The sequence below is a fragment of the Cucumis melo genome, chromosome 9, assembly GCF_025177605.1.
Source record: "Cucumis melo cultivar AY chromosome 9, USDA_Cmelo_AY_1.0, whole genome shotgun sequence".
Lineage (NCBI taxonomy): Eukaryota > Viridiplantae > Streptophyta > Magnoliopsida > Cucurbitales > Cucurbitaceae > Cucumis > Cucumis melo.
The window spans coordinates 12,087,964-12,160,052 of NC_066865.1; the positions used below are offsets into that span (position 1 = coordinate 12,087,964).

Below are 72,089 nucleotides of genomic sequence, written 5' to 3' on the forward strand. Positions count from 1 at the left end.
GCCCCCAACAAATTACCCGCCACTTAAGCTTTGTTCGTCTTGAGCAAAGTAATATCTAATATCAAACAGTTAAGTAACATGCACAGGAAGCAAACATCAACTTAAGAAAAAACAATCATGCAAGTATATAGGTGATACATTTCTAACAAGTCATCCAAGCGATGTTACTCAATGCCTTAACAGTCTATCCAAACCTATGCTTAAACTTAGTTCAAATTATCAAAGAGATTACAAATTATCGATTAAGGTTCGGATTTAACTAATTTCATCCGGAACAAGCACATTTTAGAAAGACGCTCAAGTTTTAATACTTAGATGCTACACATTTTATGAAAAGATGAAAGACACCTTAGACTCGTTTTTCCCTACTTGTGGATTGGAAAGGATTCCTCCTCTTTTCAAAGCATTTGTCAAACTAGATGCTATGTTTAGAACACTAAAAGAAGGTTGTGTAGTTTTACTTAGGTCAAAAGTGATGTTTTTCCCCAAAAGTTTTGATAGTTAGGGAACCCAACACAATTACTTGACCTACCCGACTTCTCACTTTTTTTACGAGCTTTTTTCTTATGCATATTGCATTCATTTTTTTTGAATATTTTTTTAGCTCTTGGTTGCCTCACCTTTTTTTTTTTTGTTTATGTATGCATTTGCTCTTTTTGCAATCCTCTTTTTTTCTTTGGTATGTAGTGCGATAACTAGGCCTTGCTAGAACCAGTGGGCTACCTTTCTATGGATCTAAACTTAATTTCTAAGTTTGACTGCTCCTTTCAAGGTGACAACAAGTTAAATCAATGCCTAATCTTTTCTAAGGGATCTAGTTCGTTATGGCTAGACGAGATGTTTCTATTTCGTGTTGACAAGATAAAAGTGTTAAAGTCTTCTCAACTTCTAGAGAAGCTCCTATCCTTTTTTAACTCTATCTCGGCTAGATTTGGACTAAGTGTATCGTAGACATATGATAATAACACAACAAAGAAGACAAGACTAGAAATATATTTGTGCATTTATTGTATAATACATGCAATCATTCAATCATAACATACATACCATTATCATTCAAGCATTCATATCTCAATATGGTATGGCTAAAAAGGGCTTAAAAAAAGAATATAGCAACTAATTATTCTAAATCTACTCAAAATATGATAATTATATCCAAAATGTGACAGTTCACAAACTTGAGCTCAGCTCAAGGGTTGCGCAGATATTCAGAATATTTTTTGTTTTGAAAAAAGTACCCCATATTCATACACATGCAAGTTAAGCTAATTTTCAAGAAACATGCTATCCACCCCCCATTTAAAGCAAAGTAAAGTGAAAGAGAAAGAAAAGGGGAACAGTGTACTCCCCTAGATGTATCTTGATGTTTGCTTGGTGGAAAGCTTACATGGAGAAAGCATTAAATTCTTATTTGTATGCAAAGTTTGCTTTGGGCAAGATTATTTCTTGAAAAAAGAAAGAAAACTTTATTAGTTTTATTGGAAAGTAAAAACTAGGAATTAGAAAGCAAATGAAAGGAAAAAAAAAGATAGAATTTAAAGAAAGCAAGTAAAATTGACGTTTGGCTTCCTCCAAGAAGCGCAAATTTTTTAGGTCGGTTACTCGACCGTTTATTCTTTCAACAACTCATGCAGAATCGATGATGAGTGATTTAGTTCCTCCATTCATTTTTGTTGTTCTTGTCTTTCCTTCCTTATGCATAAAGTAGAAATGGTTAATGGAAGCAAGACGGAGACAATTTATTTGTAACGACCCAACTTTCCGGACTAAGCTGATGTCACTACTCAGTACTAAGACTCGACCATAAAACACACAAACTCATAAAGGACCGGTTACGATTCATTAAAAACATTTTAGAAATATCACAAAAAAAAAAATAGTTTCGGGCCCTATTTTAAATCACAATCACGAGAGTTCTAAAATACAGTACTCAACTCATCAACAACAAAACCACAAACCAAATATTCTAAACATGACTCGATCCAACAATGAAAATAACGAGTAACAAAATACATCAGTGGAAGCATAAAGAAAATCAGACGTGTCCATATGGCCTTCACGCATCCTTCTTGCCCCTCGTCGGTCTGCCCCTCGCTATACCTTTACCTGAAAAGTTAAAGAGGAAAAAGGGTGAGTATAAAATATACCCAGTAAGGGACCCACTACTGGGCCCGTTAGGGAACAACAGTTAACTTCCTATTCAGGGGTACCCTACATAAACAGTCTAGTGGTTCCGTAGAACGCACACATCAGTCTCGCGATCCCGAAGGATGCACGTATCAGTCTAGTAACCCCGAAGGATACACCTATCAGTCTAGTGATGCCGAAGGATGCACATACCAGTCTAGTGATCCCGAAGGATACACATATCAGTCTAGTGATCCCGAAGGATACACATATCAGTAAGGTACACTACCCCATAGATGAAGCTAACCGTTACCCCTCAGTCCATACTAAACCGTCTACAACAGTCACACTCCGACAACGTTCATATTATAATTTCGTCATAGACTTCGCCAGTCAGATAGTATAGGTTTAAACAACCATATCCTCAGTTGCTATATGCGTATCCAATTCACACATCATTGTGATATTCTTTAGATCCAGTCAACCAGTCAAATCAGAATCGGACTCATAGTCCTTCCACGACATAACTCCATAACCAATATCCAGACAATAGACTACCATAAACCTAACCTTAAGACTTTTAAGTCCATCGACATACAATTCTAGTTCACAACATAGCCCATTAACATAACTACAATACACAGAACGTCCGGACATCAGTGTCTATCCGTAAACAACTCATTACTCACGATGGCACACAAGCTACAACTAGCGGTCACGTTACCTTTAATCAGACAAGAGCATAAAAGCGATCTTTAATAGTCAAACATGCGTCAATTTATACAGTATAGTTACTAAAGTATAATCCCCTGTGGATTACTATGTTTTTAGCCTCGATCCAAGGTTCAGTAGTAGGAAATTCCTTACCTGAAACTTGGTTATGCCCCTCGATCGAGTCCACGCTCAACGAATCCACCTAAACGAAATCACAAGGGTTTAAACGATGACACTAGTAAAAGTCATTTTTAAATGGTCCTAAGCAACATCCGTTGACTTACCCGAGAAAAGGAGAGCTATCTCCAATTAAGTCTGCCGCGGAACCCAAGAACTTGAGCGTCAACTCCCTAATACCTTTAAGGAACGAAAGGTAGGACCATGTCTTACTCCAAAATCTAAACTCGAATCGGTTATATCAACATTAGGAAATTCACCAAAATAATCCTTACCGAAGACTCACCGTGTCCCGAAGTGGAGGAAGAAAGGCTTAGGTGGCTCGGTGAACAGGGAGCTCGGCATGGCTTGGAGGTGATCGGCTCGGCTCGGCTGGCGGCTTGGGTTGGTCAGTTTACGGCTCGGCTCCGCTTGGATCAGCTTGCGGCTCGGCTTGGATCGTAGCTCAGCTCGGCTTACGGCTCGGCTCGGCTCGTGGCTCGCGGCTCGGCTCGATTTGGCTTAGCTCGCGGCTCGCGACTCGCGTCGGCTTGGATTCGCGGCTCGGGTCGGTTTGGATTCGCGGCTTGGGTCAGTTTGGTTCAATTCGGCTGGGATTCACGGTTCGGCTTGCAAGACCAGAGATCCACGACCGTTAAAGGTTCGTCGTCGGCTGCTTGGCAAACGATGCGACGGAGGGCGGCTGGGCGTCGGCAGACACGGTCAGACGAAGGACGCACGACAGCGTCTGGTGGCATGAAACCGAGAGGGAGATCGGAAATGGTACGGCCGCGACGAAAGGACGTTGGAGTTGCGAAACCGACGACGACGGAGACAAAGACGGGTGACCATCACAGAGACGGAGACGGAGATGGAGACAGAGGCGGAGACGGAGACGCGTGCGAAAGAGAAAGGTGGAGAGACGGCGGCGTGAAGATGAAGAAGGAGAAGACGAAGCGGAAGAGGCGCGTGCGTTCTAAGGTTAATTCGAAAAAATATAATATATATATATATATATATATATATATATTAATAACAATAATAATAATAATAATAATATAATTAATAACAATATTATATAATAATAATAATAATAATATAACAATAATAATAATAATAATAATAATAATAATAATAATAATAATCTAATTAATAATAATAATATAATAATAATAATAATTATAATATAAATAATAATAATTATAATATAATTTATATTATATTATGATTATTTTAATTTATACCAAACTAATATGAAAAAATCATATCGTTCCTTTTCTTTTTCTTTTCACTTCAAAACCAACCAAAATAAACACCAAAAATTTTAAATTCCCGAAAATCAACATAAAATGATGAAATTTACCTCGAAAAATTCGGGGCGTTACATTATTATCAAGAAAAAAGTTAAGAAGGTTGAGAGGAAGAGAGTTTAGTTCAATCCTCAATTCATGTAAAAGATGTACTTTTCATTTAAAGAGTTTTTTTTTTTTTTTTTTTTTTTGCAAAAATGTAATCAATGAAAGGATCATGGAATTGAAAGCAAGATTATTAAGTGGAGAAGAAAATTGATTATACTCATGGAATTTGAATAAGAATTTTTCATGCTCAACTTGGCAATTGTCATTAAAGATAAAAATGAATTCTTCCTCATTAATAATCTCATCATTGTCATCAAAAATAAAGAATTTATTATGTTCAATGTAGAATTTCATTAAAATAAAAATCAATTATGGAAGTATCAATCTTATCAAGATCATGATAGACATCATTGTCAACAAATTTATTAACAAATTCATCAATGATCAAATCTTCATGTAATAAAATTCTATCATCATGATTATCTAGAGAATTGTCAATCATGTCAAATCTTTCATCAAAATTCTCATGAACAAAATCATTCTTAAAACCATTTAAAATCTCAAAATTAAGATCATGTGCAAAGTCGATATCAAAATCTAAAGTGGGTTTGTCATATGCACCATTATCATGTTAAAAGAATTTCTCATCATCAAGTTTAGAAACAATTTCAATAAGGTTTATGTCACGCTCATTTTCAATGTCAATGCCTTTCAAGGTACGATCATCATCATTATTAATGTTTCTTCCTAGATCATGCTATTACTAGATGCAAAATTATTACTTAAAGCATGTTGTTCATGTGTTGTAATATTATCAACCCAAGCATGCTTATCATTTATACTAGTAATAAAGTCAAGGAAGATAGAGAGATCATTATAACTAGGTTTCTCCTTAGCAAATTCATTATCAACATATTCTAAAGTTGCTTGATCTATAAGCTCATTGAATTCATCATGCTTTTCTTGTGTCTCTAATGATTCTAAAGCATCAAGTGTACACAATTAAACATGATCATAAGAGGACTTTACATCATTAAAAATATTGAAAGACTCTCTATCACCATCAAACTCGACACTAAGAAGACCTTTATCAACATTAATTTTGACCTTAGCAATTTTCAAGAATGGTCTTCCTTAAAAGTATGGTAGGAGATGTACGTGCATATTCATTGTTCTTTTCAATTATGTAAAAATCCACGGGGAATATTAGATTTCCTACCTTAACTAGGACATCTTCTACAACCCTTAATGGTGAAATGAAAGACCTATTGGCAAGTTGAATACAAATTCTAGTTTTTTCAAGTCCATTCAATCCCAAGTTTTTGAAAACACTAAGAGACATAACATTAATTGAAGCACCTAAGTCAAGCTTTGCACTAGATATGTTTCTATTTTCTATAGTGCAAGGGAAGCGAAACATACCTAGGTCGACACATTTTTCTGGAAGATTCCTCTTTGAAAATGAAGACACATTTTTGCTAACCATTACCTTTTCTTGGCTTCTACTCCTCCTTTTGTGAGTACATAACTCCTTGAGAAATTTTGTGTACCCTGGTATGCTTTTGATGGCCATCAAGAGAGGTAGGTTCACTTGTACGTTTTTGAAAACTTCAAGGAGTTCTTCATCATTCTTGAATTATTTCCTTGGTTGAGATAACCTAGAAGGAAAAGGAGGTACAATATTATCAAAAATATTCTTTGGATCATTATTAGAAGAAGAAGCATTAGAAAAAGAAGTGTTAGTTTGTACCTTCTTTTCTTCTTTGATATTTGAATCACTTCTTTCCAAGTTAGGATCATTTTGAGGCAAAGAAACGTCATCATTTTCATTCAAAACCTTACCACTTCTTAAAGTAATAGCACTTACATTAGCATGGTTAGGTTGGGCGGGAAGTTTGCCTTTCTCTTTTTTTTTTTTAAGAACATGTATTGCTAATTGATTGAGCTTATCTCCTAACTCAAAAATGGATGCTTTCATGGCTTCTATATCATTTTTTATTGCTCCAGTTGAACTAACAGTTTGCTTTCTCAACTTAACAAAGTTTTTCTCAAAATCAGTTTTAAAATTATTTGAGCTAAGAGCTAACTTGGAGACTATCTCCTCTAAGTACATACCTTGTGAAGATAATGAGGAAGAAGAAGTGTTGGTACGTAGGTTTGGATTCTTGAGGGTCCCATCTAAAATTTGGATGGTCCCTCCAACCAGAGTTGTAGGTGTTACTCTGTGAATCATTTGTTCTAAAACCTCCCATGGCATGCCACATATTTCGCAAGAGATAACTTTAGGAACCTCCCCTTGACAAAAGAAGCAAAAATGGTAGTTAGTATTCACTTGTTCTTTAATAGAATTACCATAAGATGAAGAAGAATTAGAATCCTGTGTTCTACTAGAAAAATATTGAAACTTTTTTGCCATTCTAGAGACTAACTTCCTTGCTTTGGAGGGGGTTTTATTGAGTCCCTCCCAAAGCGGTACAGGTGATAGCTTAGTGCGAGCCTTTATTCATTGCCTTGATTGGCTTGGAGTTGATTCAACTTTTGTCTCTTGTTTAGGCTTGATTTTCTTCTTCTTCATTGCCTCCTGGTTATCTTTTCATCTTTTTTCAATCAAAAAGCGTGAGGATCAAAGAATTTTAGATGTTAGAAGGTGCAAAATCAGTGGGTGCCAAAGCTGCTACAATTGCTTTAAGCGGGAGTTAATATGGGTATTGGAAACGTTTTTAGTTATTTGATCCATTCTATGGCGCAAAATCCATTATTGACTAAACAATCATTTGGTTATGCAATTTTGGGCTTTGCTCTAACCGAAGCTATTTCATTATTTACTTTAATGATGGCATTTTTTATCTCATTCGTATTCTAATCGAAAAGGTTTCAGTCTCCCATCTTGAACATCAGAAAGTCGTCCCTCTTCTTATGGTCGAGCTACTTTTGTTGTTCATCTGGTGCTCTTGATTTATCCATATGAACCTATGGAATTCAAAGCTCAAATTCTTCGAGTATTCTTTGACTTTATTCATTGATTTAGTCAAGACCTCTGAAACTCGTCTAGAGTAATTGAATTGGCCTTTGCTTTTTGTCACTCTAAAAAAAATCTCATTCCAAATTTGTTTCCCACAAAACCAATCTCTCTCGAATAATATGAGGTTTCCAATTAGCTGGGGACCTCGTTCTACTTCCACATATATTATTGTTTTTTTCTTTCATTTTTTTAAAAAGGTATCATAATACAATATAGGTGAAGGATCTGAATTCGAGACCTATTGTCCTCAAATACAAACGGATGCTAATTAACTAAGCTTGTGTTAGACAATCTATTTCATTTATTACTCACTTATTGCACTCACGTATATGCCTTTCCATAGTTTCACTTCTCTTTAGTTAATTTTCTCAATATTTCTCTTTCTTTTTTTTCACTCATCTCTTCACAATCCCTTCTTTTAACCCTTCGGGGGTGTTTGAGGGAAGAAAAGAAATAGGGGGGGAAGGAATAAGGAGAAGGGGGATTATGAAAAGGAAATTATTATAGTAATCCTTGTTTGGGGGAAGAAATAAGTGAGAGGATTATAGGAGATTATTTATAATCATTGTTTGGGAGAAGAAATGAGAGACAAGGAATATGACAATTTTATTATTATTTTTTTAAATTAGTACAAATGTTTTTTTTAAATTCATATTATAAATCCAATATACAAATATATGTAGTTTATTTACCAAACTTTGAATTTTTTTTATCGAAAAACATGTTTCATTAGCGTTCGTAAATACGATGTCAAATTTTGAACATTTTGTACGCAAGTTTTCCGTGCCAAAAAATTAAATGATGTATTACATGTGAAAGAAATTATATATATTTTCTTTAAATTGATGTTGTAAGTGCAATATCGGGAAGTTGTGTATCGTTAACAATTGATTGTAAAAAGTTTTTTATTTCTTTTTTTTTAATTCATACAAATGTATATTTTTAAAATTCGTATTGTAAATCAAATACACAAATATTCATATTTTATTTACCAACATTTGAAATTTTTATTGGAAACATGTTTCATTAACTTTTGTAAATACGATATTAATTTTGAACGTTTTGTACGCAAGCTTTCGTGCCAAAAAATTAATTGATGCGTTACATGCCAAAGAAATTACATATATTTTCTTTAAATTGATGTTGTAAGTGCAATATCGAAAAATTGAGTATCGTTAACAATCAATTTAAAAAATTTTATTATTTTTTTTTTGTAATTCTTACAAATGTATTTTTTTAATTTGTATTCATACAAATGTATTTTTTTGTAATTCGTACAAATGTATCTGAGAAAAACAACATAGAGCAGGCATGCACAGCGGAAGAAAAGATCATGCTTTACTCTATATGCATCTAAACAATTTAGAAATTAACATGCAACTTCTAAACGAAAGACCTAAACAATGAGTGAAAAAAAGTAAACGATGAGTTTACCTTTGAAGTTCTCAACTTCTATTTTGTTCTAAAACTTCTTATCTGCCTTCAGATCACGAGTAAGGACAACTACTAAGTTGACCTACTAATTTCAGGACTAAGAACTGAGTTGTGGGACTCGTTTCTATGAAGGAAATCATTTAGAGAGAAGGGAGGCGGTTAGGTGTATCGTTTAGGTAATCTTTTTTTAGGAAACATCATTCTTTTCTCATTCTGTAATGAGAAGTTTATATATGAAAATTACATGCAAATTGCATGCAATTTATTTAAAATAATCTCAACACCTAATTAATCCATTAACTCTTTAAAGGAATTAGTGGCTTCTAATTCACAATAAGCTGTCACATTACCCACTAACTTTTAGTTAATTAAGAAATTAGTCAAATGGGCAATTTGGTCATTTGACCAATTAAGTCAAAGTCAAACTTTGACTTTTCTTAGTCAAAAGTTAACATTTTGACTTTTTGCTATTTTTTCCGTCTTGACTAATTCTAACCTCCTAAGTATGAATTCGCATTCATTTTTCTAAAATTCAAATCATATTTGAATATAAGTCCGGTCAAAGTTTTGTTTTTCAAAGTCAAAAGTCAACATGTTGACTTTTACAACTTTGACCGTTTCAAAACTTTCCAAGTTTTTAAATATGAATCTACATTCATATTTATTTAAATCATGTATAAACACAAAACTTAAAGTTTATATCTACCGACTTATATCCTATATACTTGTCGGTTTCTCTCTCTTTTCCTAATTCGAACAATTTGAATTATTCCAACATACTATTCTTAGTTAAATTCATATGAGCTAGTAGGGGAACCTAATGGACCAATAGATCATGGGATCCAATGATTCGAGATTAACTAACTAAACTCTTTTAGACCAAGCTTAATTAACATTCGTTAACTAATGAGTCATTCCACTATAGACTCATAGTTGCACTACTCTCACTATAGATATATTTCTGTCCATCTGATATAACCATGATGGATAAGTCAGTCCTTCACAGGTTGTTCTTAATCTTGGTTGGGTCAAAATACCGCTTTACCCCCAAGATTACATCTCGTTCCTCAAGACCCACTAATCCACTATTGAATAATTGGTTTAAGGTCCAACCTATAAACATGAATCCTTCTCGGGCCAATGAGAAGGTGGGGCCTCTTGTTCAAGACTTGGATTCAGTTTTTAAGGGAACAACATATCTACTATCCCAGAAGTGGGTAAGAGTTAATTCCATCTTGCACCCTATGTCCCTAGCTATCCACTCAATCTTACCCCTAAAATGGGAGGCTTATTGGGCCAGCGATGATGAGCTGCCCTCACCTATGCAGATCTAAGGATACTACCGAATGAACAGAAGTTCATAGTTAGCTCAGGATTAAGAGCAAGTTACCTAGGCCATCATAATTGAAATAGTCAGTTTATAGTTTACGGTGTTATAACTAAAAGTGACTATTTTGTGGTTCCAGTCTTATGGAAACAATTTACATATATAAGATGTCCCCACTCTCATGTCACCACTCTCATGTCTCTACATGAACGATTTAAGATTACATTGTTTGTACTAACTACGAAGCGGGCCCCATCCATAGTGTTTTTCCAGAATAAGGCGCCCAACCTTATTCATACACTATAGACTATTTGAGCTATTAACTCGAACTTAATCCATGTTTATGTCTTTACATAAAGTTCAAGTATATTGACAAACTTAGTAAAATAGCCTCGGAACCTTAATATTGGTTTTAAGATTATAGCATTCAATAATAAACTTTATTGAATCAAATAACAAAGTACAAATTTTAGGACATAAATTCCAACAAACTCCCACTTGGACTAAAACTCCAAGTATGATATACAAAGTTAGAATTAAAACAATGAGAGAAGAATATATATGAGTATAATAAACATATATATTAAACTAGGGCATAATCCCAATAAGTCTCCCACTTGTCCTAGTTTACAAACAACGTAGACCTAAACCATGTAGGTGGCTCTCAAACACTTTAGCCGTGAGAGCTTTTGTAAACGAATCAGCCATGTTTTGCTCGGAGGAGATTTTTCTTACTATAACATCTCCTCGATGTATGATTTCTTTGATAAGATGGTATTTTCGTTCAATGTGCTTTCCTCGTTTATGACTTCTAGGTTCTCATGAATTTGCAACTGCATCACTATTGTCACAGTATAAGGTGGTTGACAGATGCATATTTGGAATAACTTCCAAATCTGTTAAGAACTTTTTAAGTCATACTGCTTCCTTTGATGCTTCACAGATAGTTATATACTATCGCTCCTCTATTCAAAGTGAAAACTGATCCCGATGTAGACTTTCTAGCATCTTTATCAAATTGAAAAACAGAGTTAGTGTATCCAGTAAGGATCAGATCCTTAGAACCATACACAAGCATGTAGTCTTTTGTTCTTCTAAGATATTTTAGAATATTCTTAACGGTTGTCCAATGATCACGTCCAAGATTGGGCTGATATCTACTAACCATCCCTACTGAATAGCAAATGTCAGGTCTGGTACATAACATTGCATACATCAAGCTTCCAACAGCAGAAGCATAAGGAATGTTACTCATATCCTCAACTTTTTGTGGTGTCTTTGGACATTGTTCTTTTGATAAATGAATTCCATATCTGTACGGAACAAACCCTTTTTGGAATTCTACATCTTATATCTTGACAACATTTTATCTATATAAGATGGTTGAGACATGGCTAGTGTTTTGTTCTTTTGGTTCCGAAATATTTGGATACCAAGAATGTATTAAGCATTTCCTAAATATTTCATTTGGAATTGCGTAGCTAGTCATTTCTTATAGTCCACATCATTCATCGCCTGTTTATAGGTCAATGGATCCTCTATCCCATCATCAGATATGAGGATTTAAGCTTCACTTAAACCCAAATAGCGGTCAGGCTGTCGTACAACCCTCCCACTACATCGAGGTTCTTTCAACTCTTGAGAAGGATGTGTTTAACCAATATTTCTAGTTTTATCAACTACTTTAGTGGATGAACTAGGTCTATCTGTAGTATTTTTTTGAAATCTCTTCTAATACTAGTTTTATTACAAGTTTGATGATGTCTTATGTGGTCTTCCTCTAAGAATGTAGCATTTATCGATACAAATACTTTATTTTCTGGAGGGTCATAAAACAAACCACCTCTTGATTCTTTTGGATAACCTACAAATAAGCATAATTTTAAACGACGTTCTAACTTTTTAGGGTTTTACACCAACACGTGTGCTGGATATCCCTAAATCCTAAAGTGACATAAACTACCTTTACGCCCTTTCCATAGCTCTTAAGGTGTTTCAAAAATACTTTTAGAGGGAACGTGACTTAAAATATAGATAGCTGTTTCTAAAGCATATCCTAAAAAAGAAACTGAAAACTGAGCAAAACTCATCATAAAGCGAACCATGTCTAACAAAGTTCGGTTTCTTCTTTCTGATACACCGTTCTGCTGAAGCGTACTAGGTGCAGAGAGTTGTGATTGGATTCCATGTTCTATCAAATAGTCTTGGAATCGCAAGTCCAAATACTCTCCACCTTGATCTGATCGAAGTGTCTTTATTATTTTACCTGATTCATTTTCAACTTCAGCCTTATATTCTTTAAGCTTTTCAAAAGAATCAAACTTGTTCTGAATTAGGTAAACATGACCATACCTTAAATAATCATCAATAAAACTAATGAAATATTCATATCCTCTCCGAGCTTTGACATCTATTGGTCTACAAAGGTCCGAATGTACGAGCTCTAAGGACGTTTTGGCTCTAAGACCTTTTCCAGTAAAAGATCTTTTGGTCGTTTTTTCTTCAAAACAGGAATCACATGGAGGTAAGGAGTTATCTTCTAACTGACTTAGAAGTCCACTCTCAACCAATCTCCCAATCCTATTGAGATTTATGTGTCCAAGTCTTAAGTGTCATAAGAAGGCATTGGAAGAAACTTTTTGTCTTTTATTCTGAGTTACAGCTGTTCTAAACATTTCAGTATTTAAGACAAAATTTTCTCGTGTTGGTCTTAACTTATATAAGTTGTTTTCTAGTATAGCAAAACAAATATGAATACCTTTTCAGAAAATGAATGCTTCATTAATTTCAAAAGATATTCTGTACATATGTTCTAACATACAAGAAATTGATATTAAATTTCTCTTCATCTGAGGTGCATACAAGACATTCTTAAGTATGATATATCTATCATTAAAAAACAACTTCAAGTCTCCCACTGCTTTAGCTGAGACCATTTCTCCAGTTCCAACTTTGAGAGTGATCTCGCCCACGGAATGCTTTTTCCAAGAACTATTTTCCTGAAATGAGAAGCAAATATGATTAGTGGCTCTTGAATCTAATATCCAGGTAGAGTTTTCATTTTCCACTAAACATGTTTCAAGAACAAGTAAATCAAATTTACCTTGTATTTCCTTCTCTGCTTTTTTTCTGAGCAAGGTACTTTGGGCAGTTTCTTAACCAATGCCCATCTTCACCACAGTGGTAACACTTACCTTTCTCTGCAGTCTTCTTTCCCTTGTTCTGTTTGGGAGTCTTCCACTTTCCCTTCTTTTCTATTTTTTGATTAGGTTTTGAGGGTCCAGCTTTAGGTTTAGAGGACGATCCTCTTGTGAATTTTCTTTTTGTAGTAGCAACATTGCTTCTACTTCCTTTCCCTTACCCTTGGTAAGATTTTGAAAACGCTAGAGCTCATTCAAAAGGGTTGTCAAATTAAACTCTATCTTGTTCAGGGACACATTTGTTTGAAATGGTATGAAGCTCTTCGGAAGATACTCTAAGATAAAGCTAACATGATTAGCCTCATCAATGGCACCACCATTTACTTCAGCAATATTGAAATGCATCATCATGTCCAGGACATGTTCTGTAACAGAGGTTCCCTCATTCATTCCCTTAGTGTAAATGTATTTGACTTCCTTGTGTCTTAGGGACCATTCTGGTTGCCCAAACATTCCTTTTAATGAATCAATTATCTCTTTAGTCGTGGCTAAGGATTCATGTTTCTTTGCTAAAACATCAGACATGCTAGCAAGGATGTAGACATGGGCTTTCTCATTGGCTTTTATCCATCGATCGTATGCTTCCCGACTAGTTCGGTTTGCAATTGAGGCAGGGGTTTGAGGAAATTCCTCAGTTAAGACAAATCTTAAATCATCAACCACTAGTATTGTGTTAAGATTTGATTTTCATGCCGCATAATTATCGCCGTTAAGTTTTTCGGAAGCTAACAATTGAACTATCAAGCTATTCATGCTGAAAAAAAAAACATACTTTGTTTAGAAACTATAATCTAATAAACCAATCTTTTAAGCAAAAGTTAATAAAGTACCCATCTTTTATGTTTTACAACGATAAATCAAAAGTTCAGAATAACCTCTACCGAAGGGTAACCAATTACTTGTCCTTTCAATCAAGACGATCTTGACCAAATGCTAACTGACAAATATCTTATATTTACTTAGCATTTAGTTACCATTATTTTGGTCAAGAATATACTAACTTTTTAGTAATTTTTGTAAGTGTAACCCTCCATTTTCGGTCTTCAGAGATGAGAATCTTTATGCTCCCGAAAGTGGAAAGACAATATGAAAACTTATTCAAGAAGCCCTATCCAAATGTGGAGTTCGCGGTGTTCCGAATCTTATAATACAGCCCTCCGAAGGGTACGTTGCTCTAGAGTAGACAAGCAGGTTCATTATAAAAATCTCACGGTGCGACCCAGTAAAAGAGACCGTGGGATGTATTGTCATATATCCCTCACCCACTTACTATGAACTACTTCCCCCATTCACCTTGTTCATAGCCCATGCAAACATTCTCCAACGGAAGTCCGCTCCTATGCACGGCCCAAACCCCTACATGAATTTGGGGAGGCTAGAGCTAAAAGTACAATCACTACAAGAAATTTAGCCTTTAATGTCGATTTAAAATCAACATTAAGGCCTTTAATGTCAGTTTGCAACCGACATCTTTACGAGCGTTATTAAAGGACTTTAATGTCGATTAGGCTTTAATGTCGGTTATAAACCGACATTAAAGCCCTCTTTAATGACAGTTCAAAACCGACATCATTAAAGGCCTTCAATGTCAATTATAAACCGACATCTTTAGTGGTGTTATCGAAGACCTTTAATGTCGGTTTGTTTCTGGGCCCATTTTTTTAAATTTATTTTTATTAAATCGTTGCATTATTGTCTATTTTGTATGACGCCAAATAGTTAAAAATGGAATCTTTTACTTGTAAATATACAAAATGAAATCTTAATATTGTATACATTTATATATACAACTTGGCTCCAAACACAAAGAAATTAAGAAGTTTAATTATTACATTAGTCATCCTTTGCAAATATATATATATATATATATATATTGAGAGAGCAATAATTAAAACTGCAACCAATAACAAACTAGAATGCTCCACAAATGACCAACTTCAAGATCTTGTCACAAAGATGAGGGTCTGGCTAATTGTACTCACTTGCAGCCATTTCTTCTATTGCAGTCATTTGTTTAGTGATAGCTCTCTATGAGAGACATAAAGATGGTTGAATTGATAAGTAACAAAGTTATGACCTACTTGATAGTAGAAATATTCACATTTGATTACTAATTAATAAAGCAAAGGATTTGTTACCACACATAACTTTTCTTGTGAACCTCATCGTGCAGATGATTGTTGAGGGAGTATAAGGCTGAGAGAAGAAAAATATTGCTAAAGTCACAACCCTAGAAAAACATATTAACAAGTTAACAATCACACAAGTATTCCTTTATCCTTCAGAAAAGATAGAGCATAAGTTGAAAGAACGTAGCTAGTTAGGATATGAGTTAGCATGATATGAAGTAATAAATTGAGGCACTTATATAAGTTTTGCACACGAGAATAGTAAAAACTTAATAGGTTCAAACTGCAATATAACATCTACAAATCTTTAAAATGTTATCTACATCAACTGGCTTGCCAAAGTCTGTAATACAATGTTAGCCACTAGGTGTTTATGCCTGTACAAGTTTAGAAGGCCAGTACCAAATCATACAAATTTACAATAGTTGAACCATGAACCTCTCAGAATACACCCTGAAGTCTGAAACATAAGAGATACCTAAAAAAAATACATGATAATAAATGCTATAAATTTAGCTTGAACAAATCTTTGGATCGAATACAACCAAGAGGGAAAAAAGCCTTTTAAGTTGATCCTCTAAGAGATGTTATAGAAAATACGTTTGATCCTTGACCTAAGAAAAATAATATTCAAGTAAAATAAGAAATCTTTATTTTGGAACAAGAAGGAACAAGGAAGGGATAAATGTGTTTGATGATAAACCTTGAATAGGTAAGTGATACATAAATCAGAAAGCTTATTAATGATGTTTGTTTCTTAAAGGATTGCAACAAAAATTGGTCGTATAATGCAATATTAGTCATATCTATTTTTGGATACTTTTTCAATAAGGTATTGTAATTAAGAAGCTTCTCAATAAGGTCAACATCAGCATTCGCCTACCACAGTAGCGAACAAAACCCAAAGCATCAAGTGCATCACTTTTTGATATCTGACATACTAAATATCCATAAGATAACCAAACAAAGCATAATTTCATAAATTTCTTAGCATAGTCATACGAATTTACTCATAATTTAAGCCTTTGGTATTCCTACATTACATTAACTTTAGAAAATGTTGTTACCTCTATCTCTGTTCATTAGCATATTTCCTAAACTCAATGTCACGCTGCCTTTGCTGAAGCAAAAAATATATACAAATATACAATTGCAAGTCCTCGCAGTCGAAACCTACATAATTCAGTAAACATCACAAACAAAACAAAAATGTAAAAAATAGAAACCAGCTTATTTAACAAAAAAAAAAAAAAGGTTCAAAGCAAACCGAATCATTCGATAACAGATTCAACAATCCGGAAATCCAAATGTGATAAGTGTCAAGTTCAAATACTTAGCATAATGGTCCAAGTTATTATTGATAAACATAAGTACACTATTGATCTTCAAATATCTTTACTCTTTTTCCTTATTAGGTTTGAGATTACTGTTACATCTCCAACCGTACCACTTTTTTTAAATATATTTTGAAATATTTTTATACAAATTTCAAATTCTTGTTTTAAACATGATTAATTGTTCTCTTTATTCTCTTCACCTAACAAATAGTTGTAATATACTTTAATATTAGCCAAAACAGACACAAGTCCTTTTCCAACAGTATACTAATTTGATGAAATAATATTTCTTTAATAAAGATAGAGAAATTTTTAACTCCTATTGTTTATAAAACTAATGACCTTCTGACGTCTAAATTCTAATGAATGATAATTTAAGGATGGTGATATAAGAATGTTCTTAGAAAGTATGGACAAAAAGGATAGAAGATCATCTAAATCAAGTATAATATAGTTTAAGGACAGTGATATAAGGTTGAAATCAAATAACAATCTTGTATGAATTGAGATTTGTGAAACATAGATGAGGGATATTTGTCAAATGGTCCAGGTATATATAACCAAAGAACATAGAAACCTATAATTGCAAGAAAATATGGTCAAGAATTTCAAGGGTTTGCAACAAAGAAGTGCTACTTTGGGTTGACCATCTTATGATAATTTTATAGATAATTATAAAATATACTTTGAATTTAGGTTATTTAATTTACATTGATAAACACTTTCTATGTTCTCTTAAAATAAATAAATAATTATGGTTCAAACAATATTGAATAAGCATATGTAAATTATATAAATAGTGAATCTTACTTGTCATGTCATGGATTATAAAGATTTACAGTAATTTAAAGAAGGTGATGCAACCGATTTCACCATGAGGAAGTCTCTCAAGTTTTCTAAATTCAATCTTCACTGCAGGAACACCAAAGAAGACCGAAAACTCTGTATTATCAACCACCGTCTTTGAAGATCCAAACTCAGAAAGAAAATCAAAATCCGTCCAAATTTCCACTTGTTCTTCCACCGCGTCGTTTTTCGGATCATGTCTAAGCAAAAACTCACCATGTTCAAGCGAAAAACTACACAATGCCAATAGAAGAACAGTCCTCTTCGTCATGGCGGCCAACATGACGGCGTCCACATCTACAATCGCCACCACGATCTCTACCACCGAAGCCTCTGCCAAAGCCGTTGCGGTCTCCTCCTCACTCAGCCATGATTATTGTTATTGAAGAAGCTGCAGTGAAAATGAAAATGACGGAAGTTTGAAAGTGTATGAATTGAAAAAACCCTAAAGAAGGTATTTATATCTGGGATTATTGGGAGTTAGGTTTGGAATGTACCTTTAATGTCGGTTTTTAAAAGAAGGAGTCTTTAATGTCGGTTTTAAACCGACATTAAAGCTTCATCTTTGATGTCAGTTTAAAACCGACATTAAAGATCCGCATTTTAAAAACCGACATTAAAGATCTGTATTTTAAAAACCGACATTAAAAATCCACATTTTAAAAACCGACATTAAAGATTCGTGTTCATTTTTTTAACTGATATTAAAGGCCAGATTTCTTCTAGTGAATACTTTTCTCCAGCTAAAGTGTTCTATAATGATTTTTGGGTAAATTATTCAGGAATTTATTTAGGCTAACTTAAACAAATCCTAAATCTAGGTAAAACATCCAAGCATAACTTTTATACTGGATTTTAACTTACGATGTCTAAGTGATAAACCAATTTTATTACCTTACATCTCTCACGCATGCTCATAAAATTAGGTTAACTAGGCTCAAGAACTGATTACGATCTCCAAGTAGGAGGTGTTCCGTAAACCGTGAACTTAAAAACCTCCACTTCTTAGTCATCTTATCTAAATTTTTGACAAGATCGAATCAGGTGTGCCTCTTGTAACCTAGTTTTACAAGATATCGACCTAAATCTAATTTTGGAAGATATGGTATTAACCTAAGTGAGCATGCATTTTATCTTTATTATAGATTTTAAAGTCTAATTTATTTTATAACAATTATAAAACTCTTAGATAAACCTATAAAATTCATCTAGGAATTTAACAATATGGTATTTTTGATTTATTTAACTTTTAACTAAATCAATAATTGATTAATTTTGTTAAATCATATTTAATAAAATTAATTCAATTAATCATATTAATTTAGATTTTAACAATTAATTAATCATATTAATTAATTTCCATATTAATTTCTCAACATGCATGAACATGTTAACCTACGGTGAGATTTTAAAACTATATGTCATACAATATGCACATACAATTTTAGTAATAATTAAATCATACATCACATGCAAGAGTAATTAAAACACCCTAAAATGGATTGGTTTTGGCTCTCTAAATTAAGTTAAAACTAGATTATTACAATAATAATTTGATGGAGTACAATAACCGCTAGATAATCCTTACACGATCACTGAGCAGAAAGTCGCGTATGGGCGATCGTTTATAATGGTAAACGATCGTTTATAAGGTAAGTGATCGTTTATAGGTGCCAACGATACGCGTACTATACGTGATCGCTGAGCATGTAAATGATCATTCAAGCGATAGTGTTTTGCGTACCTTACGCGATCGCCAAGCTAGTAAACGATCGTTCAAGCGCTAGCATTACGCGTACCTTACGCGATCGCCGAACTGGTAAACGATCGTTCAAGCGCTAGCGTTACACATACCTTACGCGATTGTTGAGCTGAAAAACGATCGTTCAAGCGTTAGCAATACGCGTACCTTACGCGATCGCTTAGCGGTAAGCGATCGTTCAAATACAAATGATACGTGTACCATATGCGATGGTTTAGCAAGTAAACGATGGGGTCTTATTTAAACGATACGCATACCATACGCGATCGTTGAAAGGGTGAACAATAGGCTTGAAATAGCTCCTTCCCGGGTCTGAGCATCAAAACAACACTTCTTCTTCCCGAATGAAGTATTTACAGCCTAAAATCAACTCTAATGACTCCAATAAATTATAGACTCTTTGCAAAAAAATAAATTAAGTCACCAACAGAGCTAATTACAATAATTAATGCAAATAAACAACTTAATTTAGAGCCAAAACCAAAACTAATCCATTTTAGTTCAACCATGTTAATTTATCATATAAATTGAAAGAACCCACCACATGCATATGAGTCAAACTAAACATGCTCTGATACCACATGTTGGGAAAAACAACACAGAGTAGGCATGCACAACGGAAGAAAAGATCATGCTTTACTCTATATGCATCCAAACAATTTAGAAACTAACATGCAACTTTTAAATGAAAGACCTAAACAATGAGTGAAAAAAGTAAACAATGAGCTTACCTTTGAAGTTCTCAACTTCTACTTCGTTTTAAAACTTCTTCTCTACCTTCAGATCACGAGCAAGGACAACCACTAAGTTGACCTACTAATCTCAGGACTAAGAACTGAGTTGTGAGACTCGTTTCTATGAACTCGTTTAGAGAGAAGGGAGGCGGTTAGGTGTATCGTTTAGGTAATCTTTTTTTAGAAAACATCATACTTTTCTCATTCTGTAATGAGAAGTTTATATATGAAAATTACATGCAAATTGCATGCAATTTATTTCATATAATCTCAATACCTAATTAATTCATTAACTCTTTAATGGAATTAGTGGCTTCTAATTCACAATAAGTTACCACATTACCCACTAACTATTAGTTAATTAAGAAATTAGTCAAAAGGGCAATTTGGTCATTTGACCAATTAAGTCAAAGTCAAACTTTGACTTTTCTTAGTCAAAAGTCAACATTTTGACTTTTTGCTATTTTTCCATCTTGACTAATCTTAACCTCCTGAGTATGAATCTGCATTCATTTTTCTAAAATTCAAATCATATTTGAATATAAATCCGATCAAAGTTTTGTTTTTCAAAGTCAAAAGTCAACATGTTGACTTTTACAACTTTGACCGTTTCAAAACTTTCCAAGCTTTTAAATATGAATCTACATTCATATTTATTTAAACACAAAGCTTAAAGTTTATACCAACCGACTTATATCTTATATACTTGTCGGTTTCTCTCTCTTTTCCTAATTCGAACAATTCGAATTATTCCAACATACTGTTCTTAGTTGAATCCATATGAGCTAGTAGGGGAACCTAACAGACCTATAGATCATGGGGTCCAATGATTCGAGATTAACTGACTAAACTCTTTTAGACCAAATTTAATCAACATTCGTTAACTAATGAGTCATTCCATTATAGACTCATAGTTGCACTCCCCTCACTATAGATATATTTCTGTTCACCTGATATAACCATGATGGGTAAGTCGATCCTTCACAGGTTGTTCGTAATCTTGGCTGGGTCAAAATACCGTTTTACCCCCAAGATTACATCTCATTCCTTAAGACCCACTGATCCACTATTGAACAATTGGTTTAAGGTCCAACCTATAAACATGAATCCTTCTCGGACAAATGAGAAGTGGGGCCCCTTGTTCAAGACTTGTATTCAGTCCTTAAGAGAACAATCTATCTACTATCCCAGAAGTGGGTAAGAGTTAATTCCATCTTGCACCCTATGTCCCTAGCTATCTACTCGGTCTTACCCCTAAAATGGGAGGCTTATTAGGCCAGCAATGATGAGCTTCCTTCACCTATGCAGATCTAAGGATACTACCGAATGAACAGAAGTTCATAGTTAGCTCAGGATTAAGATCAAGTTACCTAGGTCATCATAATTGAAATAGTCAGTTTATAGTTTACGGTGTTATAACTAAAAGTGACAATTTCGTGGTTCCAGTCTTATGCAATCCATTTACATAGGATGCTCCCACTCCTATGTCTCTACATGAATGATTCAGGATTACATCGTTTATACTAACTACGGAGCGGGCCGCATCCATAGTGTTTTTCCAGAATAAAGCGTCCAACTTTATTCATACACTATAGACTATTTGGGCTATTAACTCGTACTTAATTCATGTTTATGTCTCTACATAAAGTTCAAGTATATTGACAAACTTAGTAAAATAGCCTCGGGACCTTAATATTTATTGGTTTTAAGATTATAGCATTCAATAATAAACTTTATTGAATTAAATAACAAAGTACGAGTTTTAGGACATAAATTTCAACAATACAAATATTCATATTTTATTTACCGAATTTTGAAATTTTTATTCAAAAACATGTTTCATTAGCTTTTGAAAATACGATGTTAATTTTGACGTTTTGTATGCAAGCTTTTCGTGCCAAAAAATTAATTAATGTGTTACACGCAAAAGAAATTACATGTATTTTCTTTAAATTGATGTTGTAAGTACAATATCGAAAAATTACTTATCATTAACGATCAATTTTTTTAAAAAAAGACGACCAACGTAATAGCATTGAAACGAAATGAGATATGGGAAACAAATGTTTTTCTTTTCGAATGTAGTTAAAGGACGAACATCAATTATATTGTACAACTCTATTTTGAAATATAGTATTAAAATAATAAAAATATTGATAATAACAATTATAATAATAATAAATTTCTTAATTTAAAATAATAATAATAAATTTCTTAATTTAAAATGATGATAATAATAATAATGATAATGATGATGATGATGATGATGATGATGATGATGATGATGATGATGATATCACACCTTTTGAGGAAGAAAGAGAAGGAATAAGAAGGAATAAGAAGGGATTGAGAGGAAGAAAGAGAAGGATTAAGAAAGAATAAGGGAGGATTAAGTATATTTTTTTTCCTCCCCTTATTCCTTGATAGTCCTTTCCTTTCCTTCTCCCAAATGGTGCCTTCCAATTCCATTCTCTCTCTTTTAACCCTTCCAATCCCCTCTTTTAGCCATTTTAGGTGATTATCGTCGATTGACTTCCAACGACTGCTGTCGCCAACCTCTGATTATCATTTTACTGCAATGACTGTACCCAACCACCATCTACGATCATCGTTACCAAACTTCTATAAAAATCTCCAAGGACAATTCTGTTATTATAATTTGAAACAAACATCCATACATATACATATACATACATACATACATACACATATTACATAGGAGCTTTTGCAAATTTAGCAACCATTTGAAAGAAATTTGAGGAAAGAACTTAGATTTAACAAAAAATGATGATTGAAAATCTGGATAAAAAAATGGTGAAAAAAAAAGGAGGAGATAAGGATACCGAAAACGAAGATTGAACGAATGATAGTTTTTTTATTTTTTTTTATTTTTTAGATAACCTACATAAAACCAACTGAAAAATAGTGTTTAAGAAAAACAAACATTTTTTATTATTAGATTAACTTTTTATTATGAATACAAATGTGATACGTAGGTTTAAAAAAAGAAGAAGAGAAAGTGGAATATGAAGCATCAAAGGGAGATGATCTAAGAGAGAAGAATGTAGGATGGGAGTTTGAGAATAATAAAAATTTGAAAATAGAAAATATTTTCAAAATATTTTAGAGATTAAAATTTGCCATATTTACAAAATTTAAAAAGTACGTGCTATAATTGCTAAAACCTAATCTCATAATACTACCCAGTACAATTTTTCTATTACATATATACATACACACATAGATACATATATACATATATAAACTTTTAGTCTATAACAAATTAAACAATTTTTTTTTAAACATTCTAAAGTTGCTCAACAAAATCAATTAAACTTTGTCCTCCACAATTAAGAACCTATGAGACTCAAAAAAAAAAAAAAAAAAAAAAAAGAAAAGAATCACCAAAGAGAAACTTCCAAATCAAAGACCCATAGGAGAGAATCAAATAAACTGGGCAATACAACATCATACCAATCCTTAACCAAACTAAACATAAAGCAGAACGCAAAATTGATTTTGAAGAAAGAAAAACTCAGACCAATTGTTTTGTGATTATTCAAATTTACATATATACCCATCGAAGAGCAACTTTAGAGAGAGAATTAGAAAAATATAAACCAAATCTGAAACCTAAAGAATGAATTTCTCAATAGAGATGCAATGAGGGTCACTAAATAACCATTTTGATTGGGAAATATTAAGATTGATTAAACTATACCATTATTAGTATGTTTTCTTTTTAAAGGTTTTGAAGAAAAGAGCTTTGAAATTTGATTATGTTTTTAGTTCCATTCCATTCTAGCGAAAAGAATTTGTGTAAATTGAAACTAACTACTAACTTACCACCAACAAATAAGTAGAAGGAAAATGAAATGGAAGATCAACACTTTTTTGCTCTTTGCATCTTCTTCGGTTCCAACCAGGCCTAACAATTCTAGGATCGAGTAACAATTTTTCGCATCCATTGATGAAATTCTTGAGATGTTCGAACAATATAAAGTGAAGAAACATATGAGATTTGAGAATGATACACCGTAATTCGAATTGAGAGGTAATTTTGGAATGTGGAAAAGTTTAAAACGTGATTTTAGTTTTGAGGATATTTTGTCATATTTCCCAAATTTAAAAAAAGAAAAAGAAAAGAAAAGAAAAGAAAGACATGAGTGGTAAAACCCCAACAGCCATGGGTTTAATGGTGTGGTTACCCCCAGTAATAATAAACGATCCAAGGTAATGGTGTGCCCAATCTATTCCGAACTTCGAAGGAGAATTATAAATGTTCTATTAAAAAATTAAATTAAATAAACGAAAAATAGGAGGCCCAGGCCGCTGCTGCCTACGACGGTTTCCGTGCTCTGCCTTCGCCTACGAATCCCCAAGCTCGCGATGGGATCCATAGATGTCCAATCAACCAGCGCTGAAAATGGATCCGCCCCCGCCTCCTCTGCTGATGGTCGTCAAAAGTCCCTTCTCACCGACGGTATGAACCACATATCTAACGACCCAGACGGAACGCCCCCTGATAAGCCTAAGGAGTTGGGCCCGACCAAGAAACGAATGTCCTCCATGCTTCCTCTGGATGTCGGGACCCGTGTCATGTGCCGCTGGAGGGACGGGAAGTACCATCCCGTTAAGGTCATCGAACGTCGCAAGTTGCAAGCAACTGGTTTCAGTGATTACGAATACTATGTCCATTACACCGAGTGTAAGCTACTCCTCTGAAGTTTTAATTAGTATGTGGTTATTTGGTTTTTCAGAATCAAGCTGGAATGAGTAATCCAGAGCTGAAGTTTTTGGTTGTTTTGGTCACTAGATTGGTGGTTTAGGGTTTTGTTTTTGGTGAATTAGGGTTATTCAAATATGGGCAATTTAGGGGGTGCCTTTTGTAGTGAGTGAGACAAGTAGCTTATGCAGCAATGGGGGCTTTGCTCTTCTTTCACGGACCATTAACTTGATAAACTACATGGGTGCATCCCTATTTTTCTTTAGCCCTAGTGTTCATTGATAAAATGACCAGTCTCTTCTATGTTGAGTTTGGAGTTTTCTTTCTCCTTATCTGGATTTTGTGACAGTCAATAGGAGACTTGATGAGTGGGTGAAGCTTGACCAACTTGATCTTGATTCGGTCGAGACGGTTGTTGATGAGAAAGTCGAGGACAAGGTAAAGCTTTCTTCCCCCCTTCCACCTTCATTTCTAAAATTCAACCAGTCCACTTCCGAGGCATTGTCACCGTTTTAAGGTTATCCTTGGTTATCAGTTGGTCCTTTTGGAAGCCATATTTTTCTTGTAAGTATTTAATATGAGGATCCTATACCTGCACTTGAAGGTAACAGGACTGAAGATGACCCGGCACCAGAAGCGGAAGATCGACGAAACCCATGTTGAGGTATGTGTTCCTAAGGATGCATCTACTCCTTTCCTAGAGCCTTTATATCATGGTTTAAACAATTAATTGACGAGCAATCCTTTATAAGACAGAATACTACATGGGTATTTGCCAGTAGTGAGTTAAAGCATTCTGTCACAACCAGCAGGTGTAACTTGTAAGGGAAAGCGTGAAACTCTCTTGTTAGTAGTAGTCTAGTAGGTAATTTTGTTAGATGGTGTAGTAAAAAAGGTTGATACTTACTATTCAGATGTTATGATATCAAATTGGAGTGTTCAAACAAAATTTCCCTGCTTTCTTTATGAAATGTCTTATAGGGCCATGAGGAACTTGATGCTGCCAGCTTGAGGGAGCATGAAGAATTCACGAAAGTGAAAAATATTGCAACAATTGAACTTGGAAGATATGAGATTGAGACATGGTATTTCTCCCCATTTCCACCAGAGTACAATGACACTACAAAGCTCTATTTTTGTGAGTTTTGTCTCAACTTCATGAAGCGCAAAGAACAACTCCAGAGACATATGGTGAGATGTGCTCCAAATCTTGTCTTGTGATGTTTATGAATGGGATTAGGTTAGGTCAGTATGTATGTAAAGAGAATGTTGAACTTCTGTTTGGCCTTACTTCCAGCCTGATGAGTGACGGCTGCATCTTCCACTGATTAATGTGGGAATTGTTGGTTGTGCTTGAACATCTTGGCAAATGATTTTACTTATCCCCGATTTGAATTTAAAGCTTTATAGGAGGTTGATAATTGATGTGCGATAGCTTGATTTTAGGAGTGCTATATTCAGATTGTCCAAGCAGTATGTTTCATGTTAAGCCAACTGAGCGCAGCTATTACCTTATATATCGTGATACGATGAAAATTGTAATAATGTTGTGTCTTTGAGGGTATCTGACTATTATAATACGACCTTACTTGAACAGGATCTGTTCTATAGGTTGTACAACTGTGTCCTTGAGTTCAATTGTTGCCAATATTTTTCAACAATTGAACTTGAAAAATATTGCAACAATTATAATAACATTTTTCGCAATGAAATAAGATGTGTTTTTCCTTATTATAATGTCCCGTTTGGGAACATCTACAATTGAATGTATTTTCTCAACTGGATTGTTTTTACATGTTTTACAAACAATCTTAAGTTATGTGCTTCTGTTCACGTAGAGGAAGTGTGATCTGAAGCATCCTCCTGGTGATGAAATATATCGATGCGGTACTTTGTCAATGTTTGAGGTAAGGTTTTGATTAGTTTTTCAATCGTTGGGCTTCTTCATGCTGAGTTGTTGCCTTGTAACCTTGTTTTATTTTCTCTTGTATCGTAAATTTCCTTTATCTTCCCAGTTTTAGACTATTCTAGTTTCTGAATTCATTTTTGTTATGGTTATGAATTCCACAGTGAGAATTTTCATTGCATTCTAACAGTTCGTGCAAGTCCGACATCTCCTTATTTGCATTGTGTGAAGAAAGATTAAATTACTATTTAAATGATAACTCCATTGACCTTTTACCCTGTTACAAACAATGATGCTCCTGAAGTAGTACGACAATAGTTTTATTTCTGTAGATTATAAATTCCTTATATAATAATTTTTTTGTTTATTTTTTCTGAAACAGGTTGACGGAAAAAAGAACAAGGTTTATGGGCAGAATCTGTGTTACTTAGCAAAGTTATTTCTGGACCACAAGACTCTCTACTATGATGTTGACCTTTTTCTGTTTTATGTCCTGTGTGAGTGTGATGATCGAGGGTGTCACATGGTTGGATATTTTTCGAAGGTGACTTTTTTGGTTCAGTATAACTACTATTCAAATTGAAATTGTTTGATTATAACCTAAGGGGAAACTGAATGGTGCCGTCATTGTTATTATTTGCTTTTTTTTTTTTTTTTTTTTTGGGGGGGGGGGGGGGGGGGGGGGTTAGCCAAAAAAGGACTGATGGGGACAAAAATTTTCATTCTTGATTGAACACGGAAGGGAGCATGTTGTTAAAATTTTTTGGGCAGGGAGATCCATCTAAGAGCTAGAGAAATTATAAAATGCACCAATGGTGGGAAATCTATATTTTACAGTTGAATTATTGCCTGTTAAAATTAGGCTCTTTGCTGCTGTGGTGGGTTGTGTGGTTGTCTCCTTTCCTCCTATTTATGGGTGGGGGGTTGTGGGGAAGGTATGAGAACATCACTGTTAACTAAAACGAACTGATAGGGACTCTAAACTCTTGAATGAATATGAGAGGAAGTATGATCATTAACATTTTTGGGCAGGGAGATCCATCTAAGATCTAGACGAATTACAAAATGCATAGAGGGAAATGCTATCACTTAAGTTGAGTTGTTCTCTGTCCAAATTTGGCTTTGTTGCTACAGTGTGCTTTGAGGTCAGTTGGTCTCCTTTCTTTTATTTAGGTATGTGAAGAGTTTGGAACTGTTCCTGAGACATTGAAGAAGTGGTTGACTACGTGGAAAAAACATTTTTCTCAAGGGGGAGACCTCCCATTCAGGCTGTGCCCCGTTACTATTTGTCTCTTTTTAGTTTTAGAATTCCAGTTTTGAAGTAAGAATCTCTTGAGGTTCATGAGGAATTTCTTGTGGAAAAGGTTTGAGGAGGGAGGAGGCTCGTACTTGGTTAAGTGGGAGGTGGTTGTGAAACCTATGGATTAGATACGGGAGCTTCCTACTATGTAAATGGCTTTATTGGCTAAATGGTTAAGGTTATTCTGTGGTAAGTTCTAAATGAGAGAGTTGACTCCATGGATTGTATCCAAGGGTATTCTTCTATGTGTTGTTCGTGCGGGCTACATGCACATTATTTGCAGGAGCACGAGGAGAGTCTTGATTATTTGTTTTGGGATTTTCATTTTGCTCTTTACCTTTGGGTTCTTCGAAAAACTAGTTCTGAGTCTGTGGGTCTCACAATTGAGTGGGAGGTCTATGGTGGAGGTGCTTTGAAATCCTTCTTTTAAGGAAATGGGCAAAGTGTTGTGACAAGCGAGTTTCTTTGCAGTTTGGTGGATATTTGGAGTTAAGAGAAACAATAGAATTTGAGAGAACTGGAGAGATCAGGTGAGAAGGCTTTTGAGATCGCTAGGTTTAATACTTCCTTGTGGACTTTGGTCTCCAGACTCTTTTGTAGTTATGATATTGCTATCGTTTTTTTGGATTGTAGTTTTTTTATTTTCTTTTTTATGTAGTTAGGGCTGGACTCACTTTCTGTTGGGGTTTAGTTTGTGTATCTCCTTGTATTCTTCCATTTTTCTCTATGCAAACCTGGTTTTTTACGCAGGGAAAAAAAACACCCATACATCAGCATCTAAAAATCTTTCTTATTTTCTTCAAACTGAATATGGCATATTGTAGCTGTCCTTATTCAGTTATGTATATTTTATTGATGATCTGAAAGCTGTGACCTTAGAAAAGCTTGAATTAAGTTGTCTTGGATATCATGGGGAAAGGAAAGCATTGTCGCAAAATTGAGAGCTGAATATATTGAAACCATGGTTCTAGAGAAATTGTTGCCAATGAAGAGATGGTCTCGAGTCATACCATCATCTTTATAGCAAAAAAACACGTTATAGGGACATTTATCTTGTGGAAGTCTCATACAGCATGAACCGGAGCAGATGGAAGGGTGCCTGTTATCTTATCAATGTGAAGCAGCATTGGCTTTCTGGAAAACGTTCCTTTTTTTCTTTTCAAGGTCTAGACTTCAACCTTCCATATCTTTTTTCAAGGTCTAGACTCTAGCATCTTCCTCCTGCCTTCTGGTTCTGAATCTCATCTGAGTTTCCAAGTACAAAAATCCACCCTAGTTTCAAATCAAGTTAGGTCCATTCCTCAGCAGTTCTGATCTGTTTTGCTATTGGGGATGCGGGATATATTTAGGAAAATTTGAGCTTAGTGCTTCATTGAAGAAACATTTAATCTTTTGGAAAGAAAGTCCTGCCATTCTTCTCCTTCAAGTTATAAGCATCAGAGAGGTCGGCCCTATCTTCTTTTCAGTTTTGGTGGAGTTCACAGGGCTCAATATTATGTTGTGGGCTACCTGACCATACCTTTTCTTTAGTAGGGAAAAAAAAATAGTGTTGAAAGTTAATTTATCTAATATGCAGGATACGCTGAATGTGATTAATGGCATACTTTCTTATCCGTGTCTTAGTAGTTTTTTCCTTCTACCTTTTGGTAGACTAATGGGTGTTTTAGTGCCAAAAGTGGGTGGTATAAAAATGAACGAAAACTTATGTCATGTGGATGATGGTATGTAAGGTGGATTTGCTTCTAAATTGCTTCAGAACTTATAAGCTGGTAACAAATTGAGAATTTCTTTTACCTTTTTAGGTGTTTGAATTAGGGCAGAATTATTTTTTTGACTATATTATCTGTTGGTGTGCAGGAAAAGCATTCAGAGGAATCCTATAATTTGGCATGCATTCTCACCCTTCCTCCTTATCAAAGGAAGGGCTACGGGAAGTTCTTAATAGCATTTTGTAAGTCCACATACATTACTCTGGCTCTTTCCTTTGGAATTGTATCTGCAACTAGCAACCTTGACAAGCCCTGTTCTCTAGCATTGAATAGGACCTGTAATTTTTTGCCCGTGTAGAAAATTTCTCAAGTTTAATTTGTTATTTTAGTTGGACAGTTCAGATTTGTCCTTCCCTGTTGTCTCACATTTGTTTCTAACGGAGGTATATATCTTTCATGAAACTGAGAGATCAGCTTATGAACTCTCGAAGAAGGAAGGTAAAGTTGGCACTCCTGAAAGACCTCTTTCAGACCTTGGGTTGGTGAGCTACAGAGGATACTGGACCAGAGTTCTTTTGGACATCTTGAAAAAGCACAAAGCCAATATCTCTATCAAGGTTTGCATTTTTTGCCACTTAATTAAACTTCACGGTTCGTAGTTTCATATGGATTCTATTGCTTGATGTCTTGGATGATATTTAAAATATTCAACTGATGTAACGTTCCTCTAAATTTATGCCAATTTCAAATAATTTTAGGATGTACTACTAGCCCTTAGATTTTGTACCTAAGACTTGGCACATTGGACGTCCCTTTATGTCAGGAGCTAAGTGACATGACAGCTATCAAGGCCGAAGATATTTTGAACACACTTCAAAGCCTGGAGTTGATACAATACAGGAAAGGGCAACATGTTATATGTGCCGACCCTAAGGTGCTGGATCGTCATCTCAAAGCTGCTGGTCGTGGGGGCCTAGAGGTGGATGTGAGCAAATTGATCTGGACTCCATACAGAGAACAGGGTTGATTATTTATCATGTCTGACCATAACCTAACTCTGCATGTACAATATTAGTGTAGAATTTAGTATAAAGCATAGGCATTGCCATTCCTATCTGATGAATGTAAACCTAGATACATTGAAGCCTGGATAATCAATGGTGTATACATTGAATTGACAAATGGTAGAAATCTAGCTCTTTGTACATCACTAGTTGCTTGCAATATCCTCGAGAATTCATCTTTAATTTATTTTTCATGTGTCACCCTTGACATTCACTCTTTTTCTCTTTCTTTATTCTGTATCTTGATTCAGGTTTTACTTGTGTAGGATATTAAGATTTAATTGTCGACTTTTGATCTTTTATTTTTCTTTTTACAAACAAAATGCAAAATTGGGCAGTATCTTTTGTATTTGTTTAGCAGTCTTGAGAAAAACCATAATGAATGATGAAAGAAAAAAGGTGGAGAGTATGATGATAGAATTTCAGCAGAACAGGAAGTACCGTCCAGAAGCCTTATTTGTCTAGTAGCTGTGATGGTAGACGTGGCAAGTAGACAAGAAAGCTAAAACAGCAACATTACAAATGAAGAACATGATCTTGCTTTGCTTTTCCATGATGGCTACATCCCCAAAAGAAATAACCTTTTTTTGGTGAAAGCAGAAATAAGATCCCTTTCTCTTCAAATTTTCTTTGGAAAAACAAAAGACTTCAACGGGACTCATCTAGAAAAAGTACAACTACTTTACATTTGCATCCTCCCTAGGTGAAATCCTCACTACTTTTTTTCCTTAACATTCTTCCCTGTTCCCTTTGCCCACCTCAGAGGTTTTAGATAAATTGAAAAAAAGGGGGAAAAAAACGTAAATTTGAGTTATAATAATAGGTAAATTTTCATAAATATAACAAATACACCCGTTTTGTTTTTTTTTTTTTAATATTTCAAGTTTGTTCTTTCTTTTTAGTCTTTTTCCTGATTTTTTTTTCTGTCATTTTTTTATTATTAGATTCAAGACCATGTACCAAATATAAAAGATCTATTTTTCTTCAAATTTTTATTTATTCAAGATTGTGTATTAAGTATAAAAGACTAGAAAAAAACCTCATTTCCAAATCTAGTTCTAAACTCAGGTAGTCAAATTTAAACGATAAACGATTGTAATTTTTTTTAGATTTGGATAGTCAAATCTAAACCATCAATATAAAAGAAATTTTTTGATAGTCAAATCTAAACCATCAATGTAAAATAAATAAACGGGAAAATCTTAAAAAACATTTAGTTAAATCTAAACGATACCGTAACCAAATATCAAACTATATTTTTGAAAAAATCTAGTAAAAAATATGTGTTTAAATTGTAAATTATTTTAGAACAAAATAATAAACATGATAACAAAATAATAGTTATAAATCTATAATAGTAAAAATTATTGCAAATAATATAATAACCATAAAATAGTCTAGTTTCTCGACATCCTAATCTAAAATAAATTTTTTTGTTCTCACTCATATTGTTTTAGATCATCAACACACCATCTGAGCGTATTTTTTCCATTGTGAGAAAACAGGAGGGGAAAAGTTATTTGGCAGCTAAACTTGGAAAAGGGAGGATAAAAAATCATTAGCACTCAGTCAAATTGATTAAGATGTTGCCCTGTTTCATTTAAAAATTGTCTGCCATTTTCTTCAGATCTGATGCATATATGTTGTTTATTTCAAGTGCAAGACACTGCAGTAAGGAAGAAGATATAAACAAGTAATTATCTTAATACAAAAACATGAAATTTAGAACAAAAGATGTTATGAACAATGAGTAACAATCACCACTGTTTTCAGCATCAGTGATTGAGATGCGACCACAACCTAAAAAAAAAAAAAAGACACAACAAAACAAAACAAAACAAAAAACAAAAGAACAGATCATTTACATATACTCTCCATTAAATCTATGAACACCCACTTCCAAATTTTCTCATCATACAGTCGTAATCTGAAGCCGATGCTTTGGAAGATGGGTTTGTTGAATCTCTAAACTCCGTAATACAATCCCACCTGATCTCCTCTTCCAAAGATTCTCCGTTTCCCCACTTTCTTCACCGGCTTTCTGCACTCGCCGGACCACCGGCAACGGAGGATCCAAATCCATTACGTTCAGTGGACCACAATTCCCATTTTCAGAAACACTCTTCTTGCCCGTAATTCCAGAATTTGGGGCCAATCTTCTTCTACTCCCACAACCGTTGACACCCGCCGTGGATATCGATACGGCGGTGGTGGACCTGGTGGAGACGGTGCCGGTTCTGGTGGTGGAGGGGGAACCCAAGAGGTTTTTGCTGGAGAAAAACTTCTTCAACTTGAAGTAACCAACATTGGGGTTGTTACCATTTTTACTAAAAACCGCATTTTTGGTCGTAATCAAAATCCTGTGAGAAATCGGAAGACCCGCAACTCTGTTATTCCGCTTAACTTGACCCATACATCCGATTCTCGGCGATAAAGGGTCAGCAGAAGAGGAGTCGAAACGGTCCCGATCGCATCTGGGTGGGCGGCCGTCTTTAATCGCCGGTTTAGAACAGAGCATCGGCAAGAAGATGTGTTTGTGGGTAACATTTTGTGGGTTGAAGCGATTGTATTTGTCCCCCATTTGTTGGAATCTGTGTTTTGAAAGAGAAAACAGAGGTTGGAGCTTGGCTGATGTATAACAATGGCTTCCAAGAGGTGTGTGCAGTGGAGGGAGAGAAATTAAAGAGAAGGAGTCTATCGGGAAGATAAAAGGAAAAAAAAAAAAAAAAAAAAAAAAAGTAGATGGGGAAATGGGTACAAAAATGTTGGCGGTGTTTGAGGTAGAAAAGGCTTGGTGGAAGTTTTGTCAAATATGAACAAGGTTGATTGAGTCTTATGTTGGTGTTTTTGGGAAGTTGTTCAAATACTTCTCTGAAATTTATATCAACTGTGAGGTTAATAATATGGATAAAGTTTCAACGTATTGATTTACCCCGATTATTACGATTTGTTGTTGAGGTCAATATTAGGATTAACTAAATCTCCATGTTACATGTTTACAAAATTCTATTTTACATATGGAACTTAAAGTGATGTTCTCCTTTTTGTTTATATATTAAAAATATTTTTATATGTGAGTGAATTCCACAGTTTTTCCATTAAGTTGCTTCTCTATTAAATTTTCACAATTTTGTTATATACACAATTTAATATGAAAAACTTTCTATCTAAGATTGTTGCTCATCAAAACCTAGAATACACCGAGGATTGTTTACTAATTTTCTTGATTTTAGATAACCTAAAATCATGGACCATTAAGTTATGATGTGGTAAAAGATTTATTAGGTTGAAGATGCTCTAACATTTTACTCAAATGATAAATATTGAAATTTTTACCGTTTATTTCTTTTTGTTCTTTTAGTACAACAATAGTAGTAGTTCTAATTACGAATCTCATAGTTATTAGCTAGTACATTTGGATTTCAATTAAAATTTTGTTGGCAGTATGTTAATGTATAGAAATATATATTGAGGTGTTGATTTAGTGTGATAATGTAAGAGGAGGGTCAAAGATTAACAACAAAAAAGTAGGATAAGGCCAAAGATGGGATTGGGTTTAGGGTTGTTGGTGTGAGGAAATTTGGTTAAGTTGAAGTAAAGTGAAGGAAGCATCTTTTTTAATAATAATGAGTGGTCCTTTCTTTCTCTTTTTCTTCTTTTATTCTTTTACATAATCAAAGCAATTCAACTAACGTTGATTCATAGCCAACTTCACACGCTTCACCCATTTTGCTTTGGTAAATCATGTGCCTTTGTCTCCTTCACTTGTTCACATCTCACACTCAATCCAATTCCTCTTCTTCATTTCATTACTAATCTCTTTCTAATCACAAAATCACCCTAATTCTTCAATCTTACCAATTCCCACCCTAATTTAAACAACTAAATAATGAAAATTTATTGTAAATAGATGTTTATATGATATAACAAAACTTTACATTTTATCGATAATAATCGTTGACAGACTAGTGTCTATCATCGATAGAATTTAAAATTTTGTTTTATTTTGTAAATGTTCTATTAATAAATATATGTGTATGCAAATATGCATGATATATGTATGTCTAGTTTGATTATAATGTATTGTGCCAAAAGAAAAAATTCACTTAGCGATTTAAATGTCAACAATGTAGATTTGTAGTTGGGCATTTAAAGTTGTTAAGAATTTTGGTTCTATAAAAATAAAATGAGTGATTATTAATGTTTATTTTGCATGATATCAAGTGAAGTTGTAATTTATGCTGTTGCAAGCCTATTTATACTTATGTCTTATGAGTCTTTCTAGATCTTGAACTCATACAAATGTAAGCAAAGAAAAACAAGAGTAATTCAATATTTTGAGTCAAGCAATTGTATCAATAAATGGTAAATAGTGTAGCAAATAACGTTATTGTTTTTTAAATATTATTTAAAGATGGATAAATTATACACACATACATATATATACATATATAGAACTACTACTTTGCCATTTATTTTTAAAAATATTAAAAAAAAAAAGTTATAACATTTATTTATGATCTTTCCAAACATTTCAAAACTAAAGTAAAAATTATTTGGAATTGAAATAAGAGTGATTAGATGTATTTTATTGTTTATAGCATTAGGGGAAAAAAGTGTATTGAAGAAGACGTTTATTTGAAAATGGTGAAAGGGGGTGTGAGAGAAGAAATTATGCACAAGATTTAATTAACCATAATTAATTGTCTTTCCAAATAGAAGCATTTGACTTAGTCCCATGGGCTGACACGTCTGTCACAGATTATTATTAAATTTGAAAACAATGTCTAACTACTAAATTATGCTATAAACCAGATTTTATCATGCAAACCGAATTATTTTATTTTGGGCCGACTTCCTAAAATTCAATTTTTTTTAATTTATTATTTTTTTTTTTTTTTAAAGAAAGAACAACCTGTTCTGTTTTGTTTCACTCTACTTCAAAAAATTGCCAACCGGCTGAAATGTCTTTTTTTGTATTCATTTTAAAATTAAATGGACATATTCAAAGTATAATAAATCTTGAGTAGCCTAAAGAGAAAAAGGTCTAAAAATAATGTAATTTAAATAGTTATAGAAAAATAGTATTGTTGTGAAACTATTCTGAAACTAAGGTGGGGGGATCAGGGACATGAGATATAGACACACACACACACACTGTGTTCATGAGTTTATCTGAAGTATAAGTACAGTAGACATAAATTGTCCATGATCAAATTGAGATTTGATTTTCCACATGTCATCTATGTGGCGCATCCACACTAATTCATGGTTTACGAATAAAGAAAATAAAGTTATTCCTTCCAAATTTTACAAGCAAATGCAACAAAATTATAAAACTCTCTCTCTCTCTCCTTCCTTGCTTATTATTATGGTTTTGCAGTCATAAATTTCTGTCTAAATCTAGTGCCATTTATCTATCATAATACAAAATTAAATTTTAGTACATTTATAAATAAGTTGATTCATCTGAAAACATATTTTCTATAATCTCATTTCACTTATCAAAAATAATTTTTGTTTCAATAAATAATGTCATAGATATTATTATTATTATTATTAGAATGCTAAATTATAAAAAAATTCCTTAACTTTATCATTTGTGAAAAAAAATAAATAAAAATCACGTAGTAAGTATATATCAATCAACTAATACATATAATATAAATACATCACATCAGTGATATACAAAACTAATACAAGGTAAAATCAAAACCAAACCAACGTAAAAAAATAAAACAAAATCTTTTGAAATCAGATTTATCTCAAAATACACTTTAAAGGAAGTACGTAGAAAAAAATCACAAATGAAGTTAAATTACTCCGATCAACAACCAGTATAATACATATTGCAAATAATGTATTATTAGTATTTTAAAATTAAAATTAAGACAGAAAGAATAAATTACTTTCTCCGTATAAGAAAAGATGACTAGAAAAAAGAGGAAGAAGAAATACGTACATTGTTAAAGAAACAAATTGTTTTTTTCTATGAGAAAAAGAATAATGATTGGAATATTAAAAAAGGAAAAAAAAAGTTATTAAAATGTAGTTTGAAAATAATAACAAATTTAAGATGAATAATATTAAAAAAAAAAAGAGAACTATATTATGTTACTTATATACTATACTTGCTAAATCATATTCTCAAAAGTTATTTACTACAATTTTTCAAAATTATATTAAAAATTCTAATATACCTGCTTCAACATAGATTTAAGAGTAATATTACTATCGTTTTTTGCTACACAAAAAACTTTCAAAATAGCCATCAAACTTAAATCGTAGAATTCTTTTTTTTACTCGAGCATAACCATATATCTTGTTTCTATTAGAACTATTTGACTTAGTCCGGCGAGTAATTCTTACCAAACTTCTCTATTTTAATAATAACAAATAACATATTATAAATATTATTAAATAGATATTCATTAGGCTTCCTTCCTTCACATTCTATCTACATTATTATTTTCATGTGTCTTAAAGCTACCAACACTTAGTGTCTATGTAATCAACTTTATTCTTACCAAATTGCCTTTGGTTGGTCTTATAACACACAAATTATGATGTACATTTCATGAACTTTGGAGATAGAGATAGTGGATAATTCTGGAGAATTTCTTAGTTTCTTTATATTTTCATATTTTCTTATTTATTTTGTTTTATTTATATATTATAGTTTATTTATTTTAATATTATATTTTTTATATTCATGTTTTCGTTGTGCCTCATTTTTACAATGCGTTATTAGTATGATCTCCTATCATTGTCCCACTAAAGTTAGGTGTTTGCACGAAGTTTTTGAAGAAACGAGTTTCGTAGAGTTAAACTTGTGTTGATGTTATGTTTGTGTTGATTTGATGTAATGTGGTTTGATCTTTAGTGCTAATCCTCTGATTATCTTTCGGTGATCGAACACCACTATAAAAAATTCTGGATCTCCTTAAGCATAAAATCATCGGGAGATGTACAAAAATGTGTTGGAAAAAGATCTCCCGACGCATAAATGTGCATCGGGACAGACGTTGGTCAAAATGCATCGAGAGAGGCCTTTCCAATGCACTAATATGTAGTGATTGAGAGTTCTATTATTATTTTTTTAAAAGAATACTTTTCAATCTTTTAAATAAATACATTACATTACTTATAAACATTAAAATTGAAGAGTACAACCAAGCAACTTAGCATAGATTAAATGTAATCAAGACAAGAATGTACACCTATCTTTCTTGAACCTTGTAATCGTAAAGGTTGGGAGATTTTTTTAAAAAGGATTACAACTTTAAAAGCCTAGATTACAACGACTTATTTGCCATTTGAAAGCAAAGTTTCTATGATGTTTATGATATTGACTTTACAAGATATGACAAAAATTTTATTGAGTCGAGAAAGAGAATGCTAACCTAAAAAGCGAGAGGCTTGTTTAAATCTACAGTAAAAGGCTTTGAAGCCATCTTGGAACCTTCTTACCGAGTGGCTTCAAAATTGACCTTTTGCAGATGGGACGATGAAAAATACGAAAGTTAGCGAACGGTAAAGAAATAAACATCACATAGTGGAACGGTTAAAATGGGACAATTCAAATGACTTTCAATTACTAAAACATTTTGCCTCCTCTTTATTTGTCCCTTGCACTTGCTTGTGAGTTATAATTTTATCCAGCACACATAGAAATGCACTTGGACAGACCAAGAAAGTTAACGAGTAAAATTGAAACGGGCTTTGGCAGCTAATGTCACCTGATGCTGCCTCATTTGGCTCTTTAATCCATTTACCCATTAAAAGTTGAATTGTCAATAATTCTATATGTTAGCCAAGCAAGCTTGTGTTACATGATTATTGTAATACACCTGCAGCAATTGAAAGGGCACACCAGTACATGGATAAACAAAATTTCTCAATCAAAAAATTACAAAAAGGTTGCATATATTCTTAAAACAAACATGCATAGGCAAACCAAACCTTTGATATATTGGAAAGATATACTAGTCCCTCCCATCAAGAACTAGATTTTCCTTATGCTTAGAATCAAATTCAAATTCAGTGGTATTTCAGTTTGTTGTTGACTTAATTTCCTTGATTAGGCCTTGAGGAGTTCAGTTTATTCATGGCAATTTGAAAATTCCTGTAAAATTCATGACAATTAAAAAGTTTAGTTTACTAACTTAACAAGATATGTATCAACAACATGCTAATCAAAATGTCTATATAACGAAGCATCCTCAAGACTCAATATTCAACAACTAATTCACTTTTTTTATGCGAGTTATACAACAACAAAAAGCATTGCAATTTAAAAAACATTAAGTACATTCAACAAACTAAATATTAGAATCAAGAATCATCAGCAGTTACCTAAATACTGAAGCTATGATTGGAGCATCAGTTTCAACGATAGGAAACTGCAAGTCCTAATAGTTTAGATCTTGGAAAAGTTTGTACCTTGCTTAGAGTTCTCGGTTGATTTCTCAAACGATTGCTTCTCATTTCTACCGACACGAGGACATCAAGAAAACATATGGTAGAAATATTTACGATGAAAAAACTTTCTCAATGAGAAAAGTTTTGGAGGTTAAAGAACACAACCTCAAATTCCAATTATGCTTAAGGGTAGATAGTCAAACAACCATCAAAATTCAATATTCACTTTTCAATTCAATTAAATAAATACCTAAAATTATTTAATTAAGTTCAATTTAAACAACACCAAAAATCCAATTACAATAATTAATTAAATATTCATCCAACAAATAATTAATTAATTCTAATTCAAATGTTTCAAAATAAAACCTAATAATTCCAACATAGTTTAAAAAAATTAAAATAGTTAAATTCAAAATTTAATTTTTTTTTTTTTGGGCATTACACAATTTTATCTTAAATACATCTAAACTATTTAGAAATTAACATGTCTCATCTACCATATGTTTAATAGAAAATCATACCTTTGAAGCTTTCCAATCCATGAAAATTATGGAACATTATCTCCTACGATATTGTTAAACCAACAAAATTGGACAAGGAGGGTGAAAGTAAGTTTATTGAATGCCTAGACAATTAGGATAGTAAGAATTATCAAATTATCATTTGGCTTGGTAATACATCTATCTCACTATTCGTGCACAATTTGATGCTTTTGATAATTCTAAGAAATTATAAATATTTGTGTCTACACGTTCCAAATCTATTAGATTGACTCATTACTATCAATTCAAAAGTACCCTTGTCAATCTCAATTAAGATATAGTGAGTCTGTTAGTGAATATTTAGTAGATCTTCAACCTATCTAGACTACATACTACCTTCGATTTATTAGGATTCTTATAGGGTTATGTCTAGAATATGAATTTGCTCGGACTGCTGTACTACATTGTAGTCTTACCCTTGTTGGATGAAACTATTTAGAAAATTTTATTTGTAGAAAAACATCTTGGCATCATTCCCTCCGAACAATTCAATGTTGTTCTTGTAAGCACTCATCCATTCAATGCATCTACAACTACATTTTGTAAAAATTATAAACGATCTGGTCATAAGTTTATTGATTGGTCTAAAATAGAGTGCAAGTATTGTCAAAAGTGTATGGTCATATTCTGGAGAATTGTTCCAAACAACCACTAGGTTATCCAATAAAGCAAAGATACTAAACTCAATATCTCTACTATTGCTGTTTCTACCTCCTTAGATGATCCCTCTTTCCCCACACTTCAGATAGGTGATCTTTGGAACTTATTGAATTAGTTAATTTCATCATCCTCCTCTTTCTTGCTGTTTCACTAGGTAATTGATGGTTCTTGACTAGGCCTATTGCAGCCATATGACAATTAATTTTTCTCTTATAACTACATCTAGTCTTGTTAAATATATATCTCCCTTCAATTTATGATGCTGATGGCAATTTTGTGAGCATTTCTCATGTTTATACCATTGATATTCTCAATTTAAGTCTTCCCAATAATTACTATGTCCCAATTAACCTTTAATCTTGCATCCGTTGGTCAATGATATGATCTTGACTTAACTATTTTTTTTCTCCCAATGGTTGTCAAGTTCAAGATCCACAAACGAGACAGACGATTGGTACCAAAGTGGGAAGATTATTTGAGCTCATATCACTCTAGCTTCCTACTTCTTCATCTATCTCTGCCCAGTCACTGACTCAACAATATATCAGTGACACCTTCGTCTTGGTCATACTTTTTCTAAAAAACTTTGTCATTTAATTTTCATTAAAAATGTGAACAATGTTACTAAGTTTGTTCCTTTTGATTACTTAAATTGAAAACTCGATGAACAACTTACGTTATTTTTTTTCTCAATCCAATCTATACGTGCTAAACCATTTGATTTAATTCATTTGGACATTTGGGACCATGTCCCTACTACTACTATCCATGATTATCGGTATTTTGTTATATTCATTGATGATTACTCTCGTTTTATATGAATTTATTTTCTTAAACACTATTTTACATTATCTCGTATTTATATTGATTTTGTTAACATGATCTACACTTAATTCTCTCGTACTATTAAAATCCTCCACACCAATAATGCTATGGAGTATAGAGACTCCACTCTACTTTCTTTTCTCTCTTAGGAGGGCACTCTTATTCAACGCTCTTGTCTTCATACCTCTCAACAAAATGGACGTGCAGAGTGTAAACATCAACACATTTTTTACTCTGTTTGCACCCAACTTCTTTCTGCATCTTGTCTTGAGAAATTTTAGGGTGAGGTTGCTCTTACATCTGTTGATACTATCAACCGTCTTCCTTCTTTTGTCCGTCAGAATATCTCCCCTTTTAAAAGACTTTATGGTACTCTTCTTAACTACTCTAGACTTAAAGTTAATTTTGGTTATGAACTTTTGTTCTTCTTCATCCGTATGAACACACTAAATTAGAACCTCGTGCTCGCCTCTATTGCTTTCTTGGCTACAAAATAGAACATAAAGGTTTTCGTTGCTGAAATCCTCTTTCCAATAGACTATAAATATCTTACCATGTCATCTTTTAGAAACATACTATTGTCTCTAGTCTATCATATTCTTTGTACACCTCCCTCTCGAGCTTCCCACGTGTTCTTTATTGAATTGTTTCTCAAACACACATCTACAAAATTCAATAAATCTAGAAAAATATAAATTATCAGAATTTGAATTTCTTAATCTTTCATGTTTCCAAGTATTGTAGTAGGAAAATGTGAAGGCATAGCATATGTAAAGTGAGGTGAGTTAAGTGGAGATTGGATCTATTTGAAGTGGAAGATTGGATGATGCAAGTTAATTGTGAAAGGGTACCCACATCCTTACAAAGTACTTATAAGGAAGACGGAGGTCCCCAGATTAGGCGTTGGATTCGAATCATGGTTCTGATTCTAATGTCATGGGATCAAAACAATGAAGAGGCTCAAAGTAAATGAACTTGAAAAAAGGCAGTGCAACAAAGAAGGCATGTGGGCACGTGGGAGGCACGCTAAAGTAGCATTTGGTATCCCCAACTCATTATATGCCTTTTTAACCTTTTTTTCTTTATTGATATGCATTTTTTCTTCAAAACAACCCATCATTTTTCTTTATGCTTCAAAATATATTTTGTTTTTCATTTCTATCATAAGTTAAAAAAAAATTCCAAACAATTTCAATATGTCCAACATATATTATATATTATATATTATATATTTGTAAACATTTATTTATTTTTATATTAGTGTGAATGTATGTATCGATAACTTTTTCTAAACAATCAACATCAAAATTATTGATTCTTAATTGAATGGTGTGAATTATTTTATTTTTGACCATTGTCATAGTCAATTAAGTTGGTACACACATGTGAATATCATTTTATTCTAAATTTGTCACATTAAATTAGTATGAAATTAATTTTTGTTTTGTAAATGTTCCTTTAACCATGGTTTCAATTTTCAAAACACCTTAGTCAGCAAATTAGCAAATGGTACTTTGGTTAATTTGATCGGTTTAATTTTAATGCAAGTGATATGATATAATTAATTAGTAGAATTATTCACTAATTAATTTTGTAAAAAATGAATTAAAATCTTGTGGGTAGATTACTGCTCCACTTCCTACATTATACATTCTAATCTCTCTAAGGTTTCTTATAGCCTCGTGATTTTTTTTTTTTTTTTTTTTTTTTTTAACTTTGATACCCACGATATTTAAAAATATATTAATTATAAGTTTATTGACACATTCAAAATTTTATCTCAATTCTTTTGGCAAAAACTATTTAAAATAAACTTTGAAGGCATTTCAAAAAATTATTTTGATGGATGTTAAATATCTTTAATTTTTTCAAAATAATTTATTTTTAAGATTAAACGCTTAAAATATACGATCAAACCCACTTTAAGATACACGTGCTTAGAAGTGATTATGTAAGTACTAAAATCATTTTTATAATAACCAAATACATTTTTATAATAACTAAACAAACTCACTTCAAAACACCATTTTAACCACTCAAAATTAATTTATTTATTTCTAATACAATATTTATAAGGACATTTTAAAATATAGTAAAATAAACTAAATTTATAACATATAACAAAATTTTAGATCCTATCAATGATAAACATCGATAGACTTCTATTATTGTCTATCAATATGACTGATAGAAGTATCTCAATGTCTATCATCTATCATAGAATCTGAAATTTTATTATATTTTATAAGTATTTTGTCGAATTTATTATTTTTTGACCATTTTTCATATTTATAGCATACCTCTAAATAACTAGAAAGTAAAGTAATTTTAGCGAAAGATGGAGTTGACCATATACAGTTTTGGAGAGAGGAGATTTCTTATGGATTACTTTGTAGAAAGCGCCAAAAAAGAAAGAGGATGTGAAGCAAACAAAAGCTTTACTATTTGAAAAAGGCAACAGAAAATAACAAGAGCACATGTATGAAGATTGACCAATCAAGCAGCCATTTTGTAGATTTGAATTATTAATGCCTTTGGTCCCAAAAATAATATATTTAAGAAATGTAATAAAGTTTCCAAATAATAATAATAATATTGTTAATGGACATCTTTTCCAAAATGTGCATGTGTTGTGAGCAAATAGAGTTGTAAAGCACTAAGATAAAGTTGTCCTTTTTTGTTTGAATTCCCCCTATCTACTCCTAATTAACAAAATCTCACACCATATGTAATTTTTAAATTGTGTCTACAATAAAAAAAAAAAAATTGTAAATAAGCAAACTTATGTTGTTAAAATAAATATATAAAGAAAATGTAAAAGTCAGGTTTGCAATTGAATTCTTTTAAAAAATATAACAAAACAACAAAATATTTATATTATATAAAATAATTTCGAAAACGGAAAAAACTTATAGGCCCACAATGAAAAATATAAAAAATGTCCTGTCAACCATGCTGTCAATAACGCGTGTAATATATTTGGTACATGATCGTTTAGATTTGACCATTGTTTGAACCACAATTGTTTAGATTTGGTCGTTTAGATTTGGATAGCAAAATGTAAACAATTTATTTTTTCAATTCTATCGTTTAATTTGGTTACACGATCGTTTAGTTTAGTTAGATAATCGTTTAGATTTGGTTACACGATCATTTAGATTTTTTTTCAAAATTTGGTATATGATCGTTTAAATTTGGTTAAACGAATTTTTTCAAGATTTTTTTGGTACACGATCGTTTAGATTTGTCATGATCGTTTATTTTTTTCAAAATTCTTTAGTATATGATCATTTAGATTTGACTAAACGATTTTCTTTTTAATTATCTTGGTACACGATCGTTATATTTTTTTTATACGATCGTTTAGATTTGGCAACTTCAATCTAAACGATCTTTTTCAAGATTCTTTATACACGATCCTTTAGATCTAACTATTTTTGTACACGATCATTTAGATTTGGTTACCCAAATCTAAACGACGTAAAAAAAAAAGAGAAAAAGAAGAAAGATCGACGATGGAAATAAACCGCAGCGAAAAAAACGAAAAGGAAAAAAAGAAAGATGATAGAAAGAAATCGCAACAAAGAGGATAAGAAAGATTGAATGACAAACCTAAAATATTTAAAAAATGGTTAACTTCATGGACTTTGTTAGATGAGTCGTAAATATTTTATTGGTGTGTTATATTTATGAGAATTTTCTTTTGCAATTTGCCCCCTCAAATTTAATAAGTTTATATAGTGGTTGGTAAAAGTATAGTAATCAACCCCCAATATATTAGCAACACAATACATAAGCAAAAAAAAAAAATGCATTGAAACTCTTAGACTATATCGATAGTAGGAATTTATTAGTGATATAGTCTATCACCAATTGAAGTTTATCACCGATAGAGTCTATTATTACTTGGTGTTGTAGGTAATTCAAGACCTAATTAAAACTAGAAGAATACTTACCTAATCCAAAAGAACGAACCCAACGGTGACAAGAAGCAAGTTCATGAGAGTTCCTAAAAGATAGAGAGAAGATAATTGAACCAAGACCTAATTGGACCACCTCGACGAATAGAAGGTCGAAGTTAAGGCGAAATGAGCCTAGTTTGCCACTATTACAAAAATAACATTACTTGATGCTAAATTACTTGTCATTTCTAATAAAAAATATAAAGAGAAAAAAGAAAAAAGAAAAAATACATAATTTTCAGTTTTCTTTTCAATACTTGATGGTTAAAAGCATCTAAGTCTAGTTTTATTTGCTACATTTTTTAAATTTTAAGAATTATTCATTTCTAAATATTTTTCTTTTTTCCCTTTCTCTACAACTCTTTTCCTCTTTTTTCCTGAAATTTCTTTTCCTCTCTTTCGATACCGATGATTTTTTTTTTCCTTTCTTCTTCTCCTTCCCCACAAAATTCCAAAATGTGCCCCACCAGTGATGCCACCTCGTTCGCAAGTTCGTGACTCCGCCCCAAGTTTTACCGCTTGTGACTCTACACCTGCTGAACGTAGCGAGATCTGCAACCTTCGACGCCACCTCAAGCTCCACCGCACGAGGTCTGCCGCCCACGTGACGCCGCAAGCTCCGCCGACGACTCCAGATCTGCTGCCAAATCGTAAGTTTTTATGTTGGTCTCTTTGGGTTCTTTTGGGATTTTTTTCTCTAATATAGTTGAAATTTTGGTTCTACTTGGTATGTTTTGCTAGCCTAGTTGGTGAGTTTCTTCTCTTCTAGATATTTTTATGTTATAGTTTTTTTGTTTCTCTAATTTTATTTTGCGATTTTTGGAGTTGTTATTGCTGAAATGTGGATCTAAATTTGGTCTTATTTGATAATGTTTATTTTTGTTTTGTGTTGATGGGTTTTTATTTGTTTTGTGTTGATGAGTTTTTATTTGTTTTGTGTTGATGAGTTTTTATTTGTTTTTTGTTGATGAGAATTTGAACACATTTCCTAAACGGGTGAGTCCGTTGGCACCAGAGAAAAGTATGAAGTTTTTATATATTCACTCTGTTTCACAAGTAAATGTCTCTGTTTTAGGGTATAACTCGGGGAATCGAAAAGATCCATAAATAATTGTTTTGAAGGGCAATGGTTCATAAAGGAAGGAAATTTTATGTTAACACAAAGAAAATAAAGGTATATTTTACTCTCTTTGTAATTGGGTTGACAAATTTCGAACTATTTTTTCTTTCTTTTTGTGTTTTCATGTTGTAATCTTTCGAACATAATTTCATCTCAGATTATAAACGAAACTCAACGTTCCCGTGGATAAATTGACATTTTCATTATATTGTCAAAAAACTAATGGAACTTAACAATGTCACTAATATGTATTATTCTTATTTGATGTTTGTTTCTGTTTTCAGGGTGGATTTCTTATCTTTTGGAAAATATATCATGATTTTAATTTGTTTCAAGATAAAATTTTCATCCATTTAGCCATGCTATGCCCATCTTGACATTGAGAAAATTAATACGCTTGAACTACTCCCTTATTAACATTGATGATTTGATGGTTTAATTTGTTAGCTTCGAGAAGCTACAATGTTTTGTTCTATTGTATTTTCTTTAGTTTAAGGATATGAGATTGATATCTGGAAAGTAAGTGAAGCAATTAAAGAGTTAATACACATTAAATAAAGTTTGTAGTATTTTCATGGTTCTAAATGCGGACATTGGAATATTGAAAACGTTATCCTTGTGGTTTCATTGCTAAATGATTTACTTTTTTGTGCCAAATGATATACTTTAAGTAGGTGCTCTTTCAAATTACATATTTGTTGAACCGTCCCTTATGTTGGACATACAACACCTAGAAAGTTAGAGCTTGCAACCTATATAGTAGATTAATGGCTTCACAACAAAACCAATTTGTTATTGTTCCTTTTAATCTAGGGTAAACAATATTCTACTAATCAATTCACTAGAATTTACTTCATTCATTAACAGTGAAAACAACCTACTTGTATTCTATGTAGTGGTCAATGGGTATTTCTGGCTATTAACGCATACGAAGAGACCATCTATTATCTTGACGCACTTTGAACAACATTTAGAGTAGATATTACATGCATATGTAACAAACATGTAAGTTAACTTCTTTCATATGATGTTAAAAGGTACCTTAAATTTCACTTTATTGTAATATGTAGTTGGTTCTTGGCAATAGGGCTATTACAATCTTTCGATCCCTAAAATATATTCAAGAAGGTCGAAAACAACCAATATGAAAATTAGTGAAGGCAAGTGTAGACATATTTATTCGTTAATTTAAAGTATACATATATAGGCTATTTCGAACATTATGTTTTTGGCAACTTTTATATTACAATGTCCTTTACAAGTCGGAACCACTAAATGTAGGCTATGTGATGGGATATATGAGAGATATAATCACTAAAGAGAGCATAGCGGTCACAGATTAGATATGTTGTGTTTAATGACTATTTGCATTGCTTAATATAGTTTGAATATAACTTAACAAAACAAAGTATTAACTTTAATATTTTAGGCTTTATATTAGATTGATACAAAGAGCTTATACAGTCAATTCAAGTTGGATGAGGTGCGAATGGAGCTAGTTGATTTTTTGGGTGGCCATGTGTGATGGTCATTAGCCGATAGTTTTTTGGTAACTAGGTTATTGGACATATTTATTGATTTCAGGGGTAGGATGTTGATACGGTGAGCTTTGAAAATATAGTAGTTTTGGTTAGACAGATATATTTGGTTGATATTTATTCCATTAACCTACATAACGAATAAACTAACATCCAAGGTTATCTACTATAACCTGAACATATATGTGGAGATATACAAGTGGATTATGTTTAAGTGATGACCTAAATGGTATGTAGTACATAGATAAGGTTGGATACCTTATGTTGGCGACACTACGAATACAGTCTATTTTATAGTTGTTATAATTGTTCTAAAGTGCTACAAATGATTTGAGCCTAATCATTCATGTTGAGATATTAGAGTGGAGGTATTCTATACAAAGAGTTTGTATAAGACCGGACCATGAAATGGACAGTCTCTCTTATTAACATCGTTACTAGTTGAGACTATATTTCATCAGAATGACCACAGGTGACTTGACCTAAATCCTAGTGAGTTGTGAACTCTTGCCTACGAAGTTGGTCCTTTGATTTGAGTGGGTGAGAGTGGCTTATATTGTTGACTTAATATGCTTACCTTTTTAGGGATTCGTTTGATCGGGGAGCTGAGAACACAGCTAAATTCACTCATTCTCTATAGATAGAGTAAGTAGAGAAATTATTCTCTTAAGGACTGGTTCAATTCTAGGGCTTGAACAATGTGGTGTTACACCTTTTCTTAGTCCGAAAGAAGTTCAGTTATATTGAGACTATAACTTATTGTTCATTAGAGGAATCAATGATACTTAAGGAGTTAGATGCAATCACAGGGACAAAATGGTAATTTTTGACCTAGCTATACTTATGAGCGATTTGTGAAGTAAGAATAGTGCAACTGTTCTTTAGTGGAATGACTGATAGTTAATGATAGAAGATTAATTTAATAATCTCATATCATTAGAGTTTCAATCTGTAGGTCCATAAGGTCTCCTGTTAGCTCAATAAGGATAAATGAGAATCAAATTTATTTTAATTTAAATTTGAATTGTTCAAATTGATTAAAGGGAATAAATTATATATGATACAATTAATATAATATATTTGGTACATTTATATAAAGTTATAAGGAGAGAAGTTAATATTTGAATATGGTTCAAATAATAATAATAATATGAATAAGATTCATAAATAAACTATGGATTAAAATTAATATGAACTCGATTCATATTAAAACTATAAGTCATCTGACAGATCTAAAAGATTGGTTATATTATATATGATATAATATAAAGTTTATATTATATGAGATGTAATATGGTTTAAATATATATTTATTTTATTTTATTCTAATTAATATATTTTTAATTAATTGAATAACTCCAAAGGGAGTTATTCTACGTGACGGACACGGAGGGAGTTATTTTATAACTTCCCCCTCCATCTCTCTTAAAATGGTTAAGATACACACTCTCTGCTTTTGGGGTTTTTGCAATCTATGTGTTCTAAAAAAAGCTCTCAAAAGTTTTTCTTTTCACCAAACCAAATCATAAAAACCCCCAACTCTCTGTTGATTTTTATCTTAAGAACAACGAGGAAGGCTTTGTGGTATTTTTGGAAGATTTTACAAAAGTTAGTTTTTTCTTTTTTCTTTTTCTTCGTTAGAAGCATGTTTAGGCTTTTCTTTTGTTTTCTCTGAATTCTTTTTTATTTTTTTAAATTGAATTCCATTTGCACAGCGTCAATATGCTTATGTTATGGAAATTCCATTCCTTCATGGGTTGAAACTTATATAGTTCAATTAATGTGTAGTTTAGCAAGATTGATGGAAACCTTAAAGGCTTTACTTATGTGTTGTCTGAGTTGGTCATGTTGTGTGCTATTGTTGGACTTCAAAACAAGTGCGAATTATATAGGTGTTTCAAATTGTACAATTTTTCTTTTGAAAAAAGGCCTTAACATGCAAACGTGTCAAATATTATCTAAGTTGTCAATTTTTTAGTGTCAAAAAGAACTTCCAATTGATAAGTATTAAGTGTTAAGGTTAAATATTTTTGACCAATAATAAATGTCAAGACTGTGACCTTACTTGACATGTAAAACAAGTCAACTGATCTAATACACTTATCTATAACATGCCAAGTAAATTTCATCTTGATGCATATACCAAGTCAAAAATAATTTTCTTATTCTTGACACCAAATTATTTTAAGTATTTAAAAATGTCATGCAAACAAATACTTGACCGGAAAAAATCGTCAAGTAATGTTATTTTTGTAGTATTGTGTCCATCTCGACTATGGAAGCTTAGGCTAAGGCCAAGTGGGCTTTTATAACTAGCTAGCCTACCTCGGCCAGGCCAAGGAAATCTTAGTAATTGCACATGAGTGATCGATCTAGATTGATCCTCTACTTTGGAACATCCCTAATTGCTCAAATCCAGCTTCTAAATAGAAAAACGAATTAAGGAGATTCCAAATATGAAAGTTTAAGAAAAAACTTCCGAACATCATTATAAATAAAGCATGGAAGCCCAACAAAACATGATCACTTCTTCTCCTCCCATCTCTATCTAATTGCCTTGCCTCTTTTGCCAAATATCGACTCAGGTATAAGAGGTTTTGTGACATACCTCACACTGATTTTTTCTTTTCTCTTGTCTTGCAGACGGAGACAATAAATTTATCGTTCAAGGCATGCAAAGGTTAATAATTAATTAAGTGAATTCTTTATCCATATTTTTCCGTCAAGACCTTGAATATTTAATTCTTAAAGATACTTTATACACTGAATTTTATTTCCAAAAGTTGCTCTCCAAAACAATTACTACAGTTTCTATAGAACCCAAATTTATATCAATCGTGCTTTGATTATTTAGTAAGTGTTTAAAAAGTATAGCCTAGCTAATATGCTCAACTTTCCAATTCTAAATTATTACAGATATAGCAGTAAATTAAGTACACCATAAATGCCTATTATTAAACAAAATTAAAGTCTTAGAAGTTTGATACGTTATGTTCAGTCGCACTGATTTCATTGTATTTTACTCGTAGAAGTCATACATATATAATAATAATAACAACAATAGAAACAAATGAAATAAATGCATACACAAACCGTGTTTTTGTTGATTTATGAACGTGTTAGGTATGAGTTTTAAATTTTGACCTTACGATGTTCTGTCTAGGTTTGAATATAAAAGTAAACGGAGGTCGCAATCAATGGGAAAGGAGGCTCTAAGTAGACAACCACCGTCTATTTACAATAATTTTAATGTATATATCAAATCTAATCAGCCCAATCTCATTCCCACGGGACTAACTATTATACTCCCTAGTTTTGCTTATCTGCCAATCCTGTCCACGTGCATAGGTTAGTTTCATAATCATTCCATTTTTAATTACTTTGTGTTTGTTTACTCTTTTTGATTCCAAATTCAGTCAGAAAACTGCATCTAATCTCACTGTTACAAAAATGGTCTATGACGATAGTTAACTAGGAGAGCAACTTTATGATCCTTCATAATAGGTAACAATTCCCTCGTTCGATAGATTTTGAAAGCTTTGTATATATATATTGATCAATGTAATTTTCTAATAGGTTAGTTAAATAATTTGTCACTTTCTTCGTTGTGAATGTTGAGAGTTGTGTCGTATAAAATAGAAGAGATTTTTATTGTTTTTTGAAAAAAAAAAAAAAAGAAATTATTGATTTGCACATGCGTAGGCAATATATACCGATACATTTGATGTCGGTTTTTAAGTATTTGATTGTCATTAAAAATGGATTGGACAATATGGTAATTATTGAATAAAATTGATGACAAATTGACACAGAAGACATTGAAATGGTCTACAATGTCAATTTTCAAATGACATTGTTAGACATCCTGATGTCAGTTAAAAACCGACATCAAAGTAAAACTGACATTAAAAAGCTTTAATAACACGTTCATAGATGTCGGTTAGGAACCTACACTGTACCTCTATAATGTCGGTTTTAAACCGACATTGTAGGCATCTTTAATGTCAGTTTAAAACCACATGAAAGCACAACCAACATTAAAAGCATTTAATAACACGTTTATAGATGTTGGTTGACAACCGACACTGTACCTCTATAATTTCAGTTTTAAACCAACATTAAAGCCTAGTTTTGTTATTGTGCAAACAAAAGTAAGTTTCTAAATATTTGTATTTTCTATTTAATTTAAAAGCATGCTTAGCCTAATTGGATTTTGGAGTAGGTTTGTTCTCTGTATTTTTGCCAATATGTGGGTATTTCCTATGTCCAATTAAACTTGAGTTTATGGTTATGTGATGTCTCCCATTGTGTAAGGGCATTTATCCCTTCAATTTTAACATTCATAAATCACGACTTTTAGAACAGAAAACCCAACACATGGTAGATTTATCTTATTATTCACATTAACAAGATTTAAGAATAAAATAAACATAGCACATTCATACTAAAAAAATCCACGATGTTTAAGAAATGTGAATCTTAAAGAAAAGAAGTTCAATAATCTAATCCCGAGCTAAGCTATACCTTTTTAGCAAAGCAAAGACATGATCAAAACATAAAATCTTCAAATGTTCAATAAATGTAGTGAATGGATTCTAAAATAGAAAAAGAAGTCTGAAAAATTATATCTAAATTAGGTAATATTGGCTCTCTCCAAATCAAATAAAGAAATATTTATTTATAGAAATCGTGAGGGGGTCGTGGCGCCTCAAAAGAGCCCTACGGCTCTTGGTGTCATGCTTGTCCAAAGTGTTGCTTGTTTATGATTGCATGCCCGAACATCCTCACACCACCTTATGTTTATACTTTTGTACTTAGTTTTGCTTATTTCCTTTAATTTCTATGTCGCTTGCTTGTAAGTGACATTTCACATTTTTCATATGCAAGCCAATTATATTTGAAATTGTTGAAAATACACTATAAGGGAAGCCCACTAGACAATTCCCCAACAAAGTGTTCTTGTACTATTTGCAAACCAAACTTTCTTCAATTGCCAGTCTTTAATGTTTTTTTGGATGATGTTTTCAACGTTTCTCTCTCTCCATCATGTTCTATAGAACCATTTTCTCTAAAAACTTGAAGGGAGACTACATTATACTGCGAGTTTATCTATGACTTTCGAATTTAGTACGGCTGACTTGTTCAGAAGTTAGAACAAATGTCGTACAATTGTCTGTCCCGTATTTGAAAAGATTACGAATGTGACAAGTGCTATCAGAGTCTTGTTAGCTCCTTGGCTAAGTGAGACACAATTATGTCGGTAGTGAAACAACTGTCAAAGTCATAGTTTGAGTGACTGGTTGAGATCAAAGAGCGATTCTTGTATCTGAAAGAATTGCCACACAAAGTGAGATTTCTTTAGACCCGACTGAACGGGTTGGAGGATTAGATGCATTGAATGCTCAAATAGATGACCTACCTATTAACAAATTAACGTTGAGGGTTGATTCGTTACAACATAAAATCTTCCAAGCGGTTGTTTTGAACATGGAAGTAGCTCTTTGAATTATGTCGCACACATGGAAGAGTGTGTCTAAGACATTGATTGTTCCCAGAAGACCATGCTAAAGTTTTCCAGTGATCTATCAGGCGACTTTAGAGGCACGATAGAGATGATCAAGGCCGAGATGGCCGAGATGAGAGTACAAGTGGATTTTAAAAAAAGTCTGCACCATTGATAGAGTTGTTGAAAAAAGGTATGACCTGGATGAGGGGCCCTTTCCTCAGATTAGTTGATGTGTCTAAGTCGTTTATAGTTGAAACCGACACGTCAAATTTTGCTCTCAGGGGTGTCCTTACCAAAGAAGGTTACCCCATAGCTTACGAGAGCCGAAAGCTCAATATTGCTGAAAGGAGGTATACTATCTCCAAGAAATAAATGTTTACAGTGGCCCATCGTCTGAAGGCTTGGAAGCAATATTTATTAGGATCGCCTTTTGTTGGAAAATCTGACAACAGCGCCATAGGTCACTTCTTCAGCTAGCCAAAGTTAACCTCTAAGCAGACGAGGTGGTAGGCATTTTTTGCTGAATTCAACTTCAAGTTCAAACACAAGGAAGGAACCAACGATAAAGCTACCGACCCTATTAGTCGTAGAGGCCAACATGCAGCCATGTGTATGCTAGCCTCCATTCGTATAAGTAAAGTTGATGCATCGATGCCTGATATCATTAGTGAGTTCATGTAGAAGGATCCCTCTGCCCAAGCTGTTATTTCTCTTGCCAAAGCCAGTAAAATAAGACAATTTTGGGTCGAAGAAGACTTGTTATTCACAAGAGGAAATCGACTATATGTTCCAAGAGCAGATGATTTGAGAAAAAAGTTACTGCATAAGTGTCATGACACCTTGTGGATCGGCCGTCTTGGGTGGCAGAGGATCTATGTACTAATGATGATAGGATACTTCTAACCTAATATGAAAGACGATGTCATGTAGTATTTGAAGACGTGCCTCATTTGTCATCAAGATAAGGTTGAGAAATTGAAAGTTGTTGGACTTCGTGAACCCTTGCATGTTCCAACGAGACCTTGGGAGTGTCTCCATGGATTTTATTACACATCTCTCAAAGGTGGGCGACTTTAAGAGACCATCTTGGTTACCATTGACTGGTTCTCGAAGTATGCCACTTTCATCTCTAGTACCAAACAATGTTATGTTGAGTTGACAACACAATTCTTCTTTAAGTATGTCGTGAAGTTGTGGGGAGTCCAGACAAGCATTGTGAGCAACAAGGAAGGTAGATTTTGGATCGAGTTATTTACTTTATTAGGGACGAACCTAAATATATCCTCAAGCTACCACCCTCAGACTAATGACTAGATCGAATGATTCAACTGTATGCTCGAGGAGTACTTACGCCATTTTGTTGATGCAAGATAAAAGAATTGGATCAGATGTGGCTTAATTTTGTTTCAACGCTCAAACTAGTTTGTTAATAGGGAAGAGTCCCTTTGAAATTGTAATTGGAAGACAACACTTTTTGCCTCATATTGTTGATCACCGATATGTAAGGAAAAATCCATTAGCTTACAACTTCACGAAAGATTGGAAGCAGACTACATACATCAGTTGAACTTACTTAAAGAAAGCCTCGAAGCATATGAAAAAGTAGGCTGATAAGCAGCGACATCCTCTTAAGTTTTGAGTGAGAGATCAAGTCCTCATTAAGCTGAAGGTAGAGAAAATTCAGTTCAGAGGGGACAAAGATTAGTGTCTCGTCAGAAAATATGAAGGGCTTGTGGAAGTCTTAAAAAATAATAGGAAATGCATCGTATAGGATGGCATTTCCTACATGGATGAAAATCCATCAAGTACTTCATGTGAGCAACTTAAAACCTTACTATCAAGACCCCGACAACAAGCTGTGCTATTTGACCATGTATTGACCTAAAGTAGAAAAGAAGATAAAAAAAAGTTGAAGAGATCCTTGTAGATCGAGTAAGAAAGGGTAGAAGGCCCAACGAGAAGAATCCACGAATTACTGGTTAGATGGAAGGTCTCCCCTGTGGAAGAAACAAATTTGGAACGTGTCAAAGACCTTGAAGCATGAAAGTAGAAGATTGAAGAGTTTCAACTTCACCTGTTGACAGGGATGCCAACTATTTAATTGGGGGAAAATGTCATGAGCATGCTTGTCCAAGGCATTGTTTGCCTATGGCTGCATGCTCAAACATCCTCACACTACCTTATGTTTATGTTTTTGTACTTAGTTTAGCTTATTTCCTTTAATTTCTACGTCGCTTGCTTCTTTTCATAAAAATGTTTAAAATGTACTATAGAGAAAGTCCACACTAGTCAATTCCCCGATTAAGCCTTATTGTACTCTTTTGCAAACCAAACTTTCTTGCAATTGCCAATCTTCAATATTTTTTAATGGTGTTTTTAACGCTTTTCTTTCTCTCGCATTTTATAAAACCATTTTCTCTAAAAACTTTTAGCGGGGCTACATAATACCGCGAGTTTGCCCATGATTTTTCAATTTAGTATGGCTGACTTGTTCACCGAGTTAGAATAAGTGTCGCACAATCGCCCATCCCGTATTCGAAAGGTTGCCATTGTGACATTTGGCAACAACTACGAGAAAACATCAATTATGTGAAAGTTCGGAGCTTCGCAACACCTGGGCCTATGCATCCAAAATTGAGGTCTTGGAGAAAAGCACGAATGAGCTTCTTCGAGTAGACATAGCTTTGCACTTCTAGTAGCAAAATTGTAATTAGGATTTTTTTTCTTCCTTGTTATGTTTTATGTTTGATTTTGCTTAGATTAGCCACCAACACACTCTAAATTCATCAACCACCTAGGACAACAAAACACCTATAAAATCAACACATAATTATATTAAATAATAGAACAAACATGAATTAATAAGAGAAAGATAGCGTTATTTCAAGCGCTATCACACACATCGAAAAAATTAAGGAACCTCTTCAAACTCATTGAAAAAAATTAAGAAACTTCATCAAACTCCTTATAAAATAGATGGGTCACTTTTTCTATTAGCAATTTATTTTGAGTTGAAACCAGATAAACCATATTTTCTTTTTATGGCCTTTACCTTCAAGGAAGTTGCAGTTACGGTTCAGCATCATTGAAGTGGGTTTAGAAAAAGCTTCAACATCACTGGAGAGCCCACATCGGAGTGCTCGAGCAGATTCATGTTCTTTTATTATTTATTTGTTTTTATTTTAAATTGAGAGGAGCCTTCGAATCAATGTTTTTGATAAAGGATTCAGCAGAGAGTAGGTTTGTGAAACATATGTTGCTTTTTCAGTCGATCGAGTCATCGAGATAGTCCCACGTATCATTTTGTATATTCAATAAAATTTAGTGTACTTGTGGAGGGTTTGCCTACAAGATATTGTGTAGGATAAGAAATGAATGCAACTCTGATACAAAATGATAAAGCGACTCTTGAGATCAAAAATTTGTCTAACAACTCTGCTGAAACAAATTCTTCAATTCAAATATCCACAACCCCCCATTAATCAAGATGGTTTTCAATTTCAATAATGAAGAATTGTTAGATGACTTATTACTTAGACGATCGATAAAAAATCAAGGAACCAAGGATTGACCTTTGATCTTTGAATCACTCCACAAACCAAAATTAAACAAGTCAATCTTACATATAACTCTAGACTTAAAAAAGGCTCCAAGGCTCTTCTGCTATATATTTCCAAGTTTGCTTCGGAGACAAAATTAAATGACATTATATAGTCTCAAAATAAAATCTTAGATATTCTGTTGGGCATTTTAAGAGTACAGAATACTCTCTCACAATTTATGACCAAGACACATGTTATGCTTATTTAATTTTGACATCGTGTGTTAATACACTATTCATCTCGAAATGAGGAGCATCAATTCACTTAAAGAAGAAAAAATAAAAAACACTTAAAGAACTTAAAACTGAAAACACTGCATTTATTAAGGTACACCATAAATCCAAAAATTATTATTACTTTTCCATTAACATTCCAAGCATTTGTAGCCATCGAAGAGTAAATAAAACCCCATTAATTCTGAAATATCTTGAAGTCTTTGTGATTCAGTAAAGTTTGATTTCACTACTTCACTTAATACAGTTTCTTTGGTTTATAATTTTTGACAAGATACGTACATAGTTTTTTCTTGATTAGGTATGATTGAGATTCCTTCCATTCATATGAGATGGGATAAGTTTCTACATATATTTTAGACTGCAGTACTAACTATGTTTTGAGATATTTGCAACAAATAGTCTTGTAGTGTTTACCACCAAGTATTCAGTTTAATGCCAAATAAAGATGACTAGAGTTTGGTGGTGTGTTCTATATGAGAAAATATCATATTATCAAATGCCGATTGACCATACAACGACTAAAAAGACACACAAGCTTGTCTCTTGGAGTTTTGTGTTCATTTTAACGTTGAGGAGTTATTTCAGAGAAAGCTGTCAATAAAATAATTAATGTAAACATGTGGGTGAGATTTGGATTAATTTTGCACGAATAGCTAGAATGTGAGTTATGACCTAATTCAAAAATATAAGTTTCAATTAAGAAAACCAAGATGTTTTGATCAAAACAAACATTAAATTAAATTTTTTATTTCATAAGACGAACCAGCTGCCTTTTAGAAAAATAACAAAATGTTTTCATTTTTTGAAATAAAAATATAATCACCAAATGTCAAAAATACTCCGCGAGGACTAAAGTTGATAAAAGGCAACCTCACAAATTAAAACAAATCCAGAAAGAGCTAAACTAATTAACTTATTGAACATCTTGAATCTACTGAACAATAAGCTAATTAACAATCTCCAAAAACTTTAATCTATAATCCTAGCTACCATCAGTTAGGTCAATATCCACATGAATTTTCAAAAATCTAAAAATCTAAGGTCCCAAAATCTGGGTGACTTTGAATTATTATTTGTAATTTTAACTAAAATAGTCTAAATTACTATATGATATTACACAATGAGTCTTTCTTTCTAATATATTACATAAAAGTCTTAATTAAACGAGTTATTTTATTTCACAAAAGAATAAGCCAATTACTTTAATACCCATATTTATTTAATGTAAACGAAAAAAATTTGAAAAGAAAAGGTTTGGAGATGCATGAAAAGGGGAAACTATTTGCACGTATAGGGAATTTGCACTATGTCCGACGAAAACTACCATCATTTTTTAAAAAATCTCCTAGTTGTTCGCTGTCTTTCATTCTTCGCTCTCATTAGGGTTTTCATTCTTTGTCTCTAGCAGTGCCGACATCGTCTTCCATTGTGTTGCGAAGCAATCTTCCATTCTGGTGAGTCTATTTCTTCAGTCTTATATGAAATAAAATGGGGTATATATTTGCAACGCAGCCTCAAATTTTTTTAAAGTCTGCAATTTTGGTCACCCTAACGAAATATATTAGAAATATACGTTTAATACTTTATTGTTGTAATTAAGGAGGGATATATATATATATACTAAATCATTGAAAAACATATAATCTTTTTTGGTTATTGGACGTCCATATATATGTATTATGGTAAATAAGAAAGGGTATATATATAAGAAATCACATAACACACATATTATATTTATCGGTTATTGTATGTCAATTTATATGTATTATTGTATATATAAAGGGATATATATATATATATATAAAATCACAGAACACACATATCACATCCATTCGTTATTGTATGTCAATTTATATGTATTATTTGCATATATGAAGGAGTATATATAAAATTATATGCATTATTCACGGAATAGACAATTCATATTCCTTGGCGACTGTATGTAAAATTATATGCATTATTGTATATATGAAATGGTATATATCTAAAACAAGTATTTTGGATATAAGGTTAAAGAAGACTACAATGTAATGGAATACTAAAAAATATAAGGAATTGAGAAAGAGAATTAACCGGAAGTATGAGGAGAACAAAAGTTGCTGGCGGTTGTGGAAGACACAACTAACCGAAAGGAATTGAGGAAGATAACTAATCGAAAATGGTGAACAAATTCGATAAGTTGTTGGTGGTGGAAAGTGGACGATGAATTTGATGACTGCAGATATTACTAGTGAGAAAATTGAAGAAGTTGATGGCAACGGATGAAGAATTAAGATGATTTAATCAGTGGATGAAGAATTAATCAAGAGCTACTACCCAATTAATCAAGGTGGCGGATGAAGAACTAGTACCGAATTAATCAATATCTATTTTGAAAATTATTTCTATATTAAAAGATATATTATTTGATGATAAATAAAAATAATTATATAAAATAACATTTTTTTCATTAATAATTAATATTTTACATCAATTAATATAATAATTAAAGAAGTTATGAATTAGATATTAATGATCAATATAATAAAAATAAAAAAAAAATAATATTTAAATTAAAAATACCCGTATAATTAATGTAAATGATAAGCGAAATTCTATAAAAAAAACAAATTATTTTAAGATATTTGTGAAATTTGTTAATCAATGTAGGCATTTTCTTTAAATCGAAAAATTGAAGGCCAATTAAAATGTTATTCGGCTCATTGACTTGCTGGGGTTGAAGGTGGCTCTGTGTGTTTCGAAAAATTCAATAACTAGATGCGTTGTTTTCAAAAGAAAAATGAAACTAAACTTCAAAAAACTAATTCTAGAAAAAAATTGAATCAGTCACATTCACTAGTCTTTCCCATCTCCCCACATCTACTTTCTCAACCTCTCAACGGCTCACTCAAATATCTATATATATATATAGACATGTATATGAAAATTTCCCATTTATACTTTTCAACTTTATATTTGTATTACTTTGAAACTCTAAACTAATAATTATGTTAATTAAATTCTAATTTAGGAGTTATATTCAATTTAAACTTCGAACACATAATTGTATCAACTTATATTTAAAATTTTATAAGTGTATCAATTTAGATCCTAAACTTATATAAATATATCAATTTAGATCCTCCCTATTATTTACTTTGATATACGCTTAATAAAAATTCAGGGTTTAAATTGATATATGTATGAGAGTACTTTAAGATTTAGATTGATACATTTATGAAAGTTTAAGGTTTAAATTAATACGATAAAATATAGTTTAAATTGAACAACCTTTTTAAAGTTTAAGGTTTAAATTGATACAAACTATTAGTTTATGGTTTAAATTGATATAACCCCAATAAAGTTCAGAGGTATAAAATGACACTTGTTCCGGATGAAATTATATGAAATCGAAAGTACATCAACCCTTGCTTTTTACCACTACATTGTGTATTTACCTAGTTACCACTTGTATATCAATTCTTAACGTTTTTTTTTTTTTTTTTTATGTTTTCTCTAAGGCTAATGTTTATAGTGTTACAAGTATTAATTATTGTTATTGAGAAATTATTAGTGAAATTGAATACTATAATCCTCAATCCAATAAACTAAGGTCCTAATACTATCTTGAGTAAACTTGAACTTTATGTAGAGATATAAGCATGGATCAAGTTCGAGTATATAACTTTAACGATCTATAATGTATAAATAAGGTTGGGCGCCTTATTATGGAAATACTATGGATGCAACCCATTTTATAGTTACTACAAACGATGTAATCTTGAATCGTTCATGTGGATACATGCATGGAAGTGGCAAGTCATCTTATTTAAATATTGGAACCATGAAATAGTCACTTTTACGTTATAACATCATTGACTATACAAACTGACTATTACGATTATTGATGACCTAGATTAATTTAATATTAATTCTAAACTAATTATGAACTTTTGTTCACACGAAATTATCCTTAGATATGCATAGATGATGGCAGTTCAACATCACTGGTCAAATAAGTCTTCCATTTTAGGGGTAAGATCAGGTGGATAGTTGGGGATCGCATAGGGTGCAAGACGTAATTCACTTCTAGCCATCATAAGATTAGTAAATAGGTTGTTCTATTAAGGACTGAATCCAAGTCTTGAACAAGGGGCCATACCTTCATTGTCCTGAGAGAGATTTGGTTTATAGGTTGGACCCTAAACCAATTATTCAATAGTGGATCAATGAGACTTAAGGAGCAAGATGTAATCTCGAGAGTAAAATGATGTTTTGACCTAGCTAAGGTTACTAACAACCTGTAAAGGATTAACTTACTAATCATGGTTATATCAGATGGACACAAATGTATCTGTAGTGCAAGGAGTACAACTGTGAGACTTTAGTGGAATGACTCGTAAGTTAATGGATGTTGATTAGCTCGATCTAAAAGGGTTTAGCTAGTTAATCTTAAATCGTTGGAGCTCATGATTTATCGGTCCATTAGGTTCCCACACTAGCTCATATGAAATAAACTCAAAATAGTATGTTGGATTAATTCAAATTGATCGAAATAGGTAAGGAGAGAGAAACCGACAAGTACATATGATATAGCGTTTGATTTTCAATTTAGAGATATAGTTCTATGTTCAAATATGATTTAAATATCAAGAATGTGAATACGAGTTCATATTTAGAAGCTAAAAAATGATGGAATGGTCGAACTTGTGAAAAGTTAGACTTTGACTGGGTTTATATATTCAAATGAGATTTAAATTTTGGGAAAATAAATATGGATTCATCCTCGAGAGGTCGAAATTATTCAAGGAGTTAAAAATGGTAAAAAGTCAAAATGTGGGCTTTTAGTCAAAGTTTGACTTTGACTTGAATGGTGAAATGGCAATTTTACCCTTTAACTAATGTTAGGGGAAAAATTCAACATTTGTTGGATATTTCCACTAACTTGTAGTGGACTATGTGGAGGCTTATAGAGATGACACCAAGGCAACTAAGAAATGGTACATTATTGCATAATTCTACTGCGGGATAATTAGAGATTTAGCACTATTTCTAGAGGCCATTTTGAAAAATAGAAAAACCAATTTTTTTTTTTGGCAAAATTCACGTGTGGTACGTGCATTGTATTTTATAAAGTATTAAAATACGCAAGTTTGCGAACGATAATTATTTCAATATATGTGTTCTTATTAGAAGTCTCTCCAGTGTAATTAATCTATGTTATGCACTTGTGAGACTGTAATTAATTTCGATGTGTTAATAATGTATTCAATTCATATCATAACCTCTTCTTAATATCTTGAGATTTAACATTTTGGTAGAAGATTTTAACAACTATATTCGTCTTTTTAATTTCTAAATAACCATATTATTATTTTTTATTAACTGAATCTCAACCCTTGTTTTTATTTCAAAATAACTTTAATTGGCTTAATCTTAATCCTTAATAATTTGAAAATTAAAATTACTTTTCATATTAGATCTTAATTTTTTTAAAAAATTTGATTTTCAGCTCATAGGCAATCTTTCTTCATCCCCTATACTAAATAATCTATTGTTATGAATCCTAAACGTTTAAGAGTCTTGTTCAATAGTAGATTTATCTAATTCAATCTAACATTTTTCGTCTTTTGAATATTTGATTTCTCGATTTACATTGTATCGTGATTGTTGCTGCAATCCTAAAGTTATTACTATTGTAGAAGATAAAGATGTGTTGTGGTTGCTGTCATTTCGTTTTGATTCATCCTCTGATGATGTTTCGGTTGTCGTCGACCATCTCTCATGAGTTCATCAAATCCAATACAATTCAAGAGCATGTATAAACCCAATACCTCGTTTACCTTAAGTATTTATTTATTTTTTTGCACTTTCAGCTAGTGTTTTTCGTTTGAAATATTTATGAATTTTATGTGGCAAGTACTTATGAAATTTGTTTTCCTATGAGTTTTCTTATGTTGATTATATATATACTTAAAATTTTATTTTCTTATATATTTGCAATAATAGTTACTATAATTATCAGCTCGTAATGTTTCTGTGTGTTTACCTTTGTGTAATTTTAAGTAATAACGGTTGTTTAAATGTAAATTACTTTACAAATGTTCTATTCTTCATGTCCTTTTTGTTTCGGTAAGAACTCGTTAATTTGTTTTTCAATATTTCTTATTAAATTCAAATTAACTTATTCTAAAAATATAACATTGTGTACATATATAATTAGCTTAGTATCATTAATTCATACAATGGTTGAAATGAATTAAAATAAAAAAAAAATGGTGCATTAATTGTGTTTTGAAAGGCTTTTAAACTAAAACATGTTCTTTTGACTGAATAACATTACTTAGATTATAATTTCTATTAATATTGGTTTGACGTTTATAGTTGGATGTTCATCTAATTGAAGAAATAAAGTACCAACATGATCTCGAGAATACCAATGAAAATCAGAAAAAAAAATTAAAAATTTCAATTCCAAAACAACCACATCCAAAAGAAACATAAGTTTGGTGATCAAATGTAGAAATAAAATACCAACTAACATGATTTCAAGAGTACAATGAAAATAAAAAAAAAAGAAATAAATATTTTCAATTCCAAAACAGCTGCATCAAAAAGAAACATAAGTTTAGTGATCAAATTCTTTTATGCTTGAATCAAGTGAAGATGAAATGATGGTGCATTCACGTCTAAATTTTCTTTCAATCCTTTTGGCAACTCCCCCTTCAATGCATCAATCCATATACCTCTTGCTTGTTAATTTATGTGCATATGCAATTGCTCATAGATATGTCATGGTAAAACTCTAATTGAACGACTATCATGCAACTAAAATAGGTGTATGCGATAAAAGATGTAGTCCTATTCATGCGTAGCAAAACTTCTAATGATATGCATGTAATACAAGTTTTTCTCTCTATCTCCCAAGTGCAAGTGGAGAGAGGTTTTCTAATAAGTTCAGGGTCGAAAACAGAAAATTAGTTATGTTCCTAATGATCTTATCCTGCAACTAATCTCATGGGGTATTGTCTATACAATATATATATGAACAGTATGATTTATCCTAGTTATCTACACTAAAGTGCCTTTGGTAGTGCAAGGTGAACATGACGATGGGATGTGATAGAAAATGAACTCAGTTTGCAAGCATGGTAAGAAAGAATGCTTAATTAACTAATGCAATGAATTGTGTATTAATAGTTCAAGGCGATACAAATCATGTATTAACTTCAGAATTTAGGTGAACGACATTAATAGCTCATTTCTCGAAATCTAAATAATTAAAGTTAACTATGATCTGTATCTAATCGACTTGTTTGTATTATTAGTAATTTATCCTTAATTAAGGCGAACAACCCTCGGTGCTTTTGCAGACATGTTAACATCTCTGCAACTTATGGGAAGGATGAATTCAACGATAAGGTTGTATTGCTACAATATGCTTGTCGCTTGTTTAATTAACTACGTGTTTTCACTTGTCTGGTGATGAGATCAATATCATTGTCTTTCTCTCAAATACACAATGCATTAACATCTGCGTTTAACTAAACAAAACTTATCAAACATACAATTAGATTCTCTAGTATTAAAAACACATTTCATTATTCATGAATTAATTAAATAGATTGAACATGGATAGTAGAAGAGAAATGGGAGAATGATAAAAGAAATGTATTACTATTAATAACATATCTTTAGGCCTTTCGACCATAGAGTACATATTACAAACCAATACAATAAAAACAGAAAATGGAATACAGAGAAGTGTGTCAAGCCTCATAGTATGATTTTTCATACACTTTGGCTCTGATTTTTACTTGTTCATGAGAGGAAAATGGTAGGGGAGGAACTCTCTCTTTCTTTTTTCTCTAAGCTCTCACCTAAAACTCAAGAGAGAAAGAATGGAAGATTATGAACTTGGACTCTGGCCAAAGATTGCATACTCGGTTCTGAAGTAGAAACTCCTATTTATAGGCAAGGAGTGATGTTGACAAGACATTCCACGCGTCATTAATGCTTTTGAAAAGCGGCATCAACACCTAGCAGACGTTCTTTTGTCATTTTTTTGACATTCGCGTCAACCAAATTTGTCTGCTAGTGTATTAAATCGCCTAGCTTGATTGTTTGTCACCACATTGATCGAACGCGTCTCCTCGCGTAACATTCTATCACCAAACTCTACTTCTTTTTATTCATTATCTCGTGATAACACATGTAAAACATGATAAAATAGGGATGAAGTTCTTTTGTAACATGCGATATATAAGTTATTCTAATTCTATACTTTTTCCCATGTTTTTTTCATTATTATGCATTATGACCTCATTATTTAACATAAAAGGCTACAATAATTTGTATTTCTACAAGTTATCACCTTCTATTGATGTATTTGTAGCCTTTCGTAATGGTTTTAATTCTTTAGCTTTACATTGATCCTTTTCTTCTCTAATATTCTCTAATTTTTCTATAGTTGTACCTAACAATTAAGAAGCAATAGTTAGTTTTCTCAGGTATAATGTTTAAATTTTGCAAAGTGCATCACAAACTTATAATTTTGGTTTAAGTTATTCAAGCTTACATGTCGTAGGATAATTTGTATGGGCTTCAAGTTGGTTTCAATCATATCCAATTTTCTTTTGACCATTTTCTTTGATTTTTTTTTCGGCTATTTGACCTTCAATGCGTGAACTCCACCCACTTCATATTTTGCTTGTAGAACAATTGAATCCTATCAGTTTCTAAATTAAAACATTTTACTAGATATACATTTAGTAACTACTTTAATCATACAATTTAGAAACAAGATAACTTTTATACCTTCACAATATTTTGGTTGTTGCTTGTTGGGCAACCTTTCATATATCTCCTTCTCATTAATTGAAATTGTGACATTGTCAATTATATTAGAAACCATTTTGATTGGTTTATTTAAACAAAAGTATGTTAGTATTTTATTATCTAGTGGCTTGTGTTTCTACCTCCTTTCATCTTTGATTCTTTTTGTTGCTTAGATTGTTTTGTTTGCTGGTTGATTAGATTAGGAGCTGCACTATCTGGTGTTCAGAATTTTCATCTCCTCCATCTCCTTCATCTTCATCTGCTTTCCTTTGTTTAAATTTTCCCTCCCCGCAAGATGTCTCAGCAACTAGCTAGGTTGTCCTCATTCCCTTCTCCATGTTCTTCTATACTATCAAGTCACTTTTCAAAGCCAGTAGCAGCCCGATTAGATTATAAAGGTATTAGTCTATAATTATATTTATTAAGTATTTATATGTAAAAGAACACATAATTAAGATGTAATTATACTATACCATAAATTGTTGATTGTCAGCTTGTTCCTTTACATGGCCTTCTATGTTTCCATTTTATTCAATATCATATTCATTTTCTCTATCAATTCTTTCATTTGTTGTTTTAGTAAGGCTTGGTTGCTCATCAGAATTTCTTGATTTTCATTCAACATTTCATTCATCTCTTGATTTTTCTCAATTCTTTATAGTCTTTCCGATATAAGATCATTGTTAACTGAGTAGCGCCCTCTTCTATTAAATGTTAGGTTCACTACATGTGACTGTGATATATTTTTTTGAAGTTTTGCTTCCTCTTCAAGGATGAAAATTTTTTCTTCTTCCAAGAATGGTTCAAACCATGACATTCTCATTTCTTCTTTTGTTGCTAGAAGCAGACATATTTCAAGCTATAGGAAAGAAAACATACAAAAAATGTTGATTATCATGTAGTACTAAACATAGTTATTTGACGAGTAGGGGATACGATGTTACCTCAGATGATTCAAATACTTATTTATGCAAGTCTGTCCATTTTGGTTGACTATCAGCAACCTAGTTTATTATTCTTGGTATATTCTAAAGGGATAAAGCCCTTGCACAGCGGAAGATTTAACGAATCCATTACCCAATTTTGATTGAAATATAAAAATACCAATACATTAGTAAAAAGATATAGAAATCAACTTTCTATAGGCTAAGCATGCTGAAATAAATTATAGAGAATGAAGAATAGAAAACTTACGCACGTTGACGACTCTGAATCTACCAAAAGCCAATTTAGGCCACCACCACTCGAAAATCTTTCTATTCTCTAGGTTGAGATTTGGTTTGTGGGAACCAAATTGGAAGGGAATTATTATAGAAAAATTTTGTTCAAAGAGAATCGTATCGTACACAAAAATCCTAGAACTGTTCTGTGAATGCGTACCAGTATCTCCCTCTTCTCCAGACTACCCACATTCAAATTACGTGGAAAACTACCCACGTTCTCTATTAATTTAATAAATTAATAATTAATTAATTAATTAATCAATTAATTAATGAAATCATATTTAATTAATATTTCATTTAAATTGATTTAAATGAATATCTCTCGCATAACCTATATTTTTAATTTAATTAATTTAATTAAATCAAATTAAACTAAAATATTAATTAATTCTTCAATTAATTAATTTCTAAATTAAATATATTATATTTAATTTAATCCAAATTTGAATCATATTCAAATATAAATCTCTATCATAACATATAGTTTTAATATATATATAATAAATTAATTTTGAGCTATAGTTTTAATATGAATCTAATTCATAATAAATTAATTTTGAATCATATCCCGAATTAAGTTTATATAATAAAGTTTAATTAAAATATAAACTTTATATTATAATGTATCACCATACATTATATTAATTTTCAAAGTAAATTTGAACATTTCAAATTACAACCAATACAAATAAATCTCATTACTCTTTACAAGCTAGGAAGGGATTTAATGATCGTAAGCTACAACGATATGAGATTAATTGGCTAAACTCATTAACCACATTAATCAGTATTCGTTAACTGTGTGTACACTCTACTAAAGACTCACAATTGAACTTTTTTCACTGTTGATATATTTCTGTGTCCACGGATGTAGACCAATACCAGTAAGTTAGTCATTGATAGGTGTTCGTAGCACCAGTTGGGTGAAACCATTACACATAAACCCCTCTCATGCTATAGAGAGGGTAGGACCCTTTGTTCATGTTCTGGAGATACCATTTAAGGGAACACTCATTTACTTACCCTAAAGTCGGGAAGGAGTGAATTACATCTTGTGTGATTATGTTCCTAGCTTCCCAGTCGGTCTTGTCCCAAAATGATAAGCATATTTAGTTGGCAATCTAGCAACTCTCACCCGTAAAAATCAAAGGACAATTCCTTAGAAACAGGAGTTCATAATATACTTAGGATTAAAACTAAGTTACCTAGGTCATCCTAATGAAATAGAAACCTAACTAGTTAACGAAGTTACATCTAGTGGTTACAATTTCGCGGTTCGGTCTTATGCAAACTCATTGCACATGATACCCTTATTTGCATGTCACCTACACAAACGTATTGGATGATTGTATTTGTATCAAATACAAAGTGAGCCGTATCCATAGTGTTACCAGGATAAGGTATCCAACTTTAACCATAATACTGCACGTAAGTGTACCGGGGAATGATCCAAAATTTTGAAATGATTTTGAAATTGATTGTCGAATATATGCAACTCTCATCTTCTATGAAGATCGCATATAACCAAGTCGAATGTATAGAACCCTGATCGGATGATTGATGAGATAATGGATCAAGGGAGAGATCTTCATCCTTAACTTACTTAATCAAGAAGTAGTGATTAAGGGGGAGATTTTGGTTTGCTTTAAAACAGTCATAGACTTAATTGTAATCAGTCTGTGAGCTTTCTAACAAAAGTAGTTCTGTATATAGTGAGAACCATTTGTAAACTTTGTACTAATAAATCATAAGTGATTGCTTATGTTATATGTCTGGTAGTAATAAAATCTCTTATCTTAGGTTAAGTACCCCCAGATGCAGATACAATATCATCAAACTGGGTTAACAAACCTTTGTGTTTATACTGTATCTACTATATGCGCTTATTATAGAACCTACTGTAGTTGAGCGTGCGTATCTCCTACCTATCGACTTAGTTGTTGACTGTTTCTTTGTTTTTCAGTGATATATTATAACATAAACTTTATATTTTAATTAAACTTTATTATGTAAATTTAATTTTGGATATGATTCAAAATTAATTTATGAGAGAATAAAATATTTGAATGAGTTCAAATATTAATTTAATGTGAATTAGATTCATATTAAAACTATGAGTTAAAATTTAATGTGTATATGATACACATTAAAACTATAGGTTATGAGAGAAATTTATATATGAATATGATTCAAATTTGGATTAAATGAAATATAAGATATTTATTTTTTAAATTAATTAATAGTTTGTTTAATTTTATTTAATTAAATTAAAACTATAGGTTATATGAGATATATTCATTTAAATATGATTTAAATGAAATATTAATTAAATATGATTTAATTAATTATTTAATTTAGATTATATTAATTAATTATTTTAATTTTAGTTAATTTATTTTAAATTAAATTAATTAAATGGGAAACGTGAGTGCTTCTCCCACGTAACTCAAAGATCTCTTAAGTCCCTCTTCTTCATCCTGAAAAAGTGTGAGGTACGAGTACAACTAAGGAGTTCAGTTTTTATTTGAAGGTTTTTTGCATACTTTGCCAATTTTCTCTTAGAAAAATTACTCTTTGTAAAATTCTCCTTCTAATTTTGGTTCACACAAACTAAAATTTCATTCTCAGAGTTAGGAAGGTCTTCAAGTGGTGGTGTCCTAATATTGGAATTTTAGTAGATACAGAGGCTTCAATGAAAGTGAGTGTTCTTCCTCTTCTCTGTATTTAATTCGAAAGCATGCTTAGCCGTGGAAATTTGTTTCTGTGATTGTTTTGCCAATGTAATAGTATTTTTAGGTTCTAAATTAGATTGAGTAATGGTTCTGTTTAATTCTTCCGTTATGTTTGGGCTCTTATTCCTATAGTACCTAGATGTACAGGATTTTGAAGAGAACATATTGGTGGCCTAGAATGAAGCGAGAGATAACAGAGTTTGTTGACAGATGCTTGATCTGTCAACAAGTTAAGCCAACTCGTAAGAGGCAAGGAGGATTACTCAATCCATTGCTAGTGCCAGAGTAGAAGTGGGATCACATAACCATGGATTTTCTCTTTTAACTACCTTGTTCCTCTAGTAGACACGATGGTATTTAGGTAATAATTGATAAACTAACTAAGAAAGCACGATTTGTATCCATAAGAGCGACGTTTACGCTAGATCAGCTAGCTAAGTTGTATGTCCACAGGATCGTGAGTCAATATGGAGTGCTAGTCTTCATAGTTTCAGATAGAGATGCGAGGTTTACCGCTAAATTCTGGCCTAGTTTGCAAAAGGCCTTGGGGAATGAGTTGATGTTCAATACTACTTTTCACCTCTAGACAGATATTCAATCAAAGAGGACTATCTAAACCTTAGAGAACATGTTAAGAGTGTACGTCCTTCAGTTTAAAGGAAGTTGGGATTCCCACTTGTCACTTATGGAGTTTGCCTACAATAACAGCTACGATTCTAGTATTGGAATGACACCTTTTGAGGCTTTGTATGGTAGACCTTACAAAACTCCAATATGTTTGAATGAAGTGGGAGAACGTCAGTTAGTTGAACCTGAGTTGGTGCAAGCTTCAACTAAGAAGGTTAAGTTGATCAAAGGGAATCTTAAGATAGCTTAAGATAGGTAGAAAATTTATTAAGACAAGAGGCGAAGAGATCTTGAATTCGAAGTAAGAGATCAAGTCTTCCTAAGGTTATATCTTTGAAAGGGTGTACTTCGGTTTGGAAGGGAGGGTAAGCTAAGCTCTAGATATTTTGGTCCTTATGAGATCATAGACTTGAGTTGCCTTTAGAACTTACTCGAATATATGATGTATTCCATATATCCATGCTAAGAAAGTACGTTCTCGATTTTTCTCATGTTTTGCATGCACAACCAGTTGAGTTGAGAGAAGATCTAAGTTACGAGGAAGAACCTGTGCAAATTCTTGATAGGAAAGAGCAAGTGCTAAGAAACATTACCATCCTGTTAGTGAAGGTCCTTAGAAGGCACCACGAGGTAGAAGAAGTAGCTTGGGAGATAAAAGATAAGAAACATATAAACATAGCGGAAAACTGAAACAACCTTTGTAGAAACAGGAAATGCAACCCAATTTAAAAACAACAAGTCTACCAAGTCTTATATAGACAAATACAAACTAGAGTTCATACAACTTAAAGACCAGCACTTACAACCCACAACTAACAAACTATAACTAAACTCATGTACAAACCAAATGCATAACTAGAAACAACACATATTAGTAATAGCAACATAAAATACACTAGCAAATTGGCGACGTAGTTAGGCGCCAGGTCCACGATCTCTATTTGGAAAGTAAGAAAATATTTTGGAAAAAGTGAGCTAAAAAACCCAATGAGTGACTACTTTTAAAACATAACATTCTTATAAATCGATAAGTAATAAACTTTAGTAAATCTATAAACACATTTAAGCAAAGCAAAGTAAATACATATTTCATAAACTAAATAACTTCCTCAAACATTTCTCTTTACATGCTATACCATGAATCTCTATAGATCTATGAGATGAAAATCTAGGCATTAATACAGTCCTATCTCAAGATGCAATACTACGAGACGAAAATCTAGGCAATAAGTAATGCTCCAACTCATGATAGCTACTATGAGATGGAAAATCTAACCGTTCGTAGAGACCTTCATCTCTAACCTAGTCTCTAGAATGAAAACTCTAGACATCCGCTGAATATCCATATCACAAGACCTCTATGCATAGAAAAATCTCAGGTATACACTAAAACAAGTTAAAACATCTCATGCTTTCGACTACAT

The 72,089-nt window shown here is 32.4% G+C and overlaps 2 protein-coding genes and 2 long non-coding RNA genes across 5 annotated transcripts; 2 read left to right on the top strand and 2 right to left on the bottom strand.

Moving 5' to 3' along the window:
* Window positions 1-15,184: 15,184 nt before the first annotated feature.
* LOC127150811 (uncharacterized) lies at window positions 15,185-18,062 on the bottom strand. Its single transcript, XR_007823400.1, has 3 exons — window positions 17,615-18,062; window positions 16,535-16,640; window positions 15,185-15,945 (listed from the first exon to the last, which is right to left on the bottom strand). It is a non-coding gene; the product is annotated as an uncharacterized LOC127150811 (long non-coding RNA).
* A 6,355-nt stretch (window positions 18,063-24,417) lies between these two features.
* Window positions 24,418-31,038, top strand: LOC103499278 (histone acetyltransferase of the MYST family 2-like). Of its 2 annotated transcripts, none has more exons than XM_008462254.3 (9): window positions 24,418-24,854; window positions 25,222-25,310; window positions 25,477-25,536; window positions 25,854-26,063; window positions 26,711-26,779; window positions 27,161-27,322; window positions 29,936-30,029; window positions 30,262-30,404; window positions 30,611-31,038. In XM_008462254.3, the coding sequence occupies exons 1-9, from the start codon at window positions 24,536-24,538 to the stop codon at window positions 30,812-30,814; spliced, it is 1,350 nt and encodes a 449-aa protein (XP_008460476.1). In that variant the 5' UTR covers window positions 24,418-24,535; the 3' UTR covers window positions 30,815-31,038. The 2 variants fall into 2 exon arrangements, with proteins under 2 accessions (XP_008460476.1, XP_008460477.1); XM_008462255.3 differs by having other exon boundaries at window positions 24,433-24,854; window positions 30,546-31,038.
* A 1,662-nt stretch (window positions 31,039-32,700) lies between these two features.
* On the bottom strand, window positions 32,701-33,768 carry LOC103499279 (uncharacterized). The gene has a single exon (XM_008462256.3). It carries the CDS (start codon window positions 33,430-33,432, stop codon window positions 32,764-32,766), a length of 669 nt encoding a protein of 222 aa, XP_008460478.1. The 5' UTR covers window positions 33,433-33,768; the 3' UTR covers window positions 32,701-32,763.
* An 11,790-nt stretch (window positions 33,769-45,558) lies between these two features.
* LOC103499280 (uncharacterized) lies at window positions 45,559-46,969 on the top strand. The gene is made up of 3 exons (XR_539755.3): window positions 45,559-45,914; window positions 46,340-46,438; window positions 46,669-46,969. It is a non-coding gene; the product is annotated as an uncharacterized LOC103499280 (long non-coding RNA).
* The last annotated feature ends 25,120 nt before the right edge of the window (window positions 46,970-72,089 follow it).

Bases quoted from the DNA above. Each gene is read 5' to 3' on its own strand.
- LOC103499278 (XM_008462254.3), top strand. From the start codon at position 24,536: ATGGGATCCATAGATGTCCAATCAACCAGCGCTGAAAATGGATCCGCC. The intron at 25,311-25,476 runs GTAAAGCTTTCT...CTGCACTTGAAG, and splicing joins ATGAGAAAGTCGAGGACAAG to GTAACAGGACTGAAGATGAC. The intron at 30,030-30,261 runs GTAAGTCCACAT...CTGAGAGATCAG, and splicing joins GAAGTTCTTAATAGCATTTT to CTTATGAACTCTCGAAGAAG.
- LOC103499279 (XM_008462256.3), bottom strand. From the start codon at position 33,432: ATGGGGGACAAATACAATCGCTTCAACCCACAAAATGTTACCCACAAA.